Genomic DNA, 61,014 nt, shown 5'->3' with positions numbered 1-61,014 from the left:
AAGTAGATGACATTGGAATTAAGATCAACATAACAGGAATCCTGCTAGACCATCCTGTGTTTTATTTAATTTAAAATGCAAAGCATAATGAGAAAGCAACAATCTGTTTTATATTGACAGTTCACCGGTTACCTAAATAGGAATGTTATCTAAATTTTAAATGAGCAGGTATGTTTGTGATTGAGCAGTATTGTTATATGGGATGACAAAGTAGTGAGCTCAAGTCATGTGGTTAATGAGAGAAGATCCCCAGAGACAGTAATATTCAGCTTCAACAATTAGAAGACTATTATAGATAAACCAGAAAGCCAGCTTTTTGAGGGTGAAAGCCTCTGGTTTCATACGGAGGGCTACCTTACTGTTTTGGGATATATTGACAAAGTACATTGAAACGTTATTGAGTCAATATCTTTCTGTCCCCACAAGCCAAACTGGAATGGTCACTTTTTCCACCAGAATACTGTTAGGCCATTCAGATCCTGCATGACAATAGCGTCATCCCAGGAAAGCACTAGTATCTCAGCATGACCTGTTTTCTCATCTGGGCTGAGCCCCACAGAACATCTGTGGGATCATCTCACCCATTGCCATTTTCTCTGCAGCTGCAGCCAGTCAGCTGTGCATCAGTATCTTGTGTGAGGACATTCCTGTTCACAGCAGGCATGCATTGAGAAAACCAAGGTAAAAAGATACCTGGAAGCCTATCAGGACAGATGTGGGAATTTCTGAGAACCATAAAAGTAGGTAATACTGGACAGAGACTGAAACCAAAAACTAGATATGATAACACATGTTTTCTTGAAAGGCACTTTGAGAGAAGCATGTTTACTTAATTATTGTTCCAGCTTCCAATGATTAATTATTTGACTTGTTATCTGAGAAAGACAAAGTCCAGCAGATTTTACAGGCTGATGTAAGTCACGACCTGTATTAGATTAGGAAAAAATGAGCTAGTTCAGAAATTTGTAGAATTAATTCAACCAACAAATTCAAGGCTCCAAGGGGATGAAAACAGAAGATCCTATGGCCCTCAGGGATTGGGAGTGAGGATTGCAGCTGACAATGTAAAACCTGATCCACTGTGATCCATTACCCCTTACCATGTAATTAAAAAGGAATGCTTGTTTTACTTGCATGAAGACACCACTGAGTAAATTACACACTGTCACAAGTCCCTGTTCTGACTCAGCCCTTGAGAACTACACGTGCCAACACCTCAAACAGCTTCTATCCCTGCAAATGGTCAGCTTAAGAATAGTTTTCAATACATATTTTTTTATTATATTACAGGACACATTTGAATTTATTTTTATTTTTGTTGGTTTAAATATTCCTATTTGTGTAGCTGCTCATTCAAATCTCAAGTACACTTTGGCCAGGGTCACGAGGCTGTGTCAAAGGGCATGTGGAAAATAGAGAAGACAGTGAGCTGAAGCTGGGCATTCACCCAGAGAATAAGTGAAAATAAGACGCCAGGACATCAGCAGGAACTGCAGTGGGGACCTTTGACAAAACAGCAGATGAGCTGGTATTGAGATTTTCATCCATATGCAGGATAAGTGAACCAACTAAGTGAACCAGAAAGAAAGCTTTTCCACATTTTTCTCATCCTCAGCTTTTAGACCTTTTATTTTTTGCGTGCTCCCCATGTTTTTGAGTCGCACTGCCACTATAAAGCTCCATTCAGCCTCCCTGCTGAGAAAGGCTGCAGTGAGCATACCGCTGATATTAGCACAACATTTGGTATTTCTTCCAAGTGTGAACCAGGGCGTTGTGGGGTCAAGAGATAAGTATGTGCCAATTTGAAAGGTAATTGTGTGCCACTGGGTCATATAACAGATGCTTAGAAATACTGAAAAAAAAATCTGCACTGAATATTCTAGTCTGAACAGTCATATACAGTATATTAGGAGGAACATTTCTATCTGAAAATATCAGGTTAAAATTATCGTCAGTTGTATGGAATCATTTACCATCATCCCACCATTGCGGATTTGAAATGTACTAGAGTTTTCAAATTAAAGGTACTTTTAAAGTTTTAAATTTGCTTTTGTATTAACCTTTGCAAGTCATCATGATGAAACTGAGGATATAAGTGGAAACTACTGTACTGTAAGTGCATCACAGGAAACATTTATTTTTCCAAAGGGTTGTGGCAGCATGGAACAATGGAACAAGCTACCCAGTCCTACTGTTGAAGCTAATACTCCAGCTTTTTACAACAAACAGCTGGATGAGATCCTTGAATCAATTAGTTCCTAAATATCACACAAACAAGATGGGATGAATGACCTCTCTTTCTCATGTGCTCTGCCCCTACTGGCATTCCATACACTCATCTGACACTTTTAACTGATATTGAATCAGCAAGAGCTCTGTTCATCTGGAGCTGTAGCTGGAGAAACATGCAGATCTACTGTATACTTCTATATTCTTTAAAAGACAAGTAAGCTTCAGTTTCTTGGTGATCTTGGGTTTTGTACACACAAGAATTCACTAAATGTTAATGTTAGTTTTATTCAACCCTTTCTCAACTTTCCCATTGCTAGCTGTCATTTCCTTTAGTCCTTTCCTATAAATCATCCAGATGAGCAGGCCTGCTGGATTATATGTGGACAATAAATCTTAGATTTAAGGCTTTATATACATCATTTCATTTTTAAAGACTGAGAACTCTAAATGCAAGATAGCAGTTGCACGCAAGATAAAATATAGAGTATTGTTTTATGACAAATGCTGCTTTATGAGTGCCCAATATGTGATTTACACTATAATTTAAGGGGCACTTGAGCAACGAAAGCTCAGTTGTCTATCTGGGGCTGTAATTCTTGTCAATAGATACAACAGATAAATACATTTGAATTTTTCACTAGTTTCTCCAGTTTCTTCAGACAACCTAAAAATGTGATGGCCAGATTGCAATCAGGTGGCATACTGACCAGTCTGTGATCCTGAATTGCGGCCTACATAGGAGCCTATCTTAGCATCTCAGTATCCTAGGATGGTCTTTCTGTCCATAGAAGACCTTCAAGGAGAGGTTGTGTTTTCAAGTGTTCACCCTTAGTGACGGCTCTGTGTTAGAACTGAGTGTTCATTTAGAACTATTAAGTCAACATGCTATTTCAGGTGGGCATGTAAAAAGACAATCCGTTCAGGTTATCTCCACTGAACAAATATTAAGGAAGTTCATTGAGCCACTCATCCTTTGAAGATTTCGTGCAGAAAAGTCGCTCATTATTGATTTTCCACAGGATGCTAGCTGGCATACACAAAGTGCCTCTGTCGTGCCCATCCTCTTGAAACTGAAGATAATTGAGATGGGCTAGTAATGTACATTACACATTACAAAACCTATGCTCTAGATAGGGAGATTATTTTAGGCTCTTTGCCCCTGCCAGCCTGTCAATTTATGATTCCACCGATTATGCTCAATAGCAAAATGGTGATGGTATTCTGACTGTGGAAACAGAGAGGGATAGAGAAAAGATTTTACAAATAGGAAAGAACACAAGTCTGATCAGTGGTTTTGGATTAGACCATCTAATCAGTGGTGTACAGTATGTAAAAGCAGCACTTCAACATTGGTGATAAGACTTTTAGGTTGTTTTTCTTTGTTCTAAAAAGTAATTTAAATGCTACAGCTCTGTGAAAACAGAATTCTAAATTGCAAGAATTTCTGTATCTTCTCTATTTTGTCATGTTTGTGCTTTTCTTTTTACCAAGGCTGTTGGTGGACCAGTAGGTGGTGCTGTTCTCTTTGAATCTGAATTTCCAAAACAGTATCTTTAGTACTGTCCTGTGGGTATCTTTTGGATGAGACATTACCCAGAGTTTCCTACTCAACCATTAAAGCCCCAAAAGCTATTCCTGCAACAGCAGTGATGTTAATCCACATGACCTGGGTAATATCCACTCTACACTTGTACATTCTGAGCTCTCCAAAGTTCCTCCTTCATCCAATTTAAAAACAAATTCAAAATTCTCCAACTAATTTGCTGTGTAGCGGGCTGCTGATGCCGAATGACTGTTGCACTTCAGTGCTGGATTGGATCAGTTAGCTATTTATGATCCTTTAGGCTAGAAATCTCTGTGACACTATACTGTAAATAAGCGCCGTCCTTCGGATGAGACTTAAAACCGAGGTCCTGACTCTCTGTGGTCATTAAAAATCCCAGGGTGTTTCTCGTAAAGAGTAAGGGTCTAACCCCAGCTTCCTGGCCAAATTTCCCTTGCCTCCTAATAATCCCCTTCTATGAATTGTCTACATTACTTTGTTCTCCTGCCCCCTCTCCCACTCCGACAGCAGGCGGAACGAGGCGCAGGTTGGAGTATTTCTCGGTCGCAGTTAATGGCAAAGTCACCTCAAAGATTTGGTTCAAACCACTAAATGGAGACTGGTGTGCCGACAAGCGGACCCTGCTGATGCGGGATTAACACTAGGAAAGAGAGAGAGGCTGGAAATCTCTGTATAAATACACATAATTACTTAAAGCATTTTAGAAGTAAATTTCTCATTATGCTGATTAGCTGCCCCTCTGTAAGTAAAATATTGAATAATGTTGTCAAAATGGCAAACTGTTTCAGCAAAGTTGCCATCATTTCATGTTTCTATAGCTTCTGAAGTACTGCAGCTGCCACAGGTACACATTTATCATGCTGCCTTACAAAACCTATATTTCAACTACTGCACTTGACCCTGGTTTATATTAATCTTGTGCCAATACATCTGCTTCCCTGGACAGGATTGTCCTTTGGTGCTCAGTGTTTTTGGACAGGGATCGTCTTCAGCTGTGAGTGCATTTCTGATTGCTGCCCTTCTGCTTACCTGTGACACTTCTAGCACCACTGACTGTTTGACATATTGACCAAATTTCTGTCTGGTGTCGCTGCCACAAACGTATTGTTGCACAGCAATTGGAAATGTTTAGTCAAAAGGTCCACTCCATTCCTCTCACCCTCACTCACCAGTCTGTTGCCTGACATTATCATAAGAATGACTTCAAGTCACTTTTTTATAGTAAATGAGTTGCCATGGTTGTTTTTTTATAGATTAGACATTATGAAATGTCAGAAGTGACGGCAAGTTTTGTGTTTAGCAACTAAGTGCGTAGTTGACTGTTAGTGTGGTGAGGAATCAGTGCTTGTCTATAATTCAGTGTTAATGACTGTACATTCTAGTACTTGACTTACATGTGTATCATGCACTTACATACGTTAGCATGGAGTTTTAAAAAGAGTAAGGTCAGTGAATCAAGTTGTTGCTTTCTGCTATCATACTGTATGTATCCTAGGAAATACACAAAAAGCCACATTCATATTAATATTTTATTTTATTGTTTATTTAAAAAAAAGCATTTAGCAAACCTAATGTGGAAGGATGTTTGCATTAAAATAGACTTTAGTACCATATACTGATAAACATAGTATTTAATGTTTGTGATGTACTGTAAATCACATATTAAGCCACAATGTACTGCACCTCTTTTATCAAAAGCCTGTTTTTTGTTCTCATTTTTAACATAAATTGATCATAAAAATACTACGTTTCAGCCACAGAACCATATCCTACAGCATCAAACATTCTTATATTTGCCACTATAATAAAATCTAAAATCTTGTAGTTGTAAAACCATATTCTCAAGCCTTCATTTGCTTTCTGTTTAAGAGATTCTAGTCCTCTGATTATGCCCACTGATCTTTAACAGCCCTCAACTAATTGTGAGTCACAGCCACGAGTGGTGGTTAGTAATAAAGTCTAGGATCAGCAAGAATTACAATTATGTGTTTCACAGGTTTTACATATTGTTATTTTGAGATAACAGATATATCAGAATTGCTGGTAAATAAATACCATAGGTTTTCTGCAAATTATGTAATATAATAGATATACAGTACATACAGTATAGCAATCTGTACTTCAGTACATAATTCTGAGTGGCCATGAGTACAAAAACATTTCATAACATTTGGTAAATAACACATAAGTTACTTTAACATCTGGTAACATTTCATACTGTAAGTAACACAAAAGTTACTTTAACAAAAGTCATTGGGAGGCATAGTTGTGCAGAGGTTAGCACTGCTGTGCTGCAGTGCTGCAGCCTTGGACCTGGAGTGCTATCTGCATGGAGTGTGTATGTTCTTCCCGTGTTCACGTGGGTTTCCTCAGAGTCCGAATACATACTGATAGTTCAATTGGCTTCTGCGAAAATAGGCCCTGGTCTGAGTATGTGTCTGTGTTTGTGTCTGTGGTGTCCCATCCAGGGTGTACTGTATCCTGCCTTGTGCCCATTGATTGCCTGGGGTCTTGTATATCTTAAATTTTGGATTAGACCCAAAAACATTAAACTCCCAAATTATCTTATGCACTTCATCTCCAGGAAGTGTGTGTTTCTTTGCTTGCTGCATATTTTCTCTGTCGTCATTTTAATTAATTGTCACATTAAAGTGATTTTCTCCTCCTGCTAGGCTCTGGCATACGTGACACAATACTGCTGTTTCTGCTAGCTGCTTTCTTATTCCAGCTGACTGCCTGTCACACTCTGACACATTACTCATCATGCTCCTACTCCACTCTGCCCGCATCCTGCTTCAGCCTTGACGGGCTGGCATATAAGAGAAGGGCTTTAAACAGTGCCAGAACAAAAGACAGCCAAAACAAGAATCAAATATAATGGAATGACGATGAACTGGACATATAATGGCAAGGAAATGGCTGCTCTGGGATACAAAGTATAGTGTAGCATGCTAACATTTCTGTATTCAATCCGCCACACATGTGAATTATTTGAAAACTGTGACTAACAATAACAAAAAATGCCACGGGAATGAACACGTGGTGCTGGTATTATGGTTTCATGAACATATTTCACAGTGTAAATCAAGTAGTGACTGCTTTAACTCTTGGAGCAGATTAAATCACAATGTTCTCGTTAACCTAAATTACCAAAATGTTTTTAAAAAATTACAAATTGATGTTTTTATTCATATTACTGTGTTCAATTCTGAATGATGCTCAAATATGCAAATGTCTTTGCCTTAAGCACTCCATGACCTGCAACATCGCTAAAAGAAGCAGCTGTGGTCCATCGTCAGAGATACTGTTAAAACTCCGAATACAGTATGTGCAACTCTTGCGCGCAGTTGACCTCAAGCAGGACAACAATCCAGCAGAGTACAGTGTACTGTCGATGTCTCAGTAATGTGTTAACAGTTTAATACTTTAGGAAAAGGGTTGTAAGTGTTTAATTTAGCAAATAATCGGTCTAATTCCTGAGTACCAGTTTTAATTGCTCCATGCTTTACGTAGTCGGCCAGTATATACAACTTTGAATAAGCGTTGGTTTACGGTAATAGATCGTGCAGGATTCTGTCGGATCCAGGTGCGGAACACAGAACTCATACTGCGTACTCATGTCCGATGCCACTTCTAAATCCAAAATTTGGTTTCTTGTTAATGTTATTACAACGTCCACTTCACATTTACTGTCATAGATATTTATATAGGGATATACCGTCTTCGTAGTTGCTCACTTTTGTCTGGCTTCTCTGTTTTTAAATATACTATATTCACACATGTGAATAAAGAGTTTCTGGTTGACCGTATGTACAGTACAGTTTACTGATATTAGGCAATGACAAAGACATACAGTAAAACATTGTTAATCATCTGTATAGCCTCATAATTATTACCATTAAAGCATGCATCGATTTTAATAGTAAAATGTCCAAGTTATGCACAAAACAGACGAAGATATGATTTTAAAGAAAAAACATAACTTCTTTGTAGTTCCAAGAATGAATGTATTTGAAGTAAAAAGGGACCTTTAATAAAAATAAAGAAGAACTCGTTTAATAATGGAAGATATCTGAGGTATTATAAAATAAAAAAGGTTAACGTGTTTAAAGGATTAGTTTTAAATTCAAAGATTCTTTTAACAAAAAAGTACGGCAATGTAATGACTTACGCAATAGGCTTTGCTAGGGTATAACATCTCTGAGCTTTGTATTCACAAAACAACTTTATTACATTAAGACCCATGCATTTACAGCCTATTTTCGCAGTATTACGACGAATACTATTTTTTTCTAAGGAGACTCCAAGAATATTTAATTGATTAAGCAATTAAAAGCATACAGCATAATAATTATATAATAGTCTCGGTGAAATACTAACAGCTTTCCAGCGCAATGGAGACTGATATGATTTAAACATATTTAAAGAACTTTTATACTGTATGATGGTTGTAAAGCTTGTAAACTTGTTTCGCAAATGTCCTTGGAATCAATTGGTTTGATTGTTTTAAGGTAACTAAGTCTCTTTGAATGACAACCTCAAGCCGGTTTTTGCCTTAAAATAATAAAAATGGCATAGGTGCATCTCCATCTGAAGGATAAAGTGCATCATGCACATACAGTATTGGTAGACCTAGCGCCGTGGGGACTGGTTGGTGACGTCTCGACGCAGCCCACTCCTCACAGCATTTTCAGTGAGCACAGGCAGGAGAGAGGCTCTCATTAGAACCGGCAACGGGAATACAAGCATCAGGTGAAAGGGAAACATCTGGTTGAGCAAGATTCAATACAGCGGAGCCGAACAAAACCACGAGAAGAATCAAAAAGCTAATGAGAACAAAGACAAAACACCGATATGCTGAATGTACAAATTTTGCGCCTAAGGGGATGCAAATATTTGCGCATTGAAACTTTAAACATTTGGTTTATTGTAAATTCCGGAGGAGTACGCACTAAATGCGTTAACGCTTCCAATAGTACAGTCTAAAACTAAAGACCACGATGCAGCTAATGAAAATGTACCTTTACTGTTTCAAATTAAGCTGGAAAAACTGCATAATTTAATTACCTTAATAGCGGACTTTACTTGTAGATTTGTCGACTCATTCCATTCCGTTCTTCGGTTACAAAACACACTTATAAAACTTCTCAAACATGAATGTATTTTAAAATTCAGATATTTTAGGTTCCGTCCATTTGTTCACGTTTCAAAAGCGAAAGCTTTTTTTTTCCTGAAGTGATGGACGCGGCTGTTTTTCATAACCAAAGTGAAAGAGCGAGCTTTTTCAACAGAACTGACGCTCGGGAGGCTCCAACGAAACTTTTGTTCGGTATCGGCATTGACAACTTCATTACGCTTCTGATCTTCGGACTCATTTTTACACTGGGAGTGCTGGGCAACTCTATGGTGATAACGGTGCTGGCTCGCAGCAAGCCGGGCAAACCTCGCAGCACCACTAACATCTTCATCCTAAACCTCAGTATAGCCGACCTCTCCTATCTCCTGTTTTGTATCCCTTTCCAGTCCACAGTCTACATGTTACCAACATGGGTCTTGGGAGCTTTCATCTGCAAGTTCATTCACTACTTCTTTACCGTTTCCATGCTCGTCAGCATCTTTACCCTCTCTGCCATGTCTGTGGACCGCTACATTGCCATCGTGCACTCCAGAAAGTCCTCCTCCATTCGAGTGGCAAGGCACGCTCTGATAGGGGTGATTGCGATTTGGATCCTGTCTCTCGCCATGGCCGCGCCGGTAGCCCACCACCAGAACATCGTTGAAAGAGGGGGGAACAGTACGTTTTGTTGGGAAGTGTGGCCGGACCACAAGCAAAAGAAGATTTACGTGGTGTGCACCTTTGTTTTTGGGTATCTACTGCCTCTTCTCTTAATTTCCTTCTGTTACGCAAAGGTGGGTCCAAAGGATTTCTTTGATCTGTACTTCACGTAGGGCGCTCCTCATTATTTAACGCCTGTCCATCTTTAGCTTCTTTAGTTGATGATTACAGATACAGTTCATTTTTCCATTTCTGAAGTTATCATTTGAGATGATCATTTGTCACCTTACAGATATCTCGTCATTTGAGATGACATATCTGTAAGTTATGCAACGAATTTAAATCCATTTTAGGCAATTCATTCACCTTAGAACCTACCATATACTGTATGTAATATAATATACAGTAGTTGACAAAAACATTAATAAAAACTAAACTCCCGATAAGAGGAGGTGATCTCACCTCCCTTCGTTTTGTGAAATAAGCTAGGTATTCTATTCGAGTATGCTTTAATATTAAACTTTTTTTCATTATTTTGTTATCCAGTCAAAATTTTGAACGTATTATATTCTTTAGTAAGTACGAATTTGTGTGAAATCTAATACGCAATACTGTACTGAATACAGTAGCCTGCAACTTTGCCGTCATAAAATATCTGTAAATATCGCGGACTTACAGTAAAAACCTCTAATGAATGCAGATGTAAGATAAACCAACCCAAAACAGAAAAGAGTAGGAAAACGTTAATTAATAGAAGTTTTAATTCTTCACCGTTACCATTATTCTGTCTTCTTTCTTATGTCATGTTGTCTTTTTAATAATATATTAAAATGTTTTTGCAGGTTTTGAATCACCTGCACAAAAAACTAAGAAACATGTCCAAAAAGTCGGAGGCGTCCAAGAAGAAGGTAAGCGTTCTGCTTTTGCGCATAATGTGTACAAAATATGAGCAAGATTTGAATGACCCAGTAATGGATGGCAATTTTAAAAGGCAGTTCATTTGTCAGCTTTATTTCCTAACAGTAAGTAATGGAAACCATTGCACTCTTACTACATGCAGTTATAGTTTAAATGGTCCATGCATCTGTAATATAAGATGAAATAGACTAAAGTTGATAAAGTGAGTCTTAAATAGACACACTGACAAAGAAAGTGACTCGATTTATTTTGTGGATCTCCTCCATGCCTTTTACCCATTTATATGCTTTTGAATCACACCTTGGATTTTAGTCATTGCATCACTCTTTGGTGATTTTACAAAATTGACTCTCGTTTATTGTTTTTCTTACAGCTTCATTTTTCTTTGGAGATTTAAGTTAGTTTTACTCTGTGCCAACCTGAAGCAGTTGTCTTTAGTGTTGACATTATGGTTTATTGGTTTCAGATTACTCATCCTTTTCTTTATTTAATTAAGTTCTTATCAGAGAAGGTTCATTGCACTAATTAACCCTAGTTTTGATTTCGCTGTAGAGAAAAAATAGTGCACAAATAAACATGTCTAAATACATACAATGATACAGGTAGGCTTGGGCTTAAAGCAGACAAGCTTCAATTAGTTGCCTAGGTAACAGATTTGATTGTTGTGGATAAAAAGCATTAGGGGCTTGAATCCACCTTTGCCATTAAAAAAACATAAACAAAAACATTTTGTCTGTATTATACAGTATGAAATCTAATTAATAATAGTGATTATAAGGAATGCTTCAAATAAAGTTTTATCTAATAAAATGATTGTATCCCAAAGTATAGAAGATTTTTAATGTTCCTCCCCCATAATGAAATGCTGCTGAAGTGGAAGAGGCCTTCTGATGTTTATAAAAACAAAAAATGCCAGTTACTTTGTTAAAATAAAATTAAAATAAAATAATTTTTATTTAAAATAAAATGTAACTTTATAAGAAAGTACTTGTTAAATTAGAGCATTCTACTTACTGTATGCAGTATACTGTATGTACCCATTTATTTAGCTGGGTATTTTTCTGAAGCAATCTGAGTGAAGTACCGTCCAAGTAGTGCCCCACCTATGATTCTAGTCTACAACTTTACCATTCTTTCAGAGAAAGTAAAAAAAAAAAAGCCTTAAGTTTTCTAGATTATTTTTAATTGTCCAGCACCTCACTGGTACTTGTGTCATACAGGTCAGTCGTGGCTCTTTGTGTTGTGCTGAATTTATTCTTACAGTTGGATGAACGCACATCTTTGTAAAATTGCTAATAGGTATAATACCACAGTTTACTATATGGAAAGTTCTGGAAGGCAATCATTTTCAAAATGTATGTACAGATAAATCAGATTAACCAAGTGAGTAAACATCACTTTTCAGCAGCCTGGCATGAGAACAGGCTGTTCAAATAAGTGTTTAATCAATACAAAGAGCCTTGAAAGAAGGAGACTTTCCTGCTTTATTAAAATAAAGTGTAAAACTAACAGTGTGAAACATGCTGCCAGGGCCAATTGAGAAAACATTTATTTTTAACACATTTAAATTGTGCCTTAATTACATTGTTATAACTACAAGGAAAAAAAAGTTATTTAAGAGGTCATTCATACTTCATTTCAATATGTATGTCAAAGTCCAGCTGCCTTGCCTTAACTTGAAAATCTGATTTGCTCTTCTTTTAAAATCTTGGTCTGATACAGTACCTCTGATTAACAAGGAATGCATTTTTAATCAGTACAATTATGCCTGTCTTCAGATTCTAAAGATGTATTCTTTGAAAATCTTACACCAAATGAGTTGAAAAATTATTCAGCAAATATGGGTGTAGTGAAAAAATGATCTAAGACACATTCTTATACTACTGTACCTACTACCTACATAAGAATCTGGCTTTACAGTAGGTATGTCCTCCTTTTGCCATTTTGTGTGCTTTTGGGTTGATTTTTCTGCATCTGACTAAAAACATTCACTCTTTCCTGCAAACAGCTATCTTTACATTTAAAACAATGAAGTTTCTCTCAGTTTTTTCCAACAGGTTTAATCCTTTTTTTGATGTACTGAAATTACAAGCCATGACCAGTGAGGGTTATGAGCACTTTGCATTGGTCCCGTTAGTAGGACAGAGCCCTTCCATATTGGGAAGACCAAACCTGTCCTAGAAATAGTATGTGCAGTCTTGCAAAGATGCTGATATTCATAACATAGGCAAAGTCATTTTGGTAAACTAGACAATTATACAATTTCTCGGTTTTTGGAGGTAGCATATCAAGGCACTGTAGCTTCTAGTTCACAGAAAGCTCCTTTCCAAACTAATGATATTATTTTTATGCAATATTTATTTGGGAAATTAGTGGTTGTATAACAAGTTATCATTGTATTTCTTGCTTGCTTTCCCCATGTGTGATATTAGTGACATGCTTTAGTTTTACTTTTGTTAAAAAAGGAAATTAGCAGATTAAATTGCGTAACATGATGCAGGTGATATGGGAATTTGATTTGCTGTAACAGTTGGAAATTGTCATGGTAAATTGAGAGTACTTGATAACTTTTGGGAATTAGTCAAACATAATAATTCACAGTATTACACACATTGTAATGTAAATATACTTGTATAATACACAATTAATTTATTTAACGCCACAACATGCATAACAAACAATAAACATATGCAATCGATTAAATTATCTGCTATGATACAAAAGGTTGATCATTCAGTCAGGGATTACAAAAATATGCATTTACTATTGTGAAATAAACATCAAACATGTTTGGAGTAATAGTTCTATTCTTGAGAATTAAAATATAAATAAAGAAGTTTTATACCCAAAGATCCATTGATCACAGATTCTTGATAGATTTCCTGCTGGTAAGATGGAGCCTGGGTTTGGTCTGGGAGTGTCCCGGTTGCAGATGGAGAGGAACAGAAAGTGCTTTGACTGGCATTGCTGGGCAGCTCTCATTGAACTTCAGTCTTTAAAACACTGTACAGACTTTGTGTTCTTTGCACTGCAAGGTAGCCAGTGAGGAGAACTCGGTTAGTCTATAGTTATACCAAGTTATAGTTTGGTTTGGAATTTTCACAATATTCAGAATGTCATCAAAAGAAAGAGTCCCATTCCTTCTTCTTCTGTTTCAAAGGAAATGTCTTGGACAGAATCTGTACTTCACTGACACTCTCTTTGCCTGGCATTTTGGAGAAACATTTCAGTCCTGACTCTGAGTCCTTGTAGTCACAAGGTTGGAAAAGTCAGATTGCTGGTTTAGTTGGAGAGAGAAAAGGAGGCAGTGAGTTAACCAAAGAAAATTAGTTGGGTGACAGCTTTTAATGTGCGACGTCACAGTTAATGATTGGGTAAGATGCTAGCAGGTATAGTTCTGTTACCCTCATTGGTGGACCTTCCTTTTTGGGGAATGAACAGTGACCTTGAACTTGTGGTCTTGGGAACAAAACAGACTGCAAAGCTCATAGAGCCCTTCTGCACTATATACCATTATATATACCTTTACAATATCTCATATTAAAATGGCTTCCTACCATATTCCTCTGCATTTAGATAGAGGCTCAATCTATCTTGTCAAGGCACCACAAAGATTATTAGAAATATTTATTAACACTTAATTCTAGGACAACCCTTTGTCCCTACAATGGTCAGAGGCGGTATAATTCTTTTCGATCTACCAAATCTTTTAAGGTGGGGGTTTTTGGTGCCGGACGGTGTGAAGCAACTTGCACTTTCACAGCTGGATTGGATGGCTTGTATACAGTCTACTGGCTGCAGAGTGAGAACCTGTGACCTGAAGAAGGGATTATTATGTTGCTGCATGTAGTCAGAATATTATATGTTTATATTATAAACATCTGTCTTGCACAGGACTAGTGAACAATAAGTACACCATTTCAGTCGATCATCTTTTGAAGGGGTGTGTCACGGACGTCCAAAGGGACAAACCGTGGGGAGCAGGAGAGCAGAAAAAGACCCATATGCGTAGCGGCGAGACGGGAAAAAGGCCCGGGCTCATTAGTGCAAAGAGTTCAGGAATGCCGTATAGAAACCTATGCCCTCAGGGAGCGGACGTGGGGCGCCCTGGTGCTAGGCGGGTCTCAGGACATCCGAACCTCAATGCTGAGCCAGGACAGAGTGCAAGACCCGGAAATATATAGCCCAAGGGAAAGAGAGGGACAGGAAGGACAGCTGACCGGAAACTAGGGACAGGTCAGAGAAGGAGCGCCCTCTGGCTGCAGAGGGCGTGACAGTACCCCCCCCTTCATGGGCGGCTCCCGACGCCCATACAAATAAATAAGCTGCACAGCACTGGGGGGAGGAAAAACCTCATTTAACTGAAAGGAAACCTCCGGGAATCCACGGCTGAGAGCTACCCCTTCCTCCAGGGTATAAACCTTTATTGGGTGGAGGAAGGGGGGGTAAAGAAGAGCTCCAGAGACAAAAAACAAAAAAGTACACAAGCACAAACCCAACAGACAAAAACCTGGGAAAGACCAGGGAGACAAACCACACAAGACAGATAGGAACCAAAAACAGGTAGAAACCAAAGTTCCGAGACACAGAGAGCAGGGGGGACCAAAAAGGAGGGGAAACCAGGAAGAAAAAAATCAAAACAAAAGGCAAAAAACAAGAAAAAAACCACAAAAATCCCGGGGAAAAATACCGCAGACTGGGCAAATGGCACGTTCACATTCTAACGCTGATATCGGAGTGGACAACCTGAGGAAAGCCAGACCGAAGCCCGCTCACAGACACAGATGCCCGGAGTGATATCCAGCGAAAAGCATGGAGGAACGGCAGAAAGCTTACCATTCTATCACTGATATCGGAGAGAGCAAGACCAGGAAGAGCCAGCACGAGAACCCGCTCCAGACACAGAAGCTCGAAGTGATATCCAGTAATAAGAATAGGCAAGCCAGCTCAACATTCAATCACTGATATCGGAGTGATCTACCCGAGGAAAGCCAGGTACAGGACCCGCTCACAGGCACGGAAGATCGGAGTGATATCCAGTGATTAGAATAGAGGAACTGAAAAAAAAAACAGCCCAGAGAACAAGAGAAAAAAAAACTGCGGCAAGACAAAAAAAAACGCCGCTCGCGGGGTCAGTAGGTGGCTCAGCATTCTGTCACGGACGTCCAAAGGGACAAACCGTGGGGAGCAGGAGAGCAGAAAAAGACCCATATGCGTAGCGGCGAGACGGGAAAAAGGCCCGGGCTCATTAGTGCAAAGAGTTCAGGAATGCCGTATAGAAACCTATGCCCTCAGGGAGCGGACGTGGGGCGCCCTGGTGCTAGGCGGGTCTCAGGACATCCGAACCTCAATGCTGAGCCAGGACAGAGTGCAAGACCCGGAAATATATAGCCCAAGGGAAAGAGAGGGACAGGAAGGACAGCTGACCGGAAACTAGGGACAGGTCAGAGAAGGAGCGCTCTCTGGCTGCAGAGGGCGTGACAGGGTGCAAGTTCCACAATGACTGTCAGAAGAGATAGCATTGTTTGGATGAGTGATGCACTTCCCATGGACAAAAACACTGCTAGATAGGAACTTAACTTAAGCATAAGTATTTAGACTTGTAGGCTCAGTATTCAGTGGAAACATCTTAGGCAGCAGTGTCTGTTAAGACTCTTTGTGGTTAAGACAACCATCTTTGCACATTGATTTTAGTGAAAAAAAGATTTTTGCCAGTTCTTCTAGAAAAATGTTCTAAAGCTCTCTCATGTTCTTTGGGAATCATTTATGGACAGTAGTTTTTTAGTCTTTCCACAGATTCTCAATAGGATTCAACTCAGGACTTTGGGATATTCAAGGAGCGTGTTCATATTTGAGTGGTTCAAACATCTAAAAACGTTGGCCATGTGCTTTAAGTCATCGTCCTGCTGAATTGGTATCCCAATACCAATTTTGGGTCTGATGCAGCTGTCCTTGAAGATTTGCAGTGCTTTGCTCCATCAGTCATTCTATCATTCCTGACAAGCTCCTCAGTCCCTACTGATAAGACGTAGATGTCAGTGATACACATAAGCCAGACGCTCACTCTGTTCTGGGCTCTGCATTGGAAGACAGACGCCCAGAGGCTGGCCTACCACCAAGTCGCCCTACGCCCGCGGCTTGAAGGCATATGTGAAAGAGCCGGAGCACCCTTAAGAGGAGGGATTACAATCGTGACAATGACCAAAACAAATATTCTAAATGGGGTCTTGCTAATGTGTTTTATATGTTTTACATAACTTATCACTACATTTTGTTTGACTTGTTTATTGGTTTTCTATGTTGTCTAGAAGAAGAAAATGGTGTTTATATAAATGTCTTAGTCTGTTTCATTGGTTGTTTCTTCAAGCTCAGTTTGTCCTATCATTTACAGTACATTATAGTTTATTTTTTGCTGTCTGTCTGCATCCCATGCATGGAGGGAGTCTTAATATATTATATACAGTATATCATATTGTATTCATTACAGCTATAGGTTTATCAAAGAAGTCTAACAGATTAGGGAAGCAATACCTGCCTTTTCTGAATCCCAGTTTATGCATCTGTCTTTGAGTCTATTGCAAAAGATGTCATCCTCTCCTTGGTGGGTGTAACAGGGAGCAGGAAATGGAGTATGGATCCTGTGCTGGACTCAGGAGAGAGAGAATTCCAATCCAAAAATCACCAGGACGCAAGACGTAATCAAGGAAACAGGCAGGTCTGATAACGGTAGAGACAGCAGGAGAGTAACAATCCGAATCACAAGACTAAATCGTAAACGGGAGGACAAGCAAGAGAAAATAACATGCCCTAGGGAGCTCGAGGAGAATCCACAATAGAGAGAAAAAAAGGGGAATTGAAATAGTGATGGGAGTGAACAGTGATAGGTAAATTAGTTGTGGCGTGAGCATCTGTTAAACACAGAGCTCATGGGAATGCGAGACTGGTCAGAGGCAGAATGCATAACAGTACCCCCCCGTTCCCCCCACTCAGTGGCAGCTCCTGACACCCTACTAGTCAAACTTGCATTGGTGTGAAAAAAGTCTTCGATGAGGTTTTGGTCCAAGATGTCAGCCTCTGAAACCCACTAATGTTCTTCTGGACCGTATCCTTCCCAGTCTATCAGAAATTGGTGGGAGCCTCTACGCCATGGGTTGCCCAAGATCTTATTCACCGTATAGGTGGGTGAGCAATCAATGAATCAAGGAGAAGGTGGACGTGATTGACGTCCAGAAAGTGGGGATTTAATTTAATAAACTCAAATATTTCTGCAGTTCTGGGAGCCTAACTCTTACATAAATTGAGGACTGTCTGTATTCCTTTATTTTAACTCTAATTATTGTTTTCACATCATTACATATAATAAGAGAGTGACTTATTGATTTTAATGTCCTGGGTGAGTTCCTTCCCCCTTTTTGAAGATTGACACTAACAGTGTTGATTTTCAAGTCAGTAGGTTGATTGTTTATAAGTAAAATTTAATTATAAACTATTTAAAGATTTAATTTTCCAAGTACCCATTACACTTCTTGCTCTTCTTTGCTGATATTATTCAAAACAGAGCAATCCAAATGGTCAAATGGTAGAAAATAACAATGTTATGGTAATAACTGTGAGACCTACTGCAGGTACATTTGAGAGTTGTGGTTTTGATTGACCCTAGGCAACACAAATGCATCTTTTCATGTTTCTTACAAAGAATATATCTGAAATGCCCGAATGAATGTTTCGCCTGATGGATTTGTTTGGTAAATATCACACTTATGCAACAATTTTCCTTTACACTGTAATTTACTTTTCTTCATGTGTGCCTTCCAGAGATTATCTTGTGCTGCTATGTTTAGCACTGCAATTTCTGTTCAACTCACAGAACTAAAACATTTTTATTTTTTAAACCATTTTAAGTTTCTTTTTAGCCCACATAGTGAATTAGAGAAGATATGGCGAGTTAAGTAATGAGGTGATTTATGGAATTCAAATTATAGTTTGAAGGTAAACAAGATGGTCTTGATCCTCTTAAGAACTGGAGCTGCCCATGTGAACCGTAGGTAGATTGCCAGCTGTTATTTCCAAAACTGATGTTGCTGAGTAGGCTATTGAGACAAGACTGCTCTAGGCATCTCACTGAGTGTAACATGAATATAGTAAGCCTACCCAAATCTCTGACACTGCAGGACCCTTTAAACATCTCCAAGACAGGCTGATCTCTATAGTTTTAATTAAATTTTCTGCCTTGCCTGTTTCTTGTTTGATATTTTCAGCTGTTGTTTAGAAGTAATTCATCAGGTAGGTTGTCTCCAGAAGAAATACAGTAGGTATCTTCAAAAAGCTAATGTTTTTAACAATGGTCTTTTCTGATGTGGGTGATCTCTAACCTGTAAGTGATTTTTATATTTAACATCCTCAGTTTCAGGTAAGTGCATATTATACTCTGAACACTTTAAAAACACAGAGTTAATATTGACCTAACTACCTGTTCTTCGATCCTTTTAATAATTAATTAAATGAATTGTATTTTTGAAGCACCATATTGTGAGCAGTAAATACAGTATACCATACATAAGTTGTGTAAAGTTATTTAAGTTTTTTTCAGGTATATTAACATTCACCTGCATTTGAATTAGTGTTAACTAATTTGGGTATGAAATTCGAATACTTCTGAGTTGTTTGTAGCATACAGTAAGTGTGCTTGGGAAAGCAGATTAAAAATCAGTAAGATTGTGTAGCCAATGACTCACATTCAAACCCTGCTAGAACACATCATGACTTGCAACAGGATTGCCAAGGACAGTAAAGCATAACACTGCACTGCAGTGTCTTACACTGAGAAACATAATGTATGGAATGTTAAATTTGACAAATTAGAAAATATTTCATGTTGTGTTAAAAGCCATGGAAGGCACATAGACAACAAATGTATTGTTTATTTTGCAGAGTTCTTGACAAAGGCATCTGCTGAAATGTAACTCATTGACTGTTCTTCAATAATCTGAAAACAGTTGGGTTTTTAAAGGAAAAAAAAAACTGAATTAACAGGTAAAGTGGTGTCAATCTTTTTTAATGCAAGTGTGGAATACAAAATGCTTTAAAAAACAAAGCCTTCTTTTCAGGTGTGTGAAATCCACACCTTTTCACTTAACCATAAATGACCACAAGGATGCAAAATTACATACAAAAAAACAAACAAACTCACCACTCTGTCACATATCATATCACATCAATCATGGTATTATGGTCAACACAATTGATGGTGAAGTGCGGCTTCTTATGTTAAGCAATAAATACTCTATATTTTAAATATGTTAAAATGACCTACCGGAAGGTACAGGACACATGCAGGGAAAGATCATGCATGGCACAATGGCCATAAAACAAGCATTTGAAAGAGGAAGAAAATCAGCAGTATAACAAAGGGAGGTTTAAGTTGGTCAGTGACATCTCTCACTGACATCCACAAAGTGCAACCTTCCTGGCTAAAGCCTCTGTCTTTGTGTTGGAGATCACCAGGTTGCTAAGATGTAAGACAAGTAAAGTAGTAAATCATTTCCCACAATCCCATGCTCATCAGTCAGATGAAGTCCCCTGCATACGCTCACATCAAAATAATGTAGCTTTCTATGTTTTGGAATGAAAGCTATTACAATTGCTATGTAGGGCCTGCACTCTGCCTTCAGCACCTATAAATAATCCCTCAACCAAAGACAAATGTTTAATGTCAAATCTATAAAGCTGTAATATCATATATCTATTAAGGTCTTGTAGAAGTGGCTCTTTCAAACCTGAGCCTGTGCAGGCAAGATCTAACACATCTTACAGGTCATTCTTCATCTTCAGTTTATGCAAACGTGAAACGCACATGAGATTTTGAGCATTTTAGTGAGGTATGTCTGACGTAGAGAGATGAGTTATTTTGTTCCTGGCAAGCTGAGGGTACTCATGTTTTCATTTAGTAGAATTACAGTACTGCTTAAACCCTTGACCTGCTACAGCGGTAAATTCTTTCCCATCTTTACAAAATGAGGATTTAGAGGGGGACCTCCACTCTGGATGCCTCTATCCTGCTGTAGGTACACAGTTACAGTACATTGTTCAAGGTTTTCAATTTAGCAGGTAGGTATAGAAGATATATACTGTAGCATATATATCTAGTAATTAATTTAATGTTGCATAACCTTCATAAGGACAGTATACATTTAGTTGTGGTTTAAACTTATCTCTACGGCTGTTCTCTGAACCTAAAATGACCATTGTAGACAGTGTTCCAGTTAGTCAGGAAGGAAAATAGTTCCTACTGTAATCACTGCAATGTGTATACATTGCATCTTTAAAACATCAACAGCTGAGGTCTTTTGTTAAATGTTAAATTAGTCCAATTAAGCTTATACTTAGTTCAGTTAGAGGCTTGGGTAGGATTAAAATGTGAGGAGACTGTAGTATTTCTGTAACGAAACGTTCTTTCAGGAAGTTCTTTCAGATGACACAATCAAGGGAGAAGTGAGGAAAACACGGGGAAAAAAGCATGGAAAGGGGCTGCAAGGAAAACAGGGGGTGTGTCCACTGTGTGCTGGTGTTCGAGGAGGTGTGGCCGAGGCAAACAGTCCAAGGGAGTCCGAGGCAAATCCATGAGTAGAAGTAGCCCAACACCAGGCGATCCTTCCTGATGAATAGGAACAAAATTAAAAGCCGGAGTGGGGTCCGACGGAGGGACGGGGGAATAAAAGGGGGGTCGCGGGACCAGACGCTCCCTAATCCTGGACTCAGAAGGTCAGGACGCCGTGATGAAGCCTGTGCCATCGAGTCGCTCCTGGACTCGCAGGTAGGCAGGCTTCTGGGCGTCCATCTTCCAAAGCTGAGCACAGATTGGCAGGAACGCCTGGCTTTTATAGGACAAGGGCAGGAACCAGAGGCAGGTGCAGGGGATCAAGAATAAAACCAGGAAGGGCTGGAGCATCCTTAAGAGGAGGGGTTTAAGATTAAGAGCATGACAATTTCAGATCCGTTATTTTCATTGCCTGCATTTCTGTAAAAAGAGATAAGGACCTCTGAGGACCTCTATTTTATCATTAAAAGGCAATGTCCTTCAAATTCATATAATGATAATGACACAAAGCCTTTAAATTTACACAGTGAGCTACTGTTTTAGGTAATAATCCTTAAAATGAGGAAATCTGTATCTAAAGCCCAGTATGTGTTTTAGTTTGTGCAGTGCATTGTTACGACAGCATTAATCATGCATGATAATTGTGGCTGAGCTATGCTGTGCATTACCTCTTATCTTTTTCTTTGGCATTGAGACCAAGAAATATTGGAAACGTGTTGCTCAAGGCCTAACTTCAGGGGCTATTTATAGTTATCTACATTAATACCACCATGCAGCTGGATCCTGTCACACTACTTTACTGATGTGTCCCTGCACAGTCACCAGAACACCAAACAGTGCATGTTTGTGAACTTTTTGAAAAAAAGTACTGACATAAAATTAGGGCTTAAATTTGTTGCACTGTACTTATAAATGTATGGGTTCCACTCTGCATGGGAAGCTTTTTTATTTACCATTGTATGATGTCTTGGTTTTTGTTACATGTATTTGTCATTGTATATGAGAGATTTAATATGTGGTGGGATATCAAATGTAACATATTTTTGAAATTATCTGATAATAGGATAATTATCTGTGCAATAGGCTCCTAAAGAATATTACTTAGTCTATAAAGATGTATGTATTGATGCATAGGACTAAAGCTATTCAGCAATACATACATACTGTACATATTATTGCTATTACAAAACAGGAAATCATGCAAAGAACTACAGTAGTGCTGGTGCAGATTTTTATTGGTTAAACACTAAACATTACTGAAGAAGTGAGTCAAAAAATCTACATGACAAGTCCTTTAAATAAGTACTTATTTAGGATTCTGAATAAGAGTGTATCACCTGGGATGCCAGTAAAGAAAACTGGGAGACAGGAAAATGTTGAAAAATTAAATATTTTTTTCCATTTAATGCATATACAGTATAACACTGCTTGTTTAAAAAAACAACTGAAAACAATACAGACTTAGTAGACAAAAAGATGTAACTAACAATCTGTTTTCATTTTTTATTGGTGTATTTCTTTATTTAAATGGGATACCAGGAAGTTTTCCCCATGTTTGTTTGACTTTCCTCTGGGCACAGTGGTTTTCTTCCATGTTCCAAACACTGCTGACTAGTTTTTTTTTTAGTGTCTCTTAATTTTGGTCTACAGTGGATTGGCCTCCTATCCAGGATGTAGTCCATCCTAGCTCATGTACATCCAGGATGAGCTCTGGGTTGTTATAAGCCTCGCTAGAAATTTGAGCAACTTTCTGATAATGGGAGGGATAAGTCATTTTAGCCTTGTACTGAACTTTGTTGTACTGTTCAAAGACAAAAGGAGTAAACCTTTTGTCTTTAACTAAAGCACACCAGGGACTAGAGTATTACAGTATGTATTGAAACTGAAGACTGGAGCTCAAGTCTCAAAGCTTTTACTTAACTCAAATCTAATGTGATAAAGTGTTTTCTACCATGCCTTTCAGAACTGATTTTCATCTGAGGCTGCCAACAGATTGACTGACTGGCCAATGAGAAACCTAATTTTTCAAAGCTCAAACTGGTTATTCAAACAATTAGTCTCCCTGCAGACTGAAATGTATTTGAATCTATACTGTACGTGCACCTTCACTGGGCAGCTTGCATACGATCAATCTGCCACGGGGACATCGCGAACATTTGTTTTCAAAATTGAAATGCAAAAAATGTCAAATCTGTCTCTCCAAACTGTTACCAAATTACCAACACTTTCTTGTACCTGGGCACAAACTCAGGTTATTCATGAAGAGCTAAACACAGCACCTGTTTTGAGACAATATATTATTTGATTGGAAATACTTTTAAAATAATGCTTCTCTTCTGCAAGCAATATGTTAACCAGGGGAACCAAGCTCAAAAGTTAGTTATTTATTTTCTCTCTTTATAACCTGAATTTTGATGAAGGCTAATGTAAATTTGACCTCATTCTCTTCCTGTCCTCCACAGACAGCACAGACGGTCCTGGTGGTAGTGATCGTGTTCTGCATCTCCTGGTTACCCCATCATGTGGTCTACCTTTGGGTTGAGTTTGGATCATTTCCCCTCAACCAGGCCTCATTTGTGTTCCGAGTAGCTGCTCACTGTCTCGCCTACAGTAATTCCTCTGTGAATCCCATTATATATGCCTTCCTCTCAGAAAACTTCAGGAAGGCCTACAAGCAGGTCTTTAAGTGCCAGATTACAGGTGAATCCCCTTTGAACGACGTCAAGGAGATTCGAAGCAAAGTGGACACTCCGCCATCTACCAACTGCACCAACGTGTGAGTGCACTCAGCAAGATTGTCTTTGGTCACAGAAAACAAAACAGGTCCAAGCAAAAGAATGTTGATAATCCTTGGTAAAATGGGATAGTCTAGAAAATAATTTTCTGGGATGGAAAGGAGATGAGAGCCAGCCTTTTGTGTTACGTTATAAACTGAAACCTCAATGCTGTTTAAAATTCAACCAGTATTATACACCATTTCTAAATCTCTTTTTAGAACAAAAACAAATACTCCACTTGTCTTCAGTTGAAGCTGCTGGTGTCACAAAGGAAGAGTAAACAAGCAGGCCACCTTTGGAAGCAGCTCTCAGAGTGTTATTAAATGATCACTAAAATCTAAATGTTCTCTAGTTTTGAAGCTGGATTTTTTATTAGTTACAGTACTTTCAATAAAAATGGTTAAATGACCAACTACAGAATAATCCATCTTCTGCACATTTGTTGTGTAGAGAACCTGTTTTAATTGGCTTAAGTAGTACACAATTGGGCTTAGATATTAAACTGATAATTTTAGGTTACAAAGGCACATAAATCTGTTGCTTTAAGAAATAAATTCAGCAAGGTACTGTGTGAAAACCACAACTCAGTTAGAAATGAGAAAGCTGACATTTGCTTACAATTAATGCATATTGTGCATGCATATGAAGATTTAAATGTGTTGTGAACACTTATTAAAGTGCATGACTTTTGAATACTTAACACTTCACCTAAATGTGACAGTGTGAACATCTATGAACCACAGCATTGTTTCTGCCTTAATCGGCCTTCATAGAAACATTTATATTAAGGTTCTATTGTGTGTTTGAACAAAGAGTTCACATCTACTAAGATACCATCTACAAAGCTGAGACCGATGCTGCTTGCATTGTTGCTGCTTTCCAGAAAAAAATAGCTCCTGAAAAGACTTGAGGAGAAAAACAAGGCAATGTATTATTCTTCCTGTGAAAACGGGACTGAGCACTGTACCACTCTCATTTGGTTTAGGTCCATGGACTGTTTCTCTGCATTCACCCTCAGAAAAATGTAAAATACCCTTATTTAAACATTTCCAATTATAAGACTGGAGACTGGACACACAACTAAATAACTAAGGAAAATACAGAAACAGAGTGAGAATATGAAATTCTCTATGACTTGTATTTTAAGACAGAACCATTATTGTAAGTTCACTTAACACAGGATTTAATTGTTTTTGTGGCCCACACCACAATGGTGCTGTTGAATTAAATAATTTTATTTTTAATAATAATATTAATAACAACATAATTATTTTTTTCTATGCGTAATTCTGAAGAAACACTATATGAAATTGAAATGACAATATGACCTTACAAACCCTGGTTATAAAGAGGTTGTACCAGTTGAAGCTCCCATAGAGTAGATAAAAAAACCTGTCCTTATTATGAAGAAACTGAAGTTGTGTTTTTAACAATTCAGAAGTTGTGGTTTTAACTGCGTTGTTGCTCCCTTAAGTTGTTTGGTGAGTGGTTTTTATAGAATGCTGCAGATGAGCAGCTGTGCCAGATACAGTGGTATGTCTAGTCAACACTGAATGACAGGTGACCCACTCTTTTAATTTGCATTATTTGCTTGAACCACAGACACTTGTTAATTATTGTACACTAACACACTCTTTGCCCACATGTGCTCACTGGCCTCACAACCATGTCATGGGTTTTTGATCTGGCTATCTGTCTAGTTTAGCAATTATTTTTTTCTTCTACTTGAAGAATGATCTGGGCACCATTCAGAGAGTCCTTCACAACATGCATAGAAAAACACAAGGGGGACCATCAGGGAAATCACTAACTGGCCCTGGGCAGTCCATATACAGTAGGTAAATATTGCATTTGTCTTTAAGGCATAAGACATCCTAGAATTTATTTTTCTGTTGAAAAATAATTTGTCAACATTTTTATTTTTTTTCTCAACAGTCATCTAATTAACTTGCTTTCCACATAGCATTACCTCAGGCAGAACCAGAAATGTACACACTTACAGTAAGTCACAGTAAACACTTCAGTGATCAACAGCTGGGTTCTTATTCACATTGGATTGCTGTGTGGACAGAGCAGACTCCCTTTTGTGTTAAATAATTTTACTTGGCATTTAAACTGGCCACATTACATTTTGTTGCACTTACTGTATCTCACAGGCTTATTATTTCCTTGTTTATTTTGAAGACATGCTTGTTTTGTTTATTGAAGATTGACATCCTCTGAAGCAGGGAATTCTATTGAAAACTCTCCTCATCCCAACAAAACCATGTAGGTTTTGATGTTTAAGTACTGTACGTAGCTATTTGCTGCCACAAGTAGTTACTGTTACATTTTACATAGCCTTCATATTTCCCTGCCATCCTGGAATTGAAATACAAAATAAAAGGCAGGGTCAAGTGGGAATTCACCATGAAAAGGTCCCCTGAGTAAGGTTCCTGGCTCAAAGGCATTCCTGTCAGCAAGAACTTGGAGGCCAAGGATTATATATTCCTCTTCTGTGTGTTTTTGAACATATCTTTCAATTGCTAATGTTTTCTATTAAAATGCAAAGTTAAATGTAAATATAGGTTTCCTTTTATTAAGAGCAATAGAGAATAATTTCTTGATGTTATTACGCCCAGGACTAGCAATCATGTTGACTGAGAGTCATTCAAACCAAATGCAGTGGCAGTTTCAATGCAAATAAGGCACAATCCTTTTTACTTTACCGGTGTGACTGAACTAAATGTGAAGTAGCCACAGTGCGAGGTTCTCTTAATTTCACTTCGGCATTAAAGTGATAAAACACAAAGGATGAGGAAAGAACTAGACTTATTATGTATAAGGTAGTAGTGTATACAGAACAGTGACTTAGCTTCCTTAGTATGCTAAATGTGTTCAGATCCTTCAATGTCAGTCTTTGGGCATAGGATTGGAGTCTTTGAGTTGCATGGCTAGAGATGTAAAAGGGCTGGAGCTCAGGGTCTGACCTGTGCTGCAGTGGAGCTGTAGTTAAATGAAGTCATGCTTAGTCTCTGAGGAGACTGAATTTAGTTGGGGAAAATGCATTAGGGCTCTTAATGTGTAATGCAATTAGTATATTTCCTCCATTGACTTCTTATGAGACATGAGACAGTAACTGCACATGTGGATTGTTGGTGAAATCTTAGGTGGGATACTGCTGTTGTTACCACTAAGCAAGGTACTTCAATGCAGTAAATGCCCTGCTGTATGAATGAGTTCCAAGATTTGACAACAAATTCTATTTTTTTCTCAGTGGTCCTACCTAGTGAAATAAAAATATATATTCAGTGTTTCGAAATGTATTAGAGGCACTTACAGTACCCTAAAGAAAGTCTTGAGAAAGCAATAACATTTTTTCCATGATACTGAGCACACATAAAATTGTACAACTTCCCCAACTGTACATAATTGCTTAAAAAACAAACCTTCAGTAGAAAGTGGTACAATGCTCTGTTCAAGACAGAGGTCTACAGAAATATGAGATGTTTTGCAATGCTTTTAAAGCAATTACTGTATTAATTTAAATTGAGTGTTATGCTTAAATATTATTAGTACAAAATTCATTAATTGGTTATTAAAACAATTTTCAAGAAACAATATTTGATTTATTGTAAATAAATGTATCTTATTTGCTTTGCAGTATTGTTATGTACCCAGTGCATTCACTTCAAATACTGTTTCAAGAATGTCATCAAATATTAACAACATGATATCGGTATTTAGCAATAGCATAACTTTATTTTATTCTGTAAAGATATACAAATATAACTTGGGACAGTAAGGGCTTTCACATTTTGCTAATGGTTAACACAGAAATGGATATACAGGATTTACTGATGCACATAAACACCAATTAACACCAAATAGTGTTAGAGGTTTCTGTGCTGGTTGATTACAGAATTCTGAGGAAAAGGTTTATATGATAATTGGTGATGTACTGTATAGTGTTAATACTGTATGTTCTTCACTTCTTCGTTGTATACCTGTCACACAGGAAAATTTACATTGAATACCACAAAACATATTTCTTGCATGTTTCATTTTGGGGTGTCAGTGTTTACCAAGACAAGAACTGCAACAGATTTTAAACATTTAATGAATGTATTGCTCTTTCAGTTTTACTTTATATAACTGTTAAACATTTTGTAGTAGCAAAATTGTTTTTGAGGAATACTGTGTGGCATTCTTATTCATTAAGTGTAATCACAATTTGAGCGCTTGTGTTACATTTGAAAACAGGAAAACAAATTAGCCGAAAGGCTGTAGTTCTGCGTCTCAGGTGTAGTAAGTGTTGAACACAGTATTGTCTGCTTGTCATATTGAAACATAAATGGTACCCTGAGAGAAGAGTCCTTCATCTTGACCTCTCCTCTCCTCTTTCTTTTTTAAAAGTGTATATACAGTACTGTAACATTTGTCAAATGTACTGATTCTACAGATTTACTGCTTTTCACAAACTGTTTTAAAAAGGGAATTATGATTTCAGCAACTAAGGAATACTTTAAGATTGCAATGGCTTTCCCTCACAAACAAGAATTATTTTGTCAAGGCTTTTGTTTAACAGATTTTGTCTAGAAATGTATTAAAAATCTGTTAAAATGTAAATTATATATGTTTTCCAACCTTGAAACAGACAAATGAGCATTTTACACTGTGCAGCATGCTTACAATCCACATTTTTGTCCTTCACTGTGTTTTATAAAACAACACTACCTCCCCTGGTTCTACAGTAGGCTTAATTAAAATTTTTGTATGACCAGATGCATAGATTCAGGCTAGATAAAACAGCTCTGTCAGTAATAGCCTGGGACCAGCTGACTAAAATCTGTGGTCCTGATTCCCAGATTAATGAATTGCTGATGTTGGTCTTGTTGACCATGGTGATCAAAGGCACATAAACGATTCAGTGTCCTTTAACAAACATGTTACTGCTACATCTGAGTATAGTATAGCTTCTTAAATATTAATTTCCTTTCCTTTTTTTTCACAGGATCCATATTGGAAAAAAAAAGTTTTTTTCCTGCTACTGTTCAAAAGGTTACCCTTGTGTTAAATCATGAGGCTCTTAGGCTGGGAGTATGGCCAACAGCAGTCACAAATGCTCAGGACATTTTGGTTGGACTATCGCAGATATAGGATATACTGTAGAAGCATTTCTCATTGATCCAAGATTTGGGGAAGCTGAAGGTGTAGGTTTTTATTTCATATAGGCAAATTTCAAGCTGATTTTGAATATGCATTGTTTGATACAACACTGGATTCTCAGTGGTATAAAAATGTTGTTTTTAGGGGAGGGGCAGTGACCAGATTTAACATTTCCTGGCAATGAGGAATAGGTCAGTTCTCCCTTTCAAATTATGACATTACACATCTACAAACCCAATCCTACTTATGTGTAACAGCTCAGATCCTCCTTTTCTAGAATTTGATTTTATAGGGATTTCCAACTTAAACATAGCTGACAATGTGTGTTGACTTTGTATGCTATTGGATTTAGATTGAATACAGTACTTATCTTTGATTCTGGGTACCCCCTGGACAGTCTCTGATGTTTCCTTTACCCCCTATTGAAAACCCTGGTTTTAGAGGCAAGTCACACACTGTTCTAAAGGACTCAGAAGTCATCAGGACTGTCTATAGAAGCCCTTTCACTGCTAATTGTGTACACACTCCTCTTCAAGAAGGCTAAAGGACCTGTCCATCTCTGTCTCATTTAGAACTGGGGCTGTTTAAAGACTTCAACAGAAGCAACATGCTTTCTATAAAAGGAATCATATCTTAAGTGTTTTGTTTGTAAAGCTTCTTCTGCTGTTTCCAACATTTCCATAATGTATATGTGATATTACTTTACTTTGCCTTAATGGCTTATTATCTAAATTACTTTAATGGAAAAAGGGGACTTAACTGCAACTGCAGCCGTGGCTGAGAGCACAGACTTGTTAAAAGCATTATCTTAAGATGGTGATACAAAGAAGTAAGAAGCTAGGCACATGATTTCTACATCCTGGGTACTTTGATTCCAATTAGGTTACCATGGAAAGTTGCATTTATGAAAGCTAGTCAGATGCAGGGCTTTGTTCAGCAACAAGACAGAAACACGAACAGAAAGGGGAAGAGGAAGGACATGCCTGCAGCCCTTCTCACCATCACATTGCAGCACAATTGCAAAAACCTGCTGAAAGCACATAAGGTTTCTAAATTACTCGAACACAGCAGTGAAAGCGAATGCATTGAGAGCTCAAGTACTCAGAATAGCTGGGCAATGTCATTTCGTATTCCTTGTTAACTCTTTTTTTGTACTTTTCTATTCTGTCCACTTGGCTTCAGTTCCTGTAATGTTATTGTGACCTTGTACTGCGCCATAGTCATGGTGTTGTGATGCATTTATCTACATGATATACTGCTAAAGGAATAAATAAAGAGACACTGTGTTGCTTAGCACTACTTTCTCCACTCTTCGTTTTCAGATTGAGGCAATGTTAATAAAATTTGTTGTGCTTCATGTACCATATGAGTATTATTGTCATTTTTCTACTTTGGTAGTTTTTACACTTAGTGCTCCTTTTAATGTAAAACCTGAGTCTTTGTTCAGCCATCTAAAAATAAGAATTGATATTTCTCAGGGTTGTGAGACAGTAAGCAAGCTCTTAAACAAGACCAGAAACACAAATGGGAGAGAAAGGGTTAACCAGAGAAGAATAAAATCTAATCTTTCCCAAGGGGAAAAGAAAAAAAAAATGTGCAATCACCAACTGAATCCCTAGAAATCACAAAAACAAAACTGTAAAAAAAGTGCCCATGAAACAAAATGAATATTCAAACATAAATACAGTACACGTCAGTCAGTAAAACTGTACACAACAACTAGAAACAACTATTTTCTGGCATTATTTAACACAATGTATACATACTTAATCAAAGTTGACAGCAACCTAATAAGTGGAGCTTTTTATTTGCTGTGCAGAGCTACATTGACTTTAATGCATATCATTTAGTTTCCTACTCTGACAAATCAGCAAGTTGTACCTCTGATTAATGAACAAGTCAGAGATGCGCTGCATTGACTGAGCAGTTAAATAAAGTGAAGCCAGTGGTATTTAACAATATGAGCGAGTTAGAAGAAATACAATGGGCTGTGTTTGGAAACAGTTTGAAAGCCTGAAGGGAAATATGCACCCTGTTTTCATGACTCCTTATTGGGAATCCCAAGCCACCAGTCACTCGGGGGTTAAGAGCAATCGAGCTTGAGATAGAGAAGGACAGACATCTGCTCCTCCCATCTGCTGCTTAAGTAAACACCAGATTCCCTGAGAAATTAGTCCAGGGCAAACAAAATAAATTTGCACTCTGAATCAGACAATGCAACACAAATTACAATATTTGAGTGACTCATGGAGAAAAGGCACTTGTTTGAAGGGAGACCAAGCCCAATATTCCAGACATTAGTAGTCTGAGTCATTGCTATGTCAAGCAGCTATACCAGCACTGGGCAGGCTTTATCCAGTCAGGGTACTCTTGGCCTACTACAGTATGTAACTGTGACACCGATGTGCCTGGGGTGTTGTCAGTGAAAGCTCCTGTGCTGTGGGACTCGCATCTTGAAAAATGATAAAAGTCCCAATCAAATTCTCATTACCACAGGAAAGCATTCATACTGCCCTTCCTCTCACTGCTGGTATAAGGGTCACAGAGGTGAGCTGAGTTAAGTGATCACTGATGACTCCAAATTATGGGGTACAGTATTTAGAGTAAATGATCAGTGGCTCAACATTTAAGAAAAACATCAAATTATTTATATACTTTCAGTTTTCTTAACAGTTCCTCCCTCACACAACATCTTTTAATTCTGTGTAACATTACGGTACAAATAACACTATCTAGGTTTCAGATCAATGTCAATCAGTGGCAGGGTACTGATGGTATAGATGCGGAATGCAGAGTAAGTATTCTTATAAATAGAACTATTACCTAAAAGAGCAAAATGTCAGCCTGATCTGGTTGATGAAAGGTAATGAGGGCAGTGAATGTCAAATTCCTTACAATCCAGCATTAAGGTCCCTGTGTCGGAGTTAGTTCGGACACGGTAACGTCATCACCCTCCCTGCACGTAGCAGGGACCACAGCTGCCTGGGCTGGGGGAGGTCTCCTTCAGCTCATGTGGCTGGCTCCCTGTTACACGGAGACCCGGGTTCACGCCCCAGGAGTTGCAGGGTGGACTGGCGGAGAGCATGAGCCCATGTGGAACTATGACAGTCACACCTGTATTAATCCAGAGGTCATGCTAACATTAAAGGATAAAACAGATTTCCCAAGGATGTATTCTGATCTCTGGAAAATCAGAGTATTCTTCACCTTTAACTTGTGATTCCCTGAATTTTGTCAGGCACTTTCATCACACACTAGACTGTGATTTTGAGAAGAGGCTATTGTGAATATTTGTCAATTTGCTAAATGCATAAAAGAAAGTCATAAATGTTCTATTTTTTTGCTACATACTGTATTCAAAAACCGGGTACCTGCAGTTCACGGGGTTAATAAGAGTAAAGGAATGTTGAAGTAAGATTGAATTGATACAAAAGAGTAAATATTAATGTCCCTCATCTGGAACAAATTGCATAATCATTTCTAACCCGATTCTACCATCTATTAACTGAAACATTTTAATAATACAAGCAAACAGTTCAACCTAAGAGCTTGATGAGCCCAACTCACAAAATTCAGTTAGAACAATAAAAACAAGATGACCGAGGGGTACCTAAGAACCAGGACTGAAACGCAGTCTGGTTTTCCTGCTCAAATGGTATGGCAGATACCTGCATGATCTGAAATCAAAGATTAAAGAAAGCAAATACAAAATAAAGGAGCACAGAAGTGCTTTTTTTCTTGTATTTTCTTTATTTCAATCTTCTTTTTATCTTACCACATACTCCAGAGGTGGTCTGTTTTTGAAGACCTTTGCTGGAAGAGCCCCACTTATCACTTTTCAAAGTGCTATCATATCACTGAGAGAAATCTAAAATGAAATACACAGATGAAAACACTTCACTAACAGCACTATAGCCAAGGTGCAGCCAAAAAAACAACCTGAAAAGAATTGCACAACTCACTCTAGTGTGGACATTATTCTTTCTACAAAGGTTTGCTATCCATTGTTCTTGTGTAACTAAAACTTGTGGGAAATATAGAGCAAGGATGTTGATTGCAAGTCTCTTCTGTCTCCTACTGGGATTTAATCATGGCCACTCATGTGCCCAGATTAGAAACCAAGAGACCGGATCTCCAAAGGGTCATCTGCCAAGAGATACTGTTCAAGTTTCAAGAGCAACGTCACTTTGTGTTACAGGCATACATGTGACACCATTGAGCTTTGTTAGACAAGAACTTGAGAGCACAGATGCATAATCTCGAAGAAGCTCTTATTAAGATGTGAACTTAATAAAGAGGTAAAGATAATTTTTGTTGTTTTTTTTACCATTTTTACCAGGAATTTACCATTTGGGCACCAATAGTGTCTAAATTGGGTAATTATGATCATCTAGAATTATGAGTCCTTATTGTTCTCTTTTCCATAGGCTCTTAGAAGCTGATGCAACTTAGTCTGATACATGTAAGACTGAATCTTCACCATTGTCAAATCTAATTCCAGATGGTGCACTGCTGTTTTACCCTTGAGCAAGGTACATTCAAATCACCTCAGTAAAACATACAGCAGTATAAATGGGTGCAATTTATAACTCGATTTGCATAAAAGCATCAGCCAAATTACTTCTAGAATAAGTGTTATCTTACAGTTAGCTATCTTAGAGCTATCTCCAAATATCTTTACCTATATCATCTCTTCCCCAGCACTTCTTCCAGACACACCTGTTCAGACTTGCTCTTTAATTCTACCTGAACCTGTCCCTAGAACCTCTAATTATACTGTGTAATAATATTGTATATTATCAGTTTTAGCAAATCACTGCTTGGCAGCTTGGGTGATGTCAGGATGCATGTCACAATATTTTTCTAGAACCCTTAACATTAAATCAGGCTTCAGATTTACAGTTACTTTAAAAATCTTTAATGTGTATGGTATATTGCTTTTATAGCCTTAATGATCAGACTTTCAGAACTGTATCTTATTGTTCAGACGTCTGTGCAACAGTAATTGAATTTAATTTTCAGCTGTTTTTCAGCATTTTGGGCAGCCTCACTTTTGCGATGTACAGATGCTAGTTGTATAGAAGTGACATGAACAGTCATACAGTATGTGCATCTATGTTATGACCATAATTTCCTGTTGATCATTGTCTATCATGATGGGAAGCTACCCTGGAGTAATTCACATTTGGAGAATCTGTGCTTTCTGTTTCACAATACATCTATTATTAGCTTGTACTCTTCCAGGGAGCCATAGCATTCACTTCACTAAACTTACAGCTCACACACTCACAGAAAACATTTTTCTGTATATTGGTAATATACAGTATATAAATATACAGTACTGTACTGTATCTACTGTATGTATGGAGCATACTCAATTCCTGTAGGGCCAAGTGACTAGTTTTTGTTCCATCTGGAATAGTCTATTAAGCAATTATCCTAATGATCTTATTTAGACATACATGGGCTTTTTCTTCAAGTCTTTCCCAGCTGATTATTTACATTCTTCAAGTCATTAAAGATACAGTTACCTATAAACACCTTGGAGCTTTGTTAGAATTATTACAACGATGCAGTTAATTAAACAATTAGACAGACAATGTAATGGAAAGGAACAAAATGAAAAACGTCAGGGTAAGAGAGAACTCTAGTGCACTCTGTTCAGGCGTGTGTTTCTTCTGGAGGTGTAGGTTTGAATTTAACTCCTCATACTATACTTATACTGAATGAGCTACAGTAGGTGGGGTTAATGGTGTCTCCTCATTTGTAATCTACTGTATCTCATGTTCTTAATAAGACATTAGGCACTCCACAGATTGAGTTAGACACTTCAATTTTTAAAACTTAGTTCAAACCTTGCGTGTACCCAAATATAAAATCCAGACTCTGTTATATTGTTTCATGTAATGTTGCATCACCTTACAATTACATATTATGTGACATTTTGCAAAAAACACACAAATATCCATTCATTCATTGTTCAGACCTATCCACATTTTTGATGACACTGAGAGTAGAATGATTCAGGAAATACCAAATAAAGTTTTATTTCATTAGTCAACATACAGTAACTACCGATTTCATCAGTAGTGAACAGGAGAGTATCTAAGCAAGATGTGCCAGTAATAGACAAGGTGTTGTCTTAGAGGCATCCCATCTGCAGAAGTGAGAAGATGTTTTTGGGCTGCCATCAACCTTTGACATCTGTGACATTGATGAATCTGTCCTAACAAAAAATATGTGAAATGGTTTGAAACAGATAGAGCCTTAACAATGTTTGGCAAGCTGAGTGGCTTTCTGTTCCTGCCTGTGCCTGCAAAAGGACCATACTCTGCATGGCTCATAGACTTTGGCTTGTGAGCAGAGCCCAGAAGACAGCTGTGCCTTTATAGAAAAAAAAACCCAACATGTTTTAGGAATCTTTTCCAGCCTTTTGGGAGAAACTTGCCAGTTTTTCAAACTTGAGAAGTGGAACGCTGGGATTGTCAAACACTCTAGAAGCACTTCAAAAAATGTAGAAAACATATCCAGTTGTTGTCACTGTTTTAAGTCTTCAGGGCCATGCTGCAGCATAGAAACGGAAGTCAAGTCAAACATGCATTTGAAGCTGGCAGCAATCACAAGGCTTATAACCCTGGCACACTTCTGGCACTGCGCTGTGAGAGCCCTGGATACCACATTAAAGAACGAAAAGAGACCGAACAAAAAGAGCTTCTAAAGCCCATTCTGGCATCATGTCAACCTAAACTAGGCTTAGCAGAGAGAAGAAGTCATGCCACCAATGTAAATAAAATAAAAGTGAAAGTAAGCAGATGGCTTCCCACTGCAGGGCAATTTCTGAGTGACATGCACCAGCAGAGAATAACTTGTGTCCACCAGGGAAATAAATAACAAAAAAAGAGATATTCCTAACCTGACTGTGACATCTGCCTTGACAAATTTCATGCGTGCCACATCCCAACCCAATTCCAAATATAAGTAGTAATGATACCGCAGCATTTAATGGCTAAGTATTGTTTCTGATGAAAGAGCTTCATTCATTTTTTTTAACACCTTGCTCCCCCAAAAGGAGGACAAATGGGTTTACTTCAATACCCACTAGCTTATTTGCCTTTATACTGTAAGTAAAAGTGCTAATGGAGCAGAAATGGGAAAACAAGAGATGAAATTGGAGGAGACAGGTTGGGTCAGGGCTAAGGACTGCTCCACCCTACATGAAGTGCAGATATCCTTAGGAGGCACATTAGTTCTTTAACCAGTGTAAGTGTAGTGCTGTGCTGTCTGTGCTCAGCTATGCTGTTAAAGGTCAAGCCCAAGATTCTTTCAGGAAATAGTTTGATAAAATCATCAGATCAATTTTCTACTAGCAGTCAAATGAAGAAGACTCATAGAATGTTTTGTTAATGTCAAATGAGTAACATATCATTTCCATAAGTACAAGTGGTAGAATATCAATCTTAAGTGCTTGCTGTACCTTCTGTATAACTCTTTTGCTTGATCTAAGATCATATTATTTAGTACAGGATTTAGTACAGTTTTTTCTCAGCCTGAAACTTGCTATCTATTTTTTTTTCCTGGTAAACACCATTGGAACGCTCAAGTTTTTTTGGTTGCCATGGAGACCAGTCTCATCCCAGGCAGCGAGGGGCTGCAGGACCCTGCTGAGCAGACAAGCACACAAGCCAGGAAGCAGCATAAACCGAGAGACAAATCTGAGAGTCTGTACGCAGATTACACTCACACAGAGAGAGGGGACACAAGGCTAAAAAGCAACTTCATCCTCTGCATGGAGCAGCCTGTAGCCTGTCACATCACTTTCTGTAAGCCAGGGACAGGTGGCTCTGGTCCTTGTGTGCTGCAATTTTTTCTGCCTTTCATTTCATCTTGGACCTCAATGACTTAATTGAATCAATTTAGAAATAAAACCACTTGTGTTTTTCCATGTATTACTCAGGTGCTAATTGAAAGGTACTTTTAAAAGCTGCAGGAACCCAGCTGCAAAAGGGATGCCTACCCTTCCTGTATGTCATACATCTGCATAAATAAAAATGGATCTGTCACAGAAGACACTGCTGTCACTGCTTAAAGAGCAGAAGCACCCTGATACATTAGTCCCTAGCTTAATTTAAAACTTGACTGATTCACCGGTATCCTCTGCAAGAAATAAACAAACAATTTATATTTCTAAACTAAAAAAACTTAGAGTATAATTATCTTATTATGGTTTATTAAAGGAACCAAAAGTATTACTCTGGAAAACTGCAGTAGTTTTGCTGCTGGGAACATCCTACACCTGCAAGTCCATGTTGAGAGGGGTTCCCAGTAAGCTTTAACTTAAACTGGAAAAAATCTGTTACATCATGACTTAAGCACTCCGCCATATATGCAAGTCTGCAAAACTGGTTTGCAGTGTCTAATGAGAGACTGCTGGGGTGCAGCTTTATGACTACGGAGAAGATTTGAAGGTCTATAGAATGTGACAACTCCAAACTGCTATAATGACATCACTGCCAATTCTCAGACAGTGCTGTGTGTTAAGGTCACTGTGATCTGTAAAAGAGCCACAGTAAAATGTGAGCCTGAGCAAAACCCATTACACAGACAAAGCCAAGATTCCCAGAAACAGTAGCAAAACAACCTATGCATAGCATCAAGAGTACATTCAGAACCATGGTCAGAAATATAAATAATTATTGATTATTGATATTTTGTGTTTCAGGTCTTGCCGAAGTTTCAAAGATGAGTCCAAATACATCAGCAAATGGATTTGAAAAAGAAAAGGATTGAAGTGAAGGCTTTACTTCCACATTTGTTACCATCAAGGTTTCTACTCTGCAATGCTCTTGTATGGCACAGGATTGCCAGTTTCAAATTGTATTAGCCACTGCCCTAATAGTAAAAGAATGATTGCAGATGTAGTAAGATGTGAATTCTTCCTTTAATAGATTGTTCAGTATTTTGACCTACTGTACTTGCAAAGGATAAATCTTGGGGTCAAGGATTTTGGCATTGAAAGTTGGTCTTTGTGAATATTGGGAAAAGCCTACATTTTAAAAACTATGAAGAATCCTCGCTATGGATCCTTTAAACACCTTTTTTGAAGATCTTTAGGAAGATACACATCATAAGCAGTCAATCTCAAACATCCAGGCATACTTTTTTTGATTCATGTCTTCATTAATATACCCAGCTGAGCAAGTTTTGGAAAATACATTTCAGAAATTATGTTGGCCTTATCTGCATTTTACTTAATAGTCATATGCACATATCCAGAGAGAAAGAAAGAGAAGATTGCCACCGCCCTTTAAGGAACTCAGACAATAAAAATATTAATCACAGCAAAGCTTAAATTTTTAATCAGAATGACTACCTGAATACTGTACTGGCCAGTAATAGGTTTAGATGCTATTTACTTTCATTTAAACTCAATCCTGCAGGCTTTGATTCTAGCACCTCTCTTAATGATCCAATTGAACTAAACCAATAGGTTAATTGGGAAAATATACAGTATAATAGATTTTCCCAGCAAATTCTGAGGTGTTGTGGATTTAAATAGAATGGAGTTGGAAATACATGATCTAAAGCTTAAATTGTGAGTGGCATTCTAAGTTTACATTTTAGAATGTAACCACTAGAGTTTCTATCTACACTTTCAGCGGAAACCATTTTTTTTTCCTAGGAGGTCTCTCAGCACTGAGCATGTCCAGTCTAATATAGCAGAAATGCACAAAGTAAAAAAAAAAGTCTTAGGAATTCCTACATGGTTAGCCCCATCTTTACTGACTCTTAGTAGTTAAGATGGGGCTAACTTGGGGCAGAGCTTAAAGCATAAAGAATAGCTTCTAAGCCAACCTGTGTAAAAGATGCTCCAGGTGGCTGCGTTTTCAAAATTAGACTGAAGACTTACAGTACGTTTCTCTGATTTTCTGGCTTGTTTTCAGGTTCATGAAGGGTTCTGTGAAAACACACAGCAAAATGCACTAATTTAAAGAAATGTTTATTGTTTGAGTGAGATATCTTGTAGAATTTAACTGGAGCTTGTCCAACCCCAGATCTTCCTCCTAATTAAACAAAGCATACCACAACCCAGTCTAGCACAATATTGATATTTTATAGGTTCCAGGACAAATAGAGTTAACTTAATAATACCTACAGAGTTGCAAAGCTAAGGCAACAGGCTAAAATGTGTAAAAGAAGACAACATTTTGGACTTAACTTTCCAGGATGATAAGTTTCCTCTTGCAAGTTAATTGGTGAAGCATAAGAAAGCGTCCTTTCTATTGTAATGGAAGCAATGAATCAGTGTACAAAAACAGGTGCTGTAGTCCTGTAACTTGCAAATCAACCTATTCTTTTCATGCATTACTATACATTTCAATGAAAATTACCCTCTCTCATTTCAACAGAATTCTACCTGTGCACCCACAAATTACTTCCTTTCAACAGCTAGTACAAACTCCATAAAATGTACAAGCACACATTTATTTAAACACCCTTCAAATGAGCAATCACCACATTATACCTTGTTAACATACTGTAAGTTAAGCACATTAGTTAGATTTGCAGGGCACCAACATTTCCAAGGGCAGTAAAAACAGAAAAGAAACAAGAGACCATTTGTCGCAGTGTTTAGTTAATTTAGATACAGTAGTTTAATTGCTGGTAGCTAGTGGATTTAAAGATCATTCTGCTGCTTCTTGAATGAAGCCAGAGTATCTGCTTAATCAAAATGGCTGTATAGTTTGTTCTATACTCCAAAACTTTGTGTAGAGTAGTTCCTCCTGCTTTCCATTCCAAATGCACTGTGATGCAGTTTTCAATGGAGAAGTCTTGTTCGTGTTTCATGGTACTTAAAGCAGACAGATTAAAGTAACACCCTGCACTGCTGCCCACATTCTCCTGGATGGTACTGCTGCACATTCAGTGACAGTTACACTCTGTACCTTATAACTACTTAGCATACTGTGTGTGATAACTAACCCCACTGCAATTTAATGTTGAATAAACACCTCCATTTTATTCCTTCACAGCTAATGTTTTCCATATGTATCTTGATCTTTAGCATTATCTCAACAGTAATACTGTATGTAATCCTTTCCCAGGAGATTTTCTCAGAGCTGGATGTACAGTACCAACAATAACAACTATAGGGGACTTCCCCCAGTATTGTTCAGTTACAATTAAAGTTGCACCTGAATTTTAAAATGCCAGCAGACATTTTTGAGAGTCATCCTTCTATATTTTACAATAAAGTGCTGAAAAAGAATTTTCAGTGAGCATTTGGCACATCTATTATAATTGTATATAATACTTTTTTGTATTCAAAAACGTTATCATCAACAATTCAGCCTTAGACTATGGGTAAGCAACGAGAACTAAACATACATTGTTTCTGCAATGCACTTAAACCCAAACAAAGTAATGAATACTTTTGCAATGAATAGAAATTCCAGTCTTCTCTTCTTTACCCTTCCCGTTGCCAGGGTTCTGGATCCTTGTGAGGACTGCGAGCAACAGGTCTTTCCCCTTCAACTACAGTAGGTCAGTCCTTCTCGGGGTAGAGTGTATGAATGATATCACCAAGAAGTGCACAAACAGGAGAGGAGCTCTTCAATTCTCATGTTGTTCCTGATTCTTTTCAAGCGAAGAATTTTGTCCTTTTTTCAATGAGATAAAAATTTTAGAAAGATTTTAGTAGCAAACAGGTCTTATGTTTTTCTTTCTTAGATTTCATTACAACAGGTAGAAAATCCAAAATGCCACATAAATTCCAGAGTTCAGCTTTCGTCATCAAAAACACACAAGAAAACCAAAAAGCTAAAAAACCCAGAGGTTTTCCTTAATTAAAAAAAAGGAAGCAGGGAAATTTAAAGAGGAAATAGTTTTGTTCTGTAAGCTGTTCAGAAATGTGCTTTTTTTCTTGATGGGACAAATAAAGCCAGGCCTAACTGTCTCTTTCCAAAGGCAGTCTGCTCTGAAGCTTTGCCCTACCCCAGCACAAGATCAGATGGATAAACTATCAATCACCCAAGCAACATTAACTTCTCATAACCAATTAACGTATTACAGGTGTTCAAACAATCAAACAGAACAAGCCTAGGGCAGTTCTTACACTCTTATTAAGACAGTTGATTTTGATAAATTATGATAAATTATTCCACTTTCATAAACCATTAATCCTTTTCATACATTTTCAGGGTGTCTGAGTTGCGGTTCAGATTTGCACATCAATCATCTTGACATTGAATCAGTATGTCCAGAGATTGAAGCCAAACGTTTACACAACCTACCAAAAGTTGGAGCATTTTGCCTTCAGTGTGGAGGGAAATACAGATGTTAGTTTTTATAAAGCTTTTTGTCTCAGTGAACAAGTTGAATAAGATGAATGAGAATGATCATTAAAGTATATTTTCAACTATTTTATTTTAACTAAAGATACACTGATGTTCAAGGTCAAAACACATTTTTATTACAGTTGGTGACAACAAATCTTTTTACACATTTTCTCAGAAGGGAATGTGTTTCAGGAGAGCACAAACAGGTGACTGAGGAATCCAAAATGCCTTATCTTGGCTGTACAGTACATGCAGAAATAACAGAGCAGCCTGAAACTCATTGCATCACAAATAAATCAAACTTATCAAATTAAGGACTTTATTTTTTGGAGGAAGTAATTCAATTAAGACTTTTAACACAAATGTCGTTGCACTGGAATATTCCTCAACTGAAATGTTAATCTAGTAGCACACTTTTCATCAGACCTTATACACTGGGACCCCTGGTGTTCATTCCTGGGCACTGCAGGGATCCATAGAGGCAATTATTAAGATGCCCTCTCTCTGCTCTTCCTTCTCTTGGTGTGCTCTGTACTTTCAGTACCAGGGTTAGGGCTCTGCTGTCCAATGTCTCTTTGTGTCCCTCTCCTTACTCTCGGCATACAGCCAGGTCAGGGTCTTCTCTGGGCAATTGCAGCCCTAAGGATAGAGCAGCATTAGAGCTCAGGTTTGTTATTGCTGTCAGCAACTACTGCTCTCTTGCCCTAAGATATTAAGCTATTACTGTAAATGGTAACTTTTAAGGTCATGATTGGGACAAGCAAAAAGTATCTTAAACCTCATATTAGGAACATATGTTTCATCAAAGTGCCAACATCAAATATGACCATTTTTAATATGGGATATAACAGTACGAATGTCTATGATTATAGTGTTCTCAGATCACTTCATTCCTCCCTTCTGATCCTACGAATTTGTGGTGGATGGATCTAGTCCTAGCTAGATTGTTAATAAGCGATTAAACCCAAATGAGTGGGCTTGACCCAATTGTGATCTGAAAGCTTGCTTAGGATAAAATTAATAAAAATTGCTGGAATACTATATTATTTAAAATACAAATACTGTGTAATACTCAAAACTACAAATGGCTTCTAAAAATATTTTTGTTTTTGGAAAGAATTATTGATCTATTAGTTGTAAATAAATCGTGGCTGTGTGTGCTGTGTTAGAGAAGACATTTCCGGCTCTGTACCGTCTGTTGCTACTACCAGCAAGGTACAGTTTAATCAGTCTGATTATTCAGATTCTTACCTGTTTCTGTGTGAGATGCCTCTTGATCCAGACCAGGACACAGCACAGGAGGTGAAGGAGCCCACTGTGCTCCACACACAGACGGCAGCCTGCCCTCACTGTCTTTGTGGACAAGGGGTCAAGGGTCCTGATCATCTGGGCCCAGCTCTCAGAGCTCTTCCCCACTCCTCACATTCTGGTGGGTCACAGGTCAAGCTTACACCATTCACTTCCTGAGGCTGCCAGTGGGATGCTTTAAGCTGTCAGAAGGAATAATAAAGTTGAATTGATCAAATACAGTAGGAATTTTAATAAAGATTTTAGGAAAATTTGTTCACTGTATGAAATTGAGTTACATAGAGCCACTGGCTCTGGGCTTTTCGCTGGTGGATTCTCCTTATGATCAGTTTCATATGAAGGCCTTTCTAGGCAGCTGAATGACTGCTCATATGGATGAACAAATTATATGATAACCTTTTGTACTGGCTAATATAACCTTAATAATAATATCACATCAGAATATGACTGGTGAAATTATTGTATACTCTATCCCAATCTTAACGAGTCAATAAAGTAGTAATATTTTGGTGCTAAAAAACTTGTTAATTGAACAATAAATTGGAAAGTCATTATGGAATAACTACTGTTTATTTAACTTAAAAAGGAAGGAATTTGTTAGCCCAGTACAATAGATTAGCATTGCCCACTGTTGCCTACCGAGGAGCCTATTAATGAGCTGCCCAGTCTTCTGTCTATCCTTCCTCAGCCTCCACATCTCCTCCTCCTGTCTGATCAGCAGTTTAGCCTCAGTGGGCACCAAGTGGATCTCTGCAGAGATTGGGACCATTAGCAAACTGCCCTCCCCACATTAGAAGCCCAAAAGCTGCCAGTAGGGTCTTCACAGCCTGCATCTTCTCACTATGATAGCCAGACACTACAGTAAATGCCTAGTTCATCAGTAGCTTGTTCTTGTGAAAGACTGGAACCTTGATGCTAAGGGTTCTAATGACATCACAGAAGGCCACTTGTGATGCAACATGTGACATCAGTTCATGAGTATTAATATTTTTTCAAAATACATGTATGCAAAATGTAATACACTACAGTAGTACTAATCAAAATATCTGCCAGTTTTCCAGATACAAACTAGGTACATTTTAGCATGAACCACACCAAGGACAACTTTACTGATTTCCCCAACAATGGAATTCTAGTTTAGTACATATCCATTCACAGACATCAGTTACCATCAGTCCTACATTTTCTAATGTTATTTTAAAAAACTAAGGTAGTAAAAATTACAACAACAAAATAATATTATTAACAATAATACTATTTAAATAATTTCAACTTTAACCATTAAACCTTTTATTTCACATTTCTATAAATAATATATTTACCCCTTGATTGGTCTAATAAGGTGCCATCTTAATTTTTACTATTTTCTTACTGTAAATACATCTTATTGAATGTCACGATCAGACTAGAAAATGACAATGATGGTCATTGCAATGCTGGTAAAAATGAAATGATAGATTTCTGTTTTAATATTTTTTGTTAAAATACTGAGAAAGCAGAATAAAGCAAATAAAATACAAATATACTAAAGATGCAAATTAACAATACAAAAAAAAGGAACTCACAATATAAAAAATAAGAAGAAAAGAGCAGAAGATAACAGAAAACACCTGAAATTGCTGTCAGTTTTTTCACCAGCAAAATACAACCTAGATTAATTTACTTTTATAAAGTCTGCAAAACGAGTGCAATCAGATGCAATTAAAAGGAATCTCAGCACTCATCCCACCTTGACAAATAGAGTTTCTGGTTGCATTTAGACCTGCAAACAGAATATATTGTGCCTGGACTCTGGAATTATTACTGAGAAAAAGCAGTCAAAAGCTCAGGGATACAGTCATCCCAGTTAAATCTGAAAGCGCATTAGTAATTTAGACCCAAAAGTGCTTTATCACAGGACACTCCCAAAATATGAGTAGGTTTGTACAAGGTACACCTTGAGTGACTGTGAGGGAAATGGGAGGGGACTGATTTTTTACATGAAAATCATTTAGATTAGGAATTAGATCCCTTCTGTTGGCTGTTGAAACATTAAGATCAGACACAGGAAGCGAAGAATTTAAAACAGTGTCCCATGGCAACCAATAAGTACAGAGAGCTGAGTGGAGACACATAAAATAGAGAAAGTCTCCACTCAATTCTGATACATGCGCAGTCTGCAAAACAAGAGTTTCTTCATCATTAAAAACACCAGCCTTTCTTTTCAAAATAGTTTCTTGAAGTCTAAATGTGACCTGAGCCCTGTAATGTATGGCCACCCCTCATAACATTTTTCTTTAGCAAAATGAAAACAGATGTAGAATTTCTCCAGCCAAAACTCCCTTGTGACTTAATGTGCAGTGTCATTGTTGTAAGAGGCTTTACTAAGTATTTGGTTGTACTTGGTTAAAACAAAAAAAAAACAGCATGTTTGTGGGTCCCTCACAACCAGGTCTGGGAACTCCTTTTTTAAAAGATGCCATCTTGAGCATGAGAACCACAAGACAAACTGTTTAATTCCTTCCATGACTGTACACCTCAGGCTGAGCATTTGCTGTCTCGGGAGACATGTGGTAGTGTACTGCAGAACCCAGTCATGGTGAGCTTGGGCTCTCCTTAATGCTTTCCCTTTGCTTCCTCATTCTGACATCTTTGGATATTAGTGCTGAGATCTTTCCCAGATACTTCTCCCCTATCTTGTTCAGTTAAAGGCCATACTCAGTATAAATATATGCCACGGACACTAATCTTGAATCCAAGCCAATGGATCTGGGATATGTACTGTACACTTGGAGTCTGCTTATGGAAATTTTATTCTATTGAATATTAAGTCTAAGCTCCATCTTTTCATATATTGTACATCATGTTGAAAACAATCTGGAAAATCAAACTGTGACACAATTAGCATACAGGTGTTTAGTGAGTCTATAAGTCTTATGTTGAATTTACCATCTGATCAGTAGGTCAGCTGTGCTCCAGAAAAGAGCTTGTATGTTTTCAAATGGCGCACAGCAGAAAAAAAAACAATGAAAATAGGGCTGGTGTATGAAACACCCTTGGTTGACTCGTGTTTTGAATTCAAAACTATTGAGGACTACTGCATGCATAACATTATGAAGAAGGCAAAAGATGCTTATACTGTAAGTATTGAAGGGCTTCCGACATTTAGGAGGAAGTTCATTTCTAACATGACTTTCATAGCCTCCTTAGCTAGTTGAGTTCAAAGCTCATCTCTAATTTGGCATTGTTGGATACTGTTATTGAGCTGAACGGTACATATTGACAATGAGTGTGCCTCTACTGATCCTGTAGAAGCACCTTTCACACTAGGGTGAGCTTACTATGACTATTACTGCTTGGATCCAAAACTCTACTGTTAATGCTTGCTGTTAATAATGGGAACCTACCCAAAGCGAGAAAACATGCTTTACTTATTAACTGCCTCGGAGCAGAAGAACAGCATATTTGTGATACTTTGCTTTCAGCTCATGAAAAATATGAAACTGCTCTTAATGCACTAAAGAACGTTGTTGCATGGAATGTGTACAGTATGTGGTTGCTGAATGTTATAATTTTGCTAGCGCGGGCAGTGAAATAATGACAGAGCTACGGAGTACTGTATGTTACAGCTTTGCGAGAAATGCTTGTTTCATGTAATCTGGAGATCTTACAGATGCAATGATCTGAGATCAGTTTGTAGAAAAAAACACATTTTCTCCAATCAGAGATACTGTTTTTAGAAACTGAGCTAACGCTTGCAAAAGCTAGTACAATGGCAAGCTAGATTGAATCAGCAGTGGTGGAGGCACAAACATTGAATCAGGGTACCGTACAAGCCATGAATCCTGCACAGAGGCCTGATAAATTATGCTCACAGAACAATTAGAATAAAAATAGAACAAGATTGCCTATACAAATGTCCATAGCTGTGAATACCCAGAAAAAGACACATTTCAGTGTGGATCAACACAGCACACTGCAAATTATGCTGGATGCCCTGCAAAAGATGCACAGTGTCATAAGTGTAAGACAAAAGGACATTTTGTGAAAATCTGCTACAGTTTGCCTTCCAGAGAATTATATAAAGTAATTACTCCTAAAGTGACTGACTTTAGCATGAAAAAAACAAGTATCTACATTCCAGAAAAGGTTATGTCCCGTTACTGTACTGCATCTGAAGAAATGGCATACTGTATTCACTTAACTTGATGTATGATACAAGGTCAACTGTTTCCATACTACCAGAGTCTCTCTGCTTGAATTACAGTACTTTGTAGCATATTTAAGGTATCCATTTTCTTTGGTTGGTTTACTTCATGTGACTAAATTATGAGTCAAACTGAGCATACTGATTTTTATAATATAAACAAAGACACTTCTATATTAGGCAGATATAGTTTTATTGCGTTGAACATTTAGTTAGTGAATGGTTGCAATACTACCTAATTTTTCCTCCATGCAACCAGTGTCAACAATTTCATCACTCAGTAATGTAACTTTTGCTGTGCACATGGTTTTGTGCTTAAACTAAAAATAGGTTCCGATTTGAACCAGTCCACTAGAATCAGTAAGAGATTAAGTTTCTCAGGAGCTAAAACTAGTGGAACAGGATATAATTGAGAAAATTGAGTCTTCTGAATTGTTTCACCGATTGTGGTGATGATGAAGAAAACAGAAGGTAACAACTGTTGTTATTGGGCAGTCATAAACCACGAGAGGCCAGAGTATTCCTGTTACGATCCTGTGTTGGTAACACCTAGCTTTGTGACTCTTCTTCTCCAGTTCTGAACCAGATGCTATTATCCACTCTCCCTTTCTTTAGCTCCAGACTCCTGGATTTACTGGCCTTACAAGTCATCCTGGTCCACTTAATAAACTCTTCCACCATCCATTTCCCTTGCCTGATTGTGTCATTATTGTCATGTCACCCCTAAAGGCTGTTGGTTGTACTTTTTATTTCATCATTAGTCCTCAGCTTGTTCTTCCAGCTTACTCCAGAAGCAGATGTAATTCTGCAGCAAACAAGTTAAGAGATTGTGCAGCCAGTCCCAATCAGCCGCACGAGTCTCTTTCTCTTGAACCTTATCCTGAATCCATCAATGTAATTCTTCAGAATCACATGGATTTTGCAGGGCATGTGATATTTCTTGAGAATTGTGAAAACTATCTGGTGTGAAATGGAGCCAAGTGCATTGGTCTAATCTAGCCATAAGACTGCCAGATTTCCATTGAGCTCCTTCATCGCTTGATGATTTGGCTAATGCACTATTATGTTCTAGGCAGCCTGATATTCCTGGTATTCTGCCATTTTGTGATGTTATATCTATATACTGATTTTCCAGCATGTACTGGGTCATTCTACTGGTGATAAAAGCTAGGAAGATCTTTTCTTCCATGTGAAGGAGAGAGATAGTCCCTGTTTTTTTGGACTTCCATTACAGTGAAGCACTCCTGTGCAGTTTTCCAGCTCTATGGAATCTTCCCTTTCCTTCATATCATTCTCAAAAGCTGCTAGATCCTTGTTTTCAGTCTCATTTGGTTCTGCCATATCAAATTCCATTTGTGGCATAAGAGAGCTTAAGAGCTATTCCTGCTCTCCCAGGGCCTGCTCCCTTAATGGATTGCTATACATCTTCTTCAAATACACCTCTACCTTTGGCTTTGAGCACTTCAGATTCCTACTTTTCTTGTGCTGTAATAATCTTGTCGCAAATTTGTTGGGGTTTGATGTAAACTCTGCCCTTTTCCTGGATTGCACCTTCCTGTGATTTTCTGCATGCTGAGCTGCACAGTTGTTTATTGAGTGGGTCTCCCAGCTCCTTCAGGCTTTGCTTCTCCTTTTCCCGTGCTCTGTGATAATGTTTCTGAGCTGCCTGAGGTCTTCCATTATGGCTTTAATTCCCCACTGACTCCAGCTGGCCAGTTCCATTACAGGTGCTGCCTTCTTGCTCTGTATTCCAAATCTTTCACAGCCCATATTGTATACCATGGTTATCAGTGCTTCTTGCTTCTTCTATACTTCACTGGCAAACATGTTTTTCTATACAGTGCCTATGTTCATATTGGATTGGGCCCACTTGAGCCACTCAATAGCTTTGGGCCACTGCACTCTCTGTTTCCTCTGGGGCATGCCCTGTTCTTGCCTGGATCTTTCAGCGCTCAGACCTTTGGTACTCTTCACTTCCATTTCTACCATCTTCTTGAGGACCCTGTCTCTACGATTTGTCTCTTGGCTTGGGTCCTCCCTTGTCTTGTTGTGTGTTTGAACCATTTGCCCGTAGACTTCCTGTTCTCAATATTTCTATCTCTGAAGAAAGATTCACATTCTGCTGAAACAAACTGAACAATTGTCTGAAATTAATTCTTTAGGAATGCCTGCTGTGCTAAAATTGAGAGAATTCATAAATCAGTAGCAGATGTGACTTGTGAGGTAAAATCAGTTTATAACTATTTACTACAATTATCAGAGTAATAGCAAAACAACAGTCAAAAGGTCCCACAATGCCACATTTTACAATATGCAAGTTTGTCCCTTGAACAATCAGGACAAGGTGTTGTCATGCAATCGATACATTTAACAAGAGTGAATGGCATCTTATACTTGTCCAGCCCACCGGTATAAATCTTGTAGTCTTTGTTTTGTTTCTACAATTCTTTGATGACTGATCATATTCAAGAGATAGATAGATAATACTTTATTAATCCCGTAGGGAAATTGATGAAAGACTGCCTTGCAAATACAAATATTCTGAAGTAGGCTCAAAGGTTTGGATTCACTTCCTTTTTCACACAGTTGGATATGTCCTAGATACATACTGTAAGACAGTACTTCTGCTTTAATAGTAGTTTGAAGGGCATTTGTACTGTAAATGAAACTACTGCTGTGTTATCTTCAGGCATGCAATCTGCAGTTCAATACAGTAGGTAATGGTAAAGGAAATAAACAGTTGGTTGCAAAGCTTTCTGAACTTGGTTGGTTTGTATTGAATTGTGTAATTGAAAGACTGTAACCAAGCTGACCATTTGGCAATGCATATCCCCCCTCTTCCTAACCTTAGTTATAAAAAGTGTGCTCAACAGGCTACAGTCTGTTTGCAAAGTAAACTCTCATCCCCACAGGTAAGCTCTACATTTTTCTCCAGACATGCAGGAGCTTTTTTCCTGCATAGTGAAATACTTTTAATTCTACTTTGGCAAGTGTTCTGCATTGCAAATGTATTGTAATGGTTCTGTCTTTCATCTGGATAATATTGAATAAAAACGGCACCTATTGTAGATAGTCCAAAGCATTGGTTGTAACAATAGTGCATAATGCAGGATCAAACAGTATTAGAGTTGGACCATTCACAATCAACTGTTTTACTTTGTAGATTAGCTTTTGAATGGGTAAGGCATTAAGTTTAACAAAATAGTGCTCTCAAGGGATCCATGATGGAAGCATATTTAGGTATGAACTTGACATATTCATAAAAGGAACAAGTAATAGGTTTATTCCATGCTGAAAAAGAAGAAAGAAAACAACGTTTTGGCCATGGAGCCTTCTTTAGGTGTGAGCACCTAATAAACCTATTATTTGTACCTTTGCAGCCAATGCATGCTGACGCAGCTACCCACTTGAACTACATATTCATAAAAGTATGACCTAAGAAGGAATGTAATGTTTGTAAATCAGTAGATGTAGTAACCTGTGAAAGATCCCCCTCCCTGATAGTGTGGCATATGAACCGAAACTGTGTATAGTTCCCCCGATAAACCTGACACTGCTTGATAGCAGTAGCAGGAGCCTCACTTTATCAGTGGGACTGATATTGTTCCAGATCACTTTGGCATTGCAATTGATTAATTGGCAATTGAAGTTGAAGTTACACTGGTAGCTGTGATTACCCCATAATGTGTTCTGATAGTTAGTACAGTGTGGCAATTGCTAACTGTGTCAAATTTGCAGATGGCTTAAAAATAGAGGAATAAACAATTTAGGTAGAGCAAAGTCATTATTAAGACACAGTATCCAGGACCTAGTATATTTCATACAGGTACTGTAGTTATACAGTAACATTAAAACAAAACAAAGAAAGGGATTTATCAAAGTAACAAATATTTTCCTAAAAGTGAAATATTTCTTTATAAGAATAAAGAAACTAAGAAGCAGAGTTAAACTTTTAAGTTTAAGATCTTATGCTGCACCTCCTAGTGTTCACTTCTGGGTACTGCAGTTATCCACAGTGTGAAGCTATGAAGATGCCTTGCCTCTCCTCTTCCTCTTCCTCTTCTTGGTGTGCTCTGTGAGATCAGTGTAAGGGACAGGGCTCTGCTGTTTGATTGTGTTTTTGGTGTCTCTCTGTTTGTCATCGTTCTGGAAACAGTCATGGCAGGGCATCACTGCAGCTCCTAGAGCCCAGCCCTGAGAAGAGAATATTACAGCCCAGGATATATTATAATAGGTGGAAAAGCAATCACAATATAAATGTAGCTTTGGAATATTCAGGATAAGAGGCACTTCTTAACACAGTGAATTCTACATGTTCTCTGCTACATTCTTGTAATTGGTCCAATGACATCCTTTAAGAAACAGTTTGATTAAATAATGTGATCATTAAACTACAAGCAACCAAAATATATGATCGACAGAATGCCTTATCTTTCTCACATCTTCTCATTAAACTACGAAATTACAATATTTATAACCATTATGTTTAGGAGAGACAACATCTTTTTAATGTGATTAAATGCATCCATATTGCTGTTCCATACAATTTGATATGCCAGTTTAATAACCTTGAATGGTAAAATTTCAGACAGTTTCTGCAGTGAGTGAGGAACTTTGATGATGGACGAAGTCTTAATCAACTTAACCAGCCACATGCTGATATTTACTGAAGAGAACAACATTATTGTTTAACAATATTTGCTTTAATCAGACAGTCATATTCAAAACCTCTACTCAAATATTAAACACTTATTGCTTTCGGCATGGTAGTGCTGTACTCAGATTTGGTAATATAAATAACTGTGTTGGCTGTATTAGCAGTGACAGTTCTTAGCCTCCTACTGTACTGTAGTTTTCTTTTCCCAGTGGATAAAGCATTTTTACCACAGTCTGACCATACAGACTCTAACCTATTTCTGTGTGAGACGCCTCTTGATCCAGACCAGGACACAGCACAGAAGGTGAAGGAGCCCACTGTGCTCCACACACAGACGGCAGCCTGCCCTCACTGTCTCTGTGGACAAGGGGTCCAGGGTCCTGATCATCTGGAGAGAAACTGCGGAGTCAGAGATCAAGTGGAACCTGTTGTGCTGATAGAAATATCAAACAAAAGTTGAACTTATCAAAAAGAAAAAAAATACTGTATATATTTGTATGTATGCATGGGGGTTAAATAACATATTGTAATAACCACTACATTTTATTGTAGTGGTTATTGCAAGAAGATCAACCCCAGATGAGAAATGGAGTGACTGCAGTTACCTTATGGAGTTTATTTAACTAAAGTTTGGGAAGGATGACAACAACCACACTTAATCATTCCCAGACGTCAGCGATTAGCAATCACTCCCTTCATCCTTCCCCCACCGAACACTATAAATACCAAATGCGATATCTCTCTCCCTCGCATGCGACTTTTGCATCCCACCTCCACCCCCAACTCCACCTCCACCTCTGCAGCTACCCCTTGGTTACTTTGCTGGGGGGTCCTGGCCTCCTCATCCTATGGCCAGGAGGTCGGCCCTCAGCCAAGCGGGTTCAGCCAAATATTCACTCCACAATAGTTCATTACGCTTTGATTTTGGGCGTTGTCGTTCCTCGTGAATTGCTTATGGCTTGTCGGTCACAATGACAAATAAGTAAAACAGGTCAGGATACAAACTTGACAATACAAAATTTACAGTATACAAACTTGAAGTCAAAATCACATAACCAGCCAATCACTCTTACTGTATGTTGGGTTTATATTAAATATAGAGCTCAAGGCACACTCCAGTAGTTTTCATGTTTATAAAGAAAAGGGGTGTATCCTGTTGCCTACCAATTTGTCCTCAGGGACCTGGGCAGTTTACTGTCTGGTTATCCCCAGCCTCCACAGCTCCTCCTCATGTCTGGTCAGCAGTTCAGCCTCAGTGGGCACCAAGCAGAGCTCTGCAGAGATTGGGGCCCTCTTTTCATTAGCAAACTGCTCTCCCCATACAAGGAGTCCAAAAGCTGCCAATATAGTCTTCATTCCTTGCTTCTTCTCTCTGCAAAAGCCAAACATTTAATGCCCTGTTACCCACTTGGTTTGTGCTTTTGAAAGATTAGAACCTTGATGTCAGGGGTTCTGATGACATCACAAGAGGTCTCAATTGTGATGTAATATGGTGACATTTTCACAGTAATGTTTGCTAAGCTATATTTAAAGAGAGCATCACATACATTTCTTTGAATTACACTGGTAAAAACAAGACTATAAGTAACAGAGGAGACAAGTCATATTACCTTCATTTATTTTCAAAGATTGGTTCCAGTTTTGGGACCTGTCTGTTTGCTTTATGTTTGTCTGAGGTCACATGTTTGATTTGACTTGATGCTACAGGTTGTCTTTCTGGGGATGTTCCTCGCATTATCATCTACTGTACCTGCCCATGGCAGAAGCATTGATTGATGTTTTGCTGTCTTTCTCATATACAATCCTGTTTATTCAACAGCACAGAAAGAATTCTGGACTATTTTTATTCTATCTGTTAGTAAATTTTCAATATCTACCGTAGAGATCATATCAGTTTTAACTTCTTGACATTTCAAAAACTAGATGTCAATTTATTTAATAGACTGCACCTGTAAAATTATCTATATTGTGCTATGCGGTTGAAATTCTGTTTCTTAGAATAAGAACTGTAACAATGCTACTTTATTTTAACATAAACAATCCTATGTGCTGTATATTGTATAATTCTAACATTTAATAAAAATATTGCTGAAAAAGATGTCAAAGAAACATTTTAATAATTTAAAATGAGATGATGCTCTTAAGGGGTTTTATCCTGCCAATAAACTTAACTATAAATAAATTTACTCTTCAGACAAACCAGACAAAGCACTTTTTTTCTAATGTAACCCCACTGCTTCCTACACTGGGCTCTTTGCCTGCCAGTATAGAAAATATTTCACTGCGGGCAATTATCAAATTTGATTCTAATCATGTACTGCAGTGCTTTCAAGCTGTACTAAGTCCTATCAAACGACTGTAGTGTCACTAATGATGCAGTAAAAAAGACTAAGCAGCCAACCATTTTTAGAGCTGTCACAGGCAGTATTACAGTATTACCATCAGTGCCCACTAGTGCATAATTTTCTTCTTCTTGCTCAAAGCTTGAATCAGCTTAAGAACCGAATTGATTTTAGCAAAGTGACGCAGTGGTTAGCACCGATGCCTGGCAGTGCGGTAAAATCGGTCCTGGTGTGAGTGTGTGTGTCTGTGTCTGTGTGTGCCCCGTGATCGACTGGTGTGCCATCCAGAGTGTATCCCGCCCTGCAGCTGTTGCTTGTCAGAATAGTCTTTGGCTTCCCCATGATGCTGTGTTGGATAAAGCTGTTAGAAAATGGCCGACTAAAAAACTAACTCACTCAGGATGCGTTACAAAGCACTTGTTCACTTTCATCTCTAATGCCCCTGTGTGTAGCTAAAGGGTAATGCCCGAAACTATTGTCTGCAATTAAATTCTGGCCTCATATTAGCACTCAAATTTAAAAAAATAAATCCAGCAATATAATTAGAGGGTGCAGACAAGCTTAGAATGGGCATTGAGTCGTGAACTTTTCAGGAGATGGGTAAGGTCAGGTTTATTAACAGTGTTGGAAAGATACTGTTAAGCACAATGAGCTCCTTAATTATATATTGAATTAATTACCATGGTGATTAACAATGAGAAGAGGCACAATGTGGCAATTGAAATAAGGCTGTTACTACCATAGAAAAAGGGTAAGTTAATATGATTTAAAAAAACAATTAAAGTAATATAAAAAAACATATGTGCTTGAAGAGACAAACACCTACAAAGTTCAAACTAGATGATGCGACAGCAGCCATAGTGGGCCAAAACACTCACCACACATCAGCTATCAGTGGGGAGGAGAGCAGTGTAATGAAGCCAATTCATAGATGGGGATTATTAGGAGGCCATGATTGGTAAGGGCCAATGAGAAATTTGGCCAGGACACCAGGGTTATTTTTGGAGAGTAACACCCTGGGATTTTTAATGACCACAGAGAGTCAGGACCTCTGTTTTACATCTCATCCAAAGGACGGTGCCTGTTTGCAGTATAGCATCCCCATTACTCTACTGGGGCATTAGGACCCACATGGCCCGCAGACCGCATCCCCTACTGGTCCACTAACACCTCTCCCAGCAGTTTTTCCCAGGTCTCACATCCAGGTACTGACCAGACTCACACGTGCTTAGCTTCAGTGGGTTGCCAGTTGTGAGTTGCAGGGTGATATGGCTGCTGTCGTGAACATACCCCTCTGCCCTTCTTATCTTAAAAGATATATTAAAATTAAAAATGTAGATAGATGACAATAGTTGACAGTTTTAATATAAAGTAGTTGATATGCTGTCACATTCATATTAAATGTGCTGGAAACTGACCATATAAGCAAGCAGAGAAGATCAATTTAGGGGGCACATCTTCAGTTTCTTGTGCAGAGTCGGCAGGCCAATCTGTCTTCTATTCAAGATGTCTGGACAGGGTTGGAAAACATGTTATTCAAAAGATCTGTAAAAAGATTTCTTCTGAAACCTTTCTAGATTTCTTTCTCCCATAATGAGAAAGTGTTTTAGATTGTAGGCAGTATCAGGAGTATTGTACAGTTGCAGCCATTCAAAGTGTGCGGTACAGACACGTACCGCAGGTAAGATGACACGGGGTACCACGGTGCGTGATTGGTTGACCGCCAGGGGCACTCGTGGTCCGTTGGTCTGTCGTAGAAAGACTTACTGTAAACGTCTTTACTGTGCCTGTTGTAGATATTGAATTTTACCACTGAAGGGAAATCTTAGTAGCTGAGCATAAAAAGAATAGGAGCATACTGTAATGCGTGTGAAGGCCATAAACGATATTAATTTTGGAACGTAAACATACAGTATATAGCTGGTCTTGGTACTTTAAAGAAAAAAATACACACCAGTATTCCATTTCTCCCTAAACATTGTAAGCTTCGAAGTCTTTAACTAACGTGATACCGGAGTCAACAAGCATACTTTTAGAATTTGATTAAAAGGGAATATAATATGGAATCGCGTATCTAAAGAATTTAATAACGGTATGATTATATCCGTGTACTGCGACAGGGCTGTTTAGGGCTGTTTCGCCTGCCTAATCATGCGAGCTGTCTTGTAGCCTACTGGTCTAGGTGCGTGACTACCAACTGGCAGGTTGTGTGTTCGAATCTAGCTGGTGCTGGACTTTTATTTTAACAAACATTTCTTCGAAAAAATAGGTAAGCGATATTATGGACAGTCAATTGACTTTTATATTTCAAAATATCGCAAATATCGATCATGTTGCGATATTTTGAACATATCTTCCCTTCTGACAGCGGTTCCTGCTTCTATTGTGTGTGTGTGTGGAACAGTAAATTTTTATAGAGAAATGGAGGCTGGACAGTATGCGTTACAATATAAACATTTATATTGATTTAAATCGTGTTCTGATTTAAATCGCAAACGCGTGTTTAATTATATGTTTTTTAATCATAATCAGGCTAATGCATTTCTACATTTTCTGTATGAACCAGCTTAGAGGTTCATACAGAAAGACAGCTTGTGTTTAAATTGAGTGTAAGGTAATTTATGCTTCTAAAGTCATGGTCAGTATTATTGTACTGTGCTGTACTGTGTCACATTATTTTATAGCGTTTTTATTGCGTTATTAAATCCGGTGGCGCTGTGTTAGTTTCCTGACTCACATTATTTAAACTGCGACACTGATCCAGTCGTCCGCAGCAAGGGTTGAGAATCTCCGATTCACCATCGTACTAATGGTTTCCCGGAGATTGCAAGGCAAGGCACTTTTGCCTCTGGACCCATCGAAATTTACAGACATGGTCCACCCCCAGTAAATTTCAAAAGTCACAAGATTTCGAAACACGAGGGCGGCGTAGCGGTCGGCTCTTGCTTTCCCGTCTATGCTGATGCACTGCAAGTACAACCCCCCCTCCATCTCCTGGGTGATGGGTAGCAGTTGGACATCTGGGAGAATTATTCGTCCCACTGGCATCTGTGAATTCCGCTGTGCTTCCTGGGGGGAGATAGCCGGCGGGGACAGCATCAACAGATTCCTGCGCGGTGGTGAACTGAGAGGCCGGGATGGAGTGTCCTGAGGCGGTGTGTGCTCTGCGGGGGGCAGAGCTTCCGCCAGGCATTGCAGCCTGCGCGGCGGGGAGAGGCACTTTTCGGGAGACAGCTGCTCAACTGTATAACTGCTGGAACTCTAGCCTCCCAATCCTCCCCAGTAATGCATCATAATGCTCCCGCTGCTGCCGAAATGTCTCCATACAGGTGCTGCTTCTACAGGTTGGCACCCTGGCCAGTGGCCGAGAGCAGAGACCCACGGCCTGTGGCAAAATAACATAATTCATGTAAGAAATAAAGTCACACAGTAGTATTCATCAGTCGCGGAACAGAAGTCAAAATAAACTTTTCTTTTTTTCCGTCTTACCGCTTTCTTTTTTACTGTCCTGGTGGTAGATCGTTTCGCCCGTGTGGTGTTTTCTTGAAGAACAGGCTACAAAGAAATAATTATAATTGAATTTAAAATTCAAAACGGCAATAATACCTTGTAATATGCGCTGTAATCGCGTATTTCAGATGAAGTCTGCTGTATTTGCTTACCCTTCGCTCTTTGGAAGCTGGGGAGGCAGAAGCACCCCGTCTCTTCCCGTAAAACGCCTTGGTCTCCATACTGTACTATGGTCGCTGTAGTGCAGGTTCGCAGTTTTTTTTTTGTGATGGGAGCTCACCCAATCCCTTGGTGTCTTTTATGCGTCACACACACTGTATTTCAGCGCCATATATTTCATGGATATTATGGAATATAATGGATGGATATCTTAGTTATCTTTCTAGTTCACAGGTTTGCATGCATAATTTAATTTTGAAAGCCACTGAGACATCAGGTACTACTGTTGTATTTATGAAAAAGAAACAAAACAAAAAACATACTAACAACTGTGCCATCCTACTCCTTAGTTAATACATTTTATTATTCATAAAGTTAACATTGTTAGCAAAATATTTTGAATTATATTTAACCCTATTTTTTCTTTAGTTTTGTATTTAACTTATTATATGATAGTCAGACTTAATGTATATTTGAACAATGAAAATATATTTTTACAAGATTTTACATTAAACACTTAAAATTAATACGGTTAATAATAGTAAACTGTAACATGCTGTAACAAGATCGGTTAAACTGCGAAGAAAATGCTTTCAGAGAAAATGTTTCAGGTATGAAGAACATAGATCTCCAATGCAATTTCAACCAAACCTGTTCCCACACACCCCGCCCCCACTACCATTAGAATATACACATTTTAGCGTTTCATTCTGAGCAGAAGACCCTCACACCTGAAGAGTGCCGGCTGTGACGAATTAAACCGGTTTTACAGGTTTCAATCATAGACCATGTGACATGGGACTCAGTAAACTACAGTAACACCGTTTTTGATAACGCTATAAAAACGCTATAAAATAATGTGACTTGGCACAGAACAAGTTTACAGCACAGTACAAAAATAAATGCTGACCATGACTTTAGCAGCATAAATTGCCTTACACTCAATTTAAACACAAGCTGTCTTTAGCCCTCTAAGCTGGTTCATACAGAAATGTAGAGATCCAGGCTCAGAACACACAGCTTCATTAGCGAATACATATGCAGGACAACTAGAGAAGACGTTTAACAGAGGATGGATTTTTAGAAACATCCCATCAGACATCCCATCATATTCACAATGTGAAATCTAGAAAATAATATTACGTAACCAAAATCCGCAATATGGAACCAGAACCTGTGTAATTGTTGATAGATGATGTACCCGTAACATTTTTTCAAGACGAACTACAACATTTAAAAAATGACTTGTATGTACTTGATATCTCTAATCAATCCACGGGTCCCAGCACAAAACGAAAGTAAAATGCATACCGTTTCGCGCTTCTTATTAGTTGCTCAAAAGTAATTTGACCGTATGAAATGCATAATATAAACCTAGAAACATATACGTGAGCAGTACTTAAGCACTGTAGTATCGGTGTTAAGACATACCTCTCAAATACTGTAAATCAAGTTAAAAATATCTCAAGACCGATTCTGGTCGTAATGAAACCATGCAAGGGAGTTTTTATGTCCGTTGCAGTTCTTTTGCAACATGAATATAATTATATCGTTATTAATTTCTTGAGATACGCGATTCCATATTATATTCCCTTTTAATCAAATTCTAAAAATATGCTTGTTGACTCCGGTATCACGTTAGTTAAAGACTTCAAAGCTTACAATGTTTAGGGAGAAATGGAATACCGGTGTGTATTTTTTTCTTTAAAGTACCGAGACCAGCCATATACTGTATGTTTATGTTAAGATTTCCCTTCAGTGGTAAAATTAGATATGAATATTCAATACTTAAACGGGCACAGTTAAGACATTAAATATACATATACATATTGTATACAGTACAGTTTGCATACGGTAATATGTTTATGTTACGCGATTAAAAAATAAATAAATAAAACTGGAAGGTCCAGCACCACCATTATGTTTATATGGTTGTTTTTGTTGGTTGGTTGTTATTATGGTTATTAATAATACGATCTATAGTTGAAATCTGAGCCTAAATAAAAAGAAAAAGCAAGTGATTAGGTTTATGAGCAATCTAATTACTTATTCGTTTAAAACGCTATATAAAATAAAGTTTATTATTAATTTGCTGGACAGAGCGGTGAACATTATTATGCATAAGACAAAGATAACGATCCTGATCAGTTTAGAAATCTGTGTACGCTGTAAGGTTTTTACTTCTTAAACTTTTAAAATACACGTTTTGAATAGAAAGAAATCCTCTTCCTGGTACAGTATGTATAGCAAACCAGCACGTCTTTTTTTCTCCAATCAGAGGGGTGTCAGATAGTGTCAGCCAATCACCATTCTGCGTTGGGTAGCAACAGGTGACTGTTCTCAGGCGGAAGATGTAAACAGCTTAATGTTCGTGTTAAATAATTTTTTTAAATTCAATTAAACGGGCACAGTTAAGACATTAAATATACATATACATACTGTATACAGTACAGTTTGCATACGGTAATATGTTTATGTTACGCGATTAATGAAAAGTCCAGCACCAGCTGGATTCAAACACACAACCTGCCAATTGGTAGTCACGCACCTAGACCAGTAGGCTACAAGACAGCTCGCATAAGCAAGCAGGCGAAACAGCCCTACACAGCCCTGTCGCAGTACACGGATATAATCATACCGTAATTAAATTCTTGAGATACGCGATTCCATATTATATTCCCTTTTAATCAAATTCTAAAAGTATGCTTGTTGACTCCGGTATCACGTTAGTTAAAGACTTAGAAGCTTACAATGTTTAGGGAGAAATGGAATACCGGTGTGTATTTCTCCTTGTGATATTTTAAGCTCTAGTTGAATGATAGGTGTCGCATTTTAAATCATTTTCGTAGCTAGAAATTATGAAACGCCCTGTTAAAAGCAAGGAAGTTTTTATGCCCGTTGAAGTATGCCTGATGAAAATGCCTGACAAAGTATGGCTTGGACAGATTCCAAGTGCTTGTACAAATGTGCTAAAGAAATTATACTTTGAGTATACAGCTTGTCCAAAGTCATCCATTATTAATACTATTAGTAATATCTTCAGTAAAGGCTTTGATGCATAAATATTTCTGATAAAGGTAGGTTGTGTACTTTTGTCCAACTGAGCAATCTTGCTTTCATAAAATATACCAACATTTTAATGACTGATGATTAACATGCTGTAATACACAGTTCAAAATTAAAGGCTCAAATGCTGTACATGAGAGGTTAAGCTCCCCCTGGCGGTTTTACAAGGTGACGCCGGATAGTTAGTCACATGACACACGTGAAATGCGTGATACCGCGTGATACCGCGACACGCCCACCGGGGTATGCCGCGAAATACCTCACCCATTTTGAATGGCTGCATCTGTATGTAGTAGCTGTTTTTCCACTCTGCAGTTCAACATATTTTTAAACATGTTCCAGACTCAATAAAATTATTCTAGAGTGCTGAGTTCTTTGTAGTACCTTGTAGTGAATAGGAAGTTTAGAATTGCATGAGATTGAAAATGTTTGTACGGAT

At 38.1% G+C, this 61,014-nt stretch overlaps 1 protein-coding gene and 1 long non-coding RNA gene across 6 annotated transcripts; one reads left to right on the top strand and one right to left on the bottom strand.

Annotated features, from left to right (window-relative positions):
• Positions 1-8,475: 8,475 nt before the first annotated feature.
• Positions 8,476-30,374, top strand: galr1a (galanin receptor 1a). 3 transcript variants are annotated; one of them, XM_015357143.2, is made up of 5 exons: positions 8,476-9,706; positions 10,415-10,480; positions 23,550-23,863; positions 25,596-25,702; positions 28,858-30,374. In XM_015357143.2, the coding sequence occupies exons 1-4, from the start codon at positions 9,035-9,037 to the stop codon at positions 25,672-25,674; spliced, it is 1,131 nt and encodes a 376-aa protein (XP_015212629.2). In that variant the 5' UTR covers positions 8,476-9,034; the 3' UTR covers positions 25,675-25,702; positions 28,858-30,374. The 3 variants fall into 3 exon arrangements, with proteins under 3 accessions (XP_015212629.2, XP_015212628.2, XP_015212630.2); XM_015357142.2 differs by having other exon boundaries at positions 25,596-30,374; XM_015357144.2 differs by lacking the exon at positions 25,596-25,702 and having other exon boundaries at positions 8,477-9,706.
• A 7,805-nt stretch (positions 30,375-38,179) lies between these two features.
• On the bottom strand, positions 38,180-52,886 carry LOC107078583 (uncharacterized). 3 transcript variants are annotated; one of them, XR_001479542.2, is made up of 8 exons: positions 52,663-52,886; positions 51,752-51,886; positions 50,819-51,035; positions 43,295-43,405; positions 42,599-42,837; positions 41,774-41,986; positions 40,481-40,669; positions 38,180-38,967 (listed from the first exon to the last, which is right to left on the bottom strand). It is a non-coding gene; the product is annotated as an uncharacterized lncRNA (long non-coding RNA). The 3 variants fall into 3 exon arrangements; XR_001479541.2 differs by lacking the exons at positions 38,180-38,967; positions 40,481-40,669 and having other exon boundaries at positions 41,459-41,986; positions 51,752-51,931; XR_001479540.2 differs by lacking the exons at positions 38,180-38,967; positions 40,481-40,669 and having other exon boundaries at positions 41,459-41,986.
• Between the last annotated feature and the right edge of the window lie 8,128 nt (positions 52,887-61,014).

Source organism: Lepisosteus oculatus, chromosome 10 (genome assembly GCF_040954835.1).
Source record: "Lepisosteus oculatus isolate fLepOcu1 chromosome 10, fLepOcu1.hap2, whole genome shotgun sequence".
Taxonomy (NCBI): domain Eukaryota; kingdom Metazoa; phylum Chordata; class Actinopteri; order Semionotiformes; family Lepisosteidae; genus Lepisosteus; species Lepisosteus oculatus.
The sequence above is the reverse complement of the archived record's forward strand: the minus strand, read 5'-3'. Positions and strand labels throughout refer to the sequence as shown.

Bases quoted from the DNA above. Each gene is read 5' to 3' on its own strand.
- galr1a (XM_015357143.2), top strand. From the start codon at position 9,035: ATGGACGCGGCTGTTTTTCATAACCAAAGTGAAAGAGCGAGCTTTTTC. The intron at 10,481-23,549 runs GTAAGCGTTCTG...TGTCCTCCACAG, and splicing joins CGGAGGCGTCCAAGAAGAAG to ACAGCACAGACGGTCCTGGT. The intron at 23,864-25,595 runs GTGAGTGCACTC...TTCTACTTGAAG, and splicing joins TCTACCAACTGCACCAACGT to AATGATCTGGGCACCATTCA.